General features: G+C 39.9%; 9 protein-coding genes and 2 long non-coding RNA genes across 14 annotated transcripts in view; 6 read left to right on the forward strand and 5 right to left on the reverse strand.

Annotated features, from left to right (window-relative positions):
- The first annotated feature begins 8,749 nt into the window (after window positions 1-8,749).
- Window positions 8,750-9,980, forward strand: LOC108173359 (uncharacterized mitochondrial protein AtMg00810-like). The gene is made up of 4 exons (XM_029103498.1): window positions 8,750-8,828; window positions 9,049-9,380; window positions 9,453-9,711; window positions 9,868-9,980. Exons 1-4 carry the CDS (start codon window positions 8,750-8,752, stop codon window positions 9,978-9,980), a joined length of 783 nt encoding a protein of 260 aa, XP_028959331.1.
- A 1,884-nt stretch (window positions 9,981-11,864) lies between these two features.
- LOC103425888 (F-box protein CPR1-like) lies at window positions 11,865-13,351 on the reverse strand. The gene is made up of 2 exons (XM_008363987.2): window positions 12,062-13,351; window positions 11,865-11,939 (listed from the first exon to the last, which is right to left on the reverse strand). Exons 1-2 carry the CDS (start codon window positions 13,349-13,351, stop codon window positions 11,865-11,867), a joined length of 1,365 nt encoding a protein of 454 aa, XP_008362209.2.
- Window positions 13,352-17,971: 4,620 nt separating this feature from the next.
- Window positions 17,972-19,975, reverse strand: LOC139196496 (uncharacterized). Its single transcript, XR_011581479.1, has 2 exons — window positions 19,774-19,975; window positions 17,972-18,074 (listed from the first exon to the last, which is right to left on the reverse strand). It is a non-coding gene; the product is annotated as an uncharacterized lncRNA (long non-coding RNA).
- Window positions 19,976-29,490: 9,515 nt separating this feature from the next.
- Window positions 29,491-32,004, forward strand: LOC103428016 (photosystem I reaction center subunit IV B, chloroplastic-like). The gene is made up of 3 exons (XM_070821100.1): window positions 29,491-30,151; window positions 31,537-31,602; window positions 31,697-32,004. The coding sequence occupies exons 1-3, from the start codon at window positions 29,885-29,887 to the stop codon at window positions 31,799-31,801; spliced, it is 438 nt and encodes a 145-aa protein (XP_070677201.1). The 5' UTR covers window positions 29,491-29,884; the 3' UTR covers window positions 31,802-32,004.
- A 498-nt stretch (window positions 32,005-32,502) lies between these two features.
- Window positions 32,503-35,120, reverse strand: LOC103428037 (protein LOW PSII ACCUMULATION 1, chloroplastic-like). Its single transcript, XM_029102550.2, has 4 exons — window positions 34,851-35,120; window positions 33,688-34,260; window positions 33,544-33,594; window positions 32,503-32,817 (listed from the first exon to the last, which is right to left on the reverse strand). Exons 1-3 carry the CDS (start codon window positions 35,051-35,053, stop codon window positions 33,579-33,581), a joined length of 792 nt encoding a protein of 263 aa, XP_028958383.1. The 5' UTR covers window positions 35,054-35,120; the 3' UTR covers window positions 32,503-32,817; window positions 33,544-33,578.
- A 513-nt stretch (window positions 35,121-35,633) lies between these two features.
- On the forward strand, window positions 35,634-38,662 carry LOC103448698 (uncharacterized). 3 transcript variants are annotated; one of them, XR_011580591.1, is made up of 5 exons: window positions 35,634-35,848; window positions 35,924-35,976; window positions 36,245-36,635; window positions 37,274-37,363; window positions 38,392-38,662. It is a non-coding gene; the product is annotated as an uncharacterized lncRNA (long non-coding RNA). The 3 variants fall into 3 exon arrangements; XR_011580592.1 differs by having other exon boundaries at window positions 35,672-35,848; window positions 35,944-35,976; XR_011580590.1 differs by lacking the exons at window positions 35,634-35,848; window positions 35,924-35,976 and having other exon boundaries at window positions 36,041-36,635.
- A 295-nt stretch (window positions 38,663-38,957) lies between these two features.
- LOC103428018 (probable glutathione S-transferase) lies at window positions 38,958-40,111 on the reverse strand. The gene is made up of 2 exons (XM_070821101.1): window positions 39,640-40,111; window positions 38,958-39,479 (listed from the first exon to the last, which is right to left on the reverse strand). Exons 1-2 carry the CDS (start codon window positions 39,946-39,948, stop codon window positions 39,123-39,125), a joined length of 666 nt encoding a protein of 221 aa, XP_070677202.1. The 5' UTR covers window positions 39,949-40,111; the 3' UTR covers window positions 38,958-39,122.
- Window positions 40,112-40,883: 772 nt separating this feature from the next.
- Window positions 40,884-42,352, forward strand: LOC103409163 (probable glutathione S-transferase). The gene is made up of 2 exons (XM_008347975.4): window positions 40,884-41,338; window positions 41,860-42,352. Exons 1-2 carry the CDS (start codon window positions 41,030-41,032, stop codon window positions 42,214-42,216), a joined length of 666 nt encoding a protein of 221 aa, XP_008346197.1. The 5' UTR covers window positions 40,884-41,029; the 3' UTR covers window positions 42,217-42,352.
- A 16,918-nt stretch (window positions 42,353-59,270) lies between these two features.
- On the forward strand, window positions 59,271-60,583 carry LOC103428021 (glutathione transferase GST 23-like). Its single transcript, XM_008366112.4, has 2 exons — window positions 59,271-59,791; window positions 59,965-60,583. The coding sequence occupies exons 1-2, from the start codon at window positions 59,480-59,482 to the stop codon at window positions 60,322-60,324; spliced, it is 672 nt and encodes a 223-aa protein (XP_008364334.2). The 5' UTR covers window positions 59,271-59,479; the 3' UTR covers window positions 60,325-60,583.
- Window positions 60,584-64,537: 3,954 nt separating this feature from the next.
- LOC103409159 (probable glutathione S-transferase) lies at window positions 64,538-65,715 on the forward strand. The gene is made up of 2 exons (XM_008347972.4): window positions 64,538-65,031; window positions 65,118-65,715. The coding sequence occupies exons 1-2, from the start codon at window positions 64,723-64,725 to the stop codon at window positions 65,475-65,477; spliced, it is 669 nt and encodes a 222-aa protein (XP_008346194.1). The 5' UTR covers window positions 64,538-64,722; the 3' UTR covers window positions 65,478-65,715.
- The window catches only part of LOC103435780 (glutaredoxin-C5, chloroplastic), a 7,844-nt gene continuing 3,704 nt past the window's right edge, over window positions 65,548-69,687 (reverse strand). Inside the window, exon 5 of one of the 2 annotated variants that reach the window (XM_029102551.2) lies at window positions 65,548-65,871. In XM_029102551.2, coding sequence (XP_028958384.2) covers window positions 65,795-65,871 — 77 coding nt within the window. In that variant the 3' untranslated portion in view covers window positions 65,548-65,794. The remainder of the gene's footprint in view (window positions 65,872-69,687) is intronic. The other variant, XR_011580594.1, reaches the window with a different exon arrangement.

Below are 69,687 nucleotides of genomic sequence, written 5' to 3' on the forward strand. Positions count from 1 at the left end.
ATATATATATATATATATATTACTACTATTATTTTCTTTTTTATTTTTAAAATATATATATTGGTAAAACTTTTAATGAAATAATTAATATATATATATATATATATATATATATATATTTTTTTTTTTTTTTTTTGTCAAATCAATAGTTGTTTTCAAATATTTTCTTTTTTGTTCACATAAGCGTGTGCATGCTTATTTGCTTAGTCAGTGAGTAATCAGTAACTTAAATCCGGCAAAAAATCTGTGATGGGACGCAAATCTTTAATCTTTTGATCAACGATCACGCACATACTCAGAGGGTGCACATGCATCCGACAATGACTACCTTCTTTGTTTTTGTTTCCATTTGTTAAGTCATCGCTTCAAATAATGGGCAAATTTAGGAGGTTAAGTTCGTTGTTTTATCATTAGGAAAAGGATGTGGTATCAACTAACCACTCCACTTGGACTTGGAGGGATTGTGTCACTTCATAACTCTGCAATTTTGGCACCATTTTAGTACATGTTTAGCCATAATTAAGTGCATAAACTTTATACACAAAGGTGGTTTGAATGTCATCATTATGTTAAACTAAGCACGAGGCTTTTCGCACTGATCCATTGACTGATTATCGCTTTAATATAGGGACAAGGATTGTCTGTCCTCTCTTTTTTCATGCCCTTCCATGCCCTCCTATTTGTGTGGTCACGGTTAAACCACGTCAATATTTTTTATTACTATTTATTTTTGTCTTATTATCTTTATAAAAAAATAATATAAAATGTTAACGTAGCTTAACCGTGATCACACAAAACAGGAGGACATGGAAGGACATGGAAAAATGGAGGGCAGACAATCCTTGTCCTTAATATAGACGGGCTTACTTTGTGTATGTAAAACTTATGAGGACTAGAATTTAGAGAGGTGATTAACAATATAGTCAGTAAATATGGTCTAAATAGCAACATTCTAAAACTAATAACATGACTAACATATAATGGGTTGATTACGAGTGAATTATTGCTGAAATATATTTTCGAATGAAACAAAAAACACGATAAAAAGGCCACTAGAAATTAGGAATATTAAAAAGAGAACGAGAGAGCACGTTAGTTGTTGACTTATTACACTTTGTTCTTTTTTTTTTAAAATCGATATTATCTACACTAAAAAGGTTGAGAGGTGAGATAAGCCTTATAATGGGCTTGCCATAAGAATGTGGTTCAAATTCGTCTTCGGAGAGAATCAAATCTAAAATCTCTCACTTACAAGTGAAGAGGAATAATACAAGACCGTAGTATTAATACCTCTCATTGCAATTAAAGATGAATGTTTTTTATTTTATTTTTTTATACAAATCACAAACTAATACATGCTAAAATGACTTATTAAAATAACAAAACAAAAGAATTTCAGAGAATTGGCAAATATACTTATTATTAATTTGTTAACCTGAATCAAACATACTCAAAACTCTTAAACATGACATCTCTAATCCTCATGTGTAAAGAATTTCATTTTTTTAACACGTATAGGTTACCTAGAACATTGTTTGACTTATTACAGTAAAAGATGAATGTATTTTTTCATGCAAATTACAAACTAATACCTACTGAGATGACTTGTTAAAATCACAAAAACAAAACTTTTTGGGGAGAATTGGGCAAAAATACTCACTGTTGGTTTAACCTCAATCAAACATACTCCAAACTCTTAAATTTAACCGTACGTACGGTATAAAGTGAATTTTTTTTAATGAAATTAACAAATAATGAGTATTTTAGTCAATTTTTTTTTAAATTCTATTAAAACACTACTTAATTCAATTAAGAAGTTAAGTATTTTTCGATATTTACTCTTCTCCCCACTTACTTTATTACAGCTTGACCTAAAAGTCCAAAATTCTTATGTCCTTTGAAGAATTTTCATTTGTTAAAAGATATGATGGTAAAATAATGAGCAGCTCGATCCGGGGAAGAATGTGAACAAAATGAATGAGGCGAGGACAGATGTCGTGCCAAGTGGGAGGAACTACATGGTACCACAGAGTACTTAATTCATTTATGCGGAAGAACCGGGTTTACACCCTGGACTCAAGCGAGGACTGAGGACCGGAGAGTAAAACAATCATTTGCAATGACTAAATCACATCATTAATGCTTAGAATAAATTGTAGCAATGACTGTTTAATTTTAACTCGATTGAAATGATAGTTCTCCAACTCATCAAAACGTGCAGTTATGGTTCATCAACTAAAAATCTATTATCATTGGACTATCAACTTTAATTCAACTGGAGAAATAGTTTTTCAACTTTAACTCAATTGGAGCAATAATCTCTTAAACTTAACTCAATTGGAGCAATAGTCCTTCCAACATAACTCTTTTTGACAAAATTATGACGAAATTGACGAAAATGATCATAGCTACACGTTTTGATGAGTTGAGGGACCTCAAGTGTAGCAATGGTCCTTCTAACATAACTTATTTTGACAAAATTCTAACAAAGTTGACGAAAATGACCATAGCTACATATTTGGATGAGTTGAGGGACCAACGGTAATAAATTTTTAGTTGGGAGACCATTGCTCTAATTTGATTAAAGTTGAGGGACTATTGCTACAATTTACTCTAATAATTAATTTAAGATTAGCGAAGATTATCATATGATAACACATCATTTTCACTCCTTTCTTTTTCATTCAAATATGATAATGACTTAATTAGATGCTAAATCTAAGGGACTAGAGGACCGTCCGCAACGACAACGTTAATCTAATTTGTGATGATTTTTATTTTGATTATGTCTTTGTCTACTTAATTAGGAAACGTCATGAAAATACTAGTGTAATTATTTTCAACTACTTTGAAGCATCATTGGAACCAAATTACTTATTAGTACTCCACTTTGATAATTGTTGGAGCAATAGTAGAAAATATGAAAATAATAAAAAAAAATTCAATGAAAGTATTCATAAAGAAATTCACAACATCAATTATATATGAGATTAATATAAACAACTAGAGAGAAAGTTAGAATAACTGACAAACTTGGAGATTGAGGCTTGCATAAATGCAATGTCCTAAAGATAGAATTTCGACCCTACTCTTGTGCTTGTAGTTCGATAGGCGTCCATCTCCCAGGATTCAACAATCTATAATCCGAAGTCAAAGCACTTCAATCTTCGGACTCTGACGAACTTCATATATTCCGTACTCTCAAGACACAACTCGGAATTTGACACACGAATCATTTGAGAAACAAAGTGGGAAAACCCTATTTCTCAAGAGTAAAAATTAACTCTAATTTTCTATATCTTAATGCCATGGTTTCATGAGGTTAAATAAAACCGAAGGCATTGATTGACGAAGAGATGCATACATACATCTTTTAGATGGCACCATTTAAAAGGTCCATACTCAATGTGGCGCTACTTTGTATAAGATGACACCCACTTAATGACAAATACGGTTTGATACAAACGGTTAAAGTATTTTTCATTCAATTATTGAATTAAATATTATAATTATTAATATTATAATATGTAAATTCCAACAATAATATGGTGTTACAAAAGTAAGAATACACAATACAAAATTCTCGAAGAAATGCCTGATAGTGTTAATTATCCTTGTGTGGTAATACGTGAGTGAAAGATTTGAGCGGTAGAATAAAGTAAAAAAATTAGAAAGAATAGAGAGAGTTAAGAGAGAGATTGAGATGAGAAATCGGAGTGTCTATTTTTTTCATTTGATATTCTATTTATAAGCTTCGCGTTTTCTCTATTTACATTAATAAGAAACTATAATACTAAGATATTACATATTGATCCCAAGTGAACAGACACGATTAAAATTATTTACAACAAACAGATTTTCCATATGGTTTTTTGATAATGCAATCAAGGTAGGATGATATCATGGTATTAGACTCATGTTCACCTACCACATGTCTTTCACACAAGAGTTCCACGTGAGCCTCACATGTCTAAGAGATGTGTGTCCTCTCATGCATTTAAGAACAATATCAAGTTATCAACTTGGTTCTGCCCGAAGTCTTGCAAATTCTATCATTTTCTGAATTGGAAACAATGTGAAGTTGCTTTACAAAGAAGTCCCCTGCTCAAATAACTTGCTTATCACTCAATCTATAATGAGTCTTTATACAGTATAAGACACGAATAATACATTCAATCTACGGTGCTGGATCAGTTCATCAGAAATCATAAAATGTAGAGTTGTGATTCATGGAATCAATCACTTGTACCTGTTTATAATGCTGCAATCTTGCAGTGATAAAAGAAATCAGTGCCCCAAATTATGCACTCTTACAATTGCTGCTGTCATACATCGCTATATACGTAGTCATTAATGAAAATTTACTTTACCATCAAGAATCTCGACATCGTTATCAGCAAAGTTCATCTCTCTTTCATTACTTTCATCCCAACTCGGCTTATCAAGCAGAAATGGCCATGCCTTCTCTCTGTCCAATGGAGTTTGGAGGCAAAAAGCTGAGCTGTCGTCATGGACTTTAACATTGTCTTCAATGAAATGAGTAGGACGTCTTGTATGACTTCTAAGCATCTTTCGTACTTATCATCATGGTAAGTAAGAAGGTGTGAAGATATGTCTTCCTGTATAGGGAAATTGTAGAGCAAGACGAGTTGATGAATAATGCTCTCTCGAGGAACCACTTAACGGAAGGTAGTTCCATAGTCCAGAGGAAAGAAAGATTCGGTATTACGAAGATAGTGTGAGAATGTGAAGGTAAAAGAGTCCCACAATGGTAAAAAGAGAAACCTTGCAATGGCTTAATAAGAGGTTGAGTTACTCCTCATATTGTCAATTGGTTTTATGGTGGAACCTTAGCCTTCTTCCCGGTATCATAGCAAGTTGGCCCACGTGTAAAACTCAACAGCCACAAGTGCTCCACATCATCCAACTCGTCTTGTCCACAAGAGTATAGAAACAAAATTGTATCTTAGAAAAATATTATTTCATCCATAACAAGTGACATAAAGTGTAAGAACTTATTGATCATAATATGTCTAACCCCTTTGAGCAGTGTTCGTCGAGTTTAATATGTGAAAGAACTTATTGATCATAATATGTCTAATCCCTTTGAGCAGTGTTCGTCGAGTTTAATATGAGGAGAAACTTTGTATGGAACCAAATGATTCTAAATTAGCCTGTCCTCCATTCGGCATCTAAACAGAATCTAAGGTAGACAATGATTTCTTATCTAGTAAATGAGGCGGAGGAGGTATATGGTCTGTTGCCCCATATCAACGATCCTATATAGATTTTTTTTGTGAGGCAACTTCTGACATATATAGAGGAAGTTGTGATTATACTTGGGGCATTCGTAAAATGCTGCGGATTACCGTTTATGTTGCTCTTTTTGAGCGTGACCATAATCTGGTTGTACTCCTATGTGGTAAATTTAGGGCCATCACTAGATGTCGCTTTGTGTCAGCGTCTTTGGTGGCCTCGGTGCCTGTCTTAGCATGGTTGGCAGCATACCTTCTGGCTTCACTGTTTTCCCATGGTATTTGCGGCCAGGCGGGAAACCAAGGAGCAATGGCGAAGCCAGGAATTCTCGCCGGGGGAGGGGTGAAATTTAAAAAGTTTAGGATCCCGAAAAAATGTGAACATTCATTCGAGGTCTAAGTCCAGGATTTGCAAGAAGATTATTTGAACTACCCGTAATATTCATAGGAGAATTTGCACTAACCGAAATATTCAAAAAAGGATTTGGACTACTCAAAATAGTCGAAGGAGGGTTTGAACAACAATATTATTTGAAGGATGTTTTAGCACCATTTCTCGTTGTATCGTCCTATTACTTAACTGTGTAATTAGCAAAGTTTTAAAAGATGCTAAGCTCTAGTCAGACGGTGGACATGACTTTACATTTAGGCGAGGACCTAGGCAAATTTGAATAAATTTATTATATATCATATAAATAATTGTCTATTTATTATATAGCATATAATATCCGGAAAAACGTTGATTATAAAACACATAATATATAAAAATATTGACAAATTTTCTTTATTACTTTGTTGAATTTGATGGTGGAGAAAAAAAAACAAATAATTAATATTTTACAAATTATTTTTAAAGCTTGTATAAATTTAAAAGGAATTTTAAGATAAATAACAATGTCAAACAAGTGGCTTAAAAAATATTGGAAGAGTGGTCAAATTAATTGGACAATAATTAAAAAAACAAAAAAAATTCCAATATAAATAAGCCAAGTTAGGTGGCGCAAATTGATTGGCCAATAGTTAAAAAAAAATTGTAATTTTGAAAGGGCATGTGGGGTGGGATGGGAGAGAGAGAAAGTCTCTCTCTTCTTCTTCGTTAGAACCAAAACCCCATTTCTAGAAGCTATAAAATGCAGATCTTCGTTCCTCCATTCTTTGGCCTTTTTTTTTTTGGGAAAAAAAGAGAGCCCGCGATCAGCTTGTGTTGCGATAGAGCAGGGAAACCCAAAAGGCTAGAAAACCAGACGAAATTTCATCACTTCCAATGAGACCGGAGGGGCGGAACCTAGGCTTGATTTCCGGCAAGGGGAGGGACGGCCGTCACTCCTCGCCCTCACGTAGCTTCGCCACTGCCAAGGAAGAAAAATGACTTTTCGACTATGTGATAGTCTTGATCACAATATGAGCAATGAAGAGGTGGTTTTCCTCTTTGTGTCTGATGAGCTTGTGTAGGAGGTTCCTTGATATTTGTTACGTTCATTGCATGTGAATTAATTTTCTAATGGTGAACCCTAAAGAATACACTGGTAATGACAACATTGGTGGCGTAGGTAATGATTCTGGACTCTCTATTGCACATTCTGGTTCTAATAAAATTAAGGGTGGTTTTTGCTCATTTAACCTAAATAATATTTTACATTGCCCTTTTGCCTCAACTAGCCTTATTTCTGCCCATAGGTTCACCCTTCATAACCATTGCTATATTTTAATTTTTTCACATTTTTGTTGTTGTTAAGTACTTTAAGACCCAGAGGACTCTTTTCCGAGGGAGGTGTGAGAATGGGTTATACGCATTTCCAAATGGCAGTAGATTATCCAATCATCCCTTTTCGGCGTTTTTAGGAGTTCGAGTGTTTGCAAAGCAGTGGCATGCACGACTTGGTCATTCTACTTCCTCTATAATAAAGTTTTTGATTTCAAATAAACAAGTGTCAATTAGTTGCACCTTTGATGTAAGCTTTTGTCATTCATGTCTGTTAGGCAAGAGTACAAAATTGCCTTTCAAGTCTTTAGAGTATGTTTCAAAATTTCCTTTAGAACTTTTGCATTCCGATGTTTGATGTTCACCAATTGTTTCCATTGAAGGTTATCATTATTATTTATTATTTGTTGATGATTATTCACGTTATTCTTGGGTTTTATAAATGAAAAATAAGTCAGAGGCTTTTCAAATTTTCATTAAGTTTAAAACAAAGGTTGAAAACATGTTTAATTGTTCTATTAAAACACTCAAGTGTGATGAATGAGAAGAATATAAGAGTCATGTTTTTTGCCACTTTCTTGACACACATGGGATATCTCAAAGGTTTTCATGTCCAAAACATCTTGAACAAAATGGCCTCGCAGAGAGAAAACACCACCGTCATATTGTTGAAACGGCTATTGTCATGTTGTCTCATGCTCATATGTCTTCGAACTATTGGGTTGATGCTTGTCAAACAGCGACATACATAATAAATAGGTTACCAACTCGAGTCATTTCCAATGAGTCATCATACGAAAAATTATTTCAAACAAAACCTAAATATGATTTTTTTTAAAGTGTTTGGATATCGGTGTTTTCCTTGGCTACGAACATACACACAAAATAAACTTCAAGCAAAGTCAAAACCATGTGTTTTCTTAGGTTATTCACTAGATCACCAAGGATATAAATGTTTGGATTTATCCACGAGATGAATTGATTTGTCTCGCCATGTCCTATTCGATGAGGACTCTTTTCCTTTCCGGGAAATCACACCTTAGCAAGGAAATGTCCAACCACCAGGTAATTTATCTAATCCTGATTTGTTGCTTTTTTTTCTTGATATTTATCAACAGACTCCCTCATCCACTCAACCTCATCAATATACTATAGTCCCTACCTCCAATCCCACCGTGACTAATTTAAATCCTACCTTAGATACTGCTGCGTCACCTTCATCTCCTATTCCCTCACCTTTAAACCCTGCAATACCTGCATCTAACCCCAATCATATTTCCCCCTTTCCCTCTAGCCCTAGTGTGCCTTCCCTAACCCTAGGGTCTACCAGTGAGCAAGAATCATTTCAACCAGAAAATAATCAACAAAAGGAACCAGTTTGTGCATCTAATCCAGGTCATTCAATGACCACTCGCTCCAAAGCTGGAATCCATAAAAGAAATCCTAAGTATGCATTGCATGTTGTTACTAATGACAAAGTTGTTGAGCCCATGTATTTCAGTCAAGCAGTTAAGCACCAGGAATGGAGGAATGCTATGGTTCAAGAGTTCAATGCCCTACAAAGGTGTGGAACGTAGAAACTGGTTCCTTATCAACCCATGATGAATTTGCTTCCCAATAAGTGGATCTACAAGATTAAAAGAAGAGATGATGGTTCGATAGAACGCCATAAAGCGTGATTGGTTGCGAATGGGTTTCATCAAAAGCATGTCATTGATTACACCGAAACATTTAGTCCAGAGGTCAAGCACAATACTATTCATTTGGTACTAAGTCTTGCAGTCTCTAACAAATGGCCAGTTCGTCAATTGGACATTCAAAATGCCTTTTTACATGGCTACTTGACAGAGGAAGTGTACATGAAGCAGCCTGTTGGGTTTGTAGACAAATAATATCCTAATCACGTGTGCAAGTTACAGCGGAGTTTGTATGGTTTAAAACAAGCACCGCGAGCATGGTTCCAATGTTTTTCACACTTCCTACTTCATTTGGGTTTTCAAGAATCCAAGTGTGACTACTCTTTGTTCGTGTTCAATCAAAGAGGAGTTTATTTGATTTTGTTGATATATGTGGACGATATTTTTCTTACAGGCAATAACGCAGTTCAAATGCATCACTTGATAAAGAAGTTGGGGACGCTCTTTTCCATGAAAGATTTATGGCCTCTTCACTATTTTCTCGGTGTTGAAGTGTCCAATTTCAAGCATCAAATGCATCTTAGTCAGACAAAGTATGCCTTGGATCTCTTGAAACGCACCAAGTTTGTTGATGCGAAGCCCATTTCCACTCCAGTTCCTACAGGGAAAAAACTAAGCATGTTTGCCGGAGAGCCTCATCTTGATCCACAAACTTACAGAAGTATCGTTGGCACCTTGCAATACTTGACAATCACGCGTCCTGATCTCTCGTACGCTATGAACCAGGTATGCCAGTTCATGCACGCTCCAAACAATACTCATTGGACGGCTGTGAAACGTATCATTTGATATGTGAAGTCCACTTATGATAATGGTCTTCTTTATAAACCTTGTAGCATGCTTCTCAGTGCATTCTCTGATGCCGATTATGCGGGAGATCCAGATACACGACATTCAACAGGAGGATTTTGTGTCTATTTGGATTCTAACTTGGTTTCATGGAGTTCCAAGAAGCAGAAAACAGTTTCTAGATCGAGTACAGAGGCTGAATATAGACAATTGGCCTATACTGCAGCTGAGCTATCATGGTTGAGATCTTTGTTTCGTGATTTGCAAGGTTTATCCACAGATTGGGAATGATAATGTTTCCTCCATTGCCTTGGAATCGAATCTTGTGTTTCATTCACGAACTAAGCATATGGAGGTCGATTACCATTACATAAGGGAGAAAGTTGTTCGTGGTGAACTTCTGATAAATTTTATATGTTCACAGGACCAAATCGCAGACTTGTTTACAAAAGGTTTGTCTTCATCGAGGTTCAAGCTTTTGGTGTCCAAGCTTCCAGTTGTTCCTCGTCCTGTCAGCTTGCGGGGGATGTTAGATGAAGTCCTCACTTAGTTAAAGTCAACACCAGTTCAAGTGTTTGAGTTGTCTTCTAATTCTTATCTTCAAACAATTGGTTAAGTTTATGACCTTTTCATATATTTTGTAGCTGCGTAACTCTCTTATCTGTGTATGTTTGAATTTCAAATCTTCCTTGTAAATGGGGTTTTCAAACCCTGAATGTAATCTCTAATGTATTATTATAAATACAAGCAACCCAACGTTAATTGGGTATGCACATTGGTGAGAAACTTGGCGTTCTGTTATAGCTTTTCCAACCTTCCATAACTTAGTACAGTATTGTAGTTTCCCTTGGAGTGTTTTGGAAACCAAACATTCCCAGGTTGATCTGAAGAATGTAAAGTATAGGGATTTGAGACATCAGTGGATGTCTTTGTTGATTTTAGAGTTTGGTTCGCTCATGGTGGCGATGAGGTGTTTGTTGAGGTTGCAGAAGAATGATATTGCTAGAGTTTTGATGAACGATATAATTGCAAGAATATGTGGAGAGAGTCAATCCTAAAATCAAGGAGAATCAAATATACTAATTGATATTGTCTTCCAATACCCAAGAAGACATTCCACAAGTTTATAGTGACCATTAACTGAATCATATATCCAAACATATAGACACATTTTAGCCTGTCCGACTTGGATTACTGTTGTAGGTGTCATTCATAGGTGGTTGTGAAAGGAATCTTCTTAAAAATTTTGAATGAACGGATTCCACAAATAAAATCTTTTTTTTGGCTTAAATGCCAATGCAAACCAGGCTATAAAGGGCGTCTCAATGGGTGTGCTGCAACTTCTACGATGGCCTCTGTTAGAATTCCTATGTTAAAATGGGGTTTCACGTGTGGGGGAGTGTTAGAAATCCTCTGTCCCATATCGGCCAGAAGGCTTAAGAACAAGTCCTTTAAATAGAATTGTCCCACTCTAACTAACACTGAGGCCTTTTGTATTAAAACCTCACACTTGATGGATCGAGCAGGTGGCCAAGTAGGGAAAATATCGGTGTTGTTAGAGTGGGCCCATGGTCATTCTACCTGAAATTTAAGAGCCTCAAACGAACCGGTGTTGTATAAAGGCAACGCCATGGGAAAATCAAAGGTATGAAATGGATTAAGTAAAATGGTGGGAGAAGAGCTGGTTTTGATGGAGTGTTGGAGATGAGCTTGGATGAACCGTTGGCTGCGGATGGAAGCATTCCAAGCTTTAAAAACACACATGCATCGAATAAGATCCACAGGCTGAAAAAGTAGAGAGATGTTAAAGAGCAACTCCGGTGGGAGGAGGTCTAACATTGTACTTGTACTTGACGCAGCAGCAGAGCAAGAATAAAATCAAATTGTTTTACTAGGTTTAGGAAACATAAAACCTAAAACAAATCTACTCGTTCCGCAAACAAACATAACTGATTTTCTTAAACCAGGATGATTTGTATTGACAGATTATCAAGACTTTATACGGACTAGACTGCTTCGAACCCAAGGCATGGATCTACTGTTCAAGAAAATTAAAATCAATTACATGAAATCATATTCACAACTAGAGTCGCATCACAATATTGACTTTCCTATCTAGTACCCATATGTTTGCTGCTAATTGTAGGACTATTGAGCATTTTTGCTACCCAAACTTAAACACTGCTGGTGTATACTGCTGCTACTTAGTACTATAGTCTAGACTTCTAGTTTTCATTTGTAAGTTAAAGGTCTTAAGTTTGATGTTTGAATCTCGAGAAAGACGAGTGTAAATAAATCATTGTATACATCTTATCGGCTGCTATGTGTTCCTTCACTAAACCCAAACGAACTTTTCCAACATCAAGTCAAACTCGTGTTGTTTTCAACTCATGATAGTAAACATGAGTTTCTAAGAAGAAATCAAAGTCCGCAAGGCAATATACATTTAGTTGAATCAAAGTTTGTAACTAACAAACTGACTATAACTAATGCTAGCTGTTACCATAGATCAATGATACAAAAAAAGAAAAAGAAATACACAATATTACAAAGATAAAAAAGCCTAGTCTAAAGAAAGAAAGGAGCACTAAACTCGGATTTTCTGTTGCTTTGAGTACCATATGTGATGGAACACCTTCTTCAATATTGAAAGTTTCTTCTTTCTCAGAGGTCGAACACAGTTGTTGCTGCCTCCCAACAATTACAGGATCACCATCAAGAAGAACACAAACGCTCCCCGAGCCCCCACCTTCACAAACATTTACCTCAAAGTCACCAGGCTCACGACAAAATTCAACTTTCGCACTCTTTTTCTCTAAATCAAACCAAAAAAGCTGCTCACAGTCCATCTCAAAAAGTACCATGTCGCCATTCTTGGAAAATACCAAAGGTTTGATGTGGGAGTCAACGGACTTCTCAACGGAACAAAGCAGGTTCCAAGATCCCGTCACTCCATATTCCTTCATAATCCAAACATCAATTTGAAAGTCTGAAACCTCAAAATTACGATGACAAATACATAAATAGCCTCCCACCAAACCCAAAGAAATCTCATCCTCGTCCCCACGGATTGGGATGGGAAACTCGCGATATTTCTCACTGGCAAGATCAAGAGTTAGAATCATGCCTGGACGATCGTCATCTAAATGGCAATCCATCTTCCAACTTAAGGCACTGTTCAAACACACGGCCACTGATTGTAATGGAGGAAGTCGAAAGCCATCGCGAGGAGGCATGCTTTGGATCCTTTTCCACGCGTTGGATTTCAGGTTATGAACATTCACTTCATAACTAGCAACAACCATATCCTCGTATACACAATTTCCACAAACAGATCCAGTGGAACGCCGTTTATCTATACTACAAAACTCCACAACTTCCACAAGTTTATAGTCATCATTAGTTGAATCATACCCGAATCCATAGTGCCCTTGCTTCTTCAGTTTGTCGTTCATCTCCGATGGCTGCTGGAGGTGCGGCTCAGAGGTGGTTGTACAAGGAATCATCTTGAACTTTTGAATGGACGGGTTCCACAAAGCAAAAGCTCTATTGTTGTCATAGGTGTGCTCAATGCATAACAAGCCATTAGAGTAGCCCAATATGCTATCACAAGATTGTTCCAATGGCGGCCGTGCAATTTTCATCCCAGTCCCCAACGTATCATTGTCGTACAAAGGCAACGACAAGAAATGCATGGGATCATACAGATTAAGTATAATGGTGCGACAAAAGTTGGATTTGATGGTGATGAACCGTTGGTTGCGGATAGAAGAATTCCAAGCTTTGGAAACACACATGCATCGGATCATATCCTTGGGCTGCAGAAGTAAAAGGATCTTAAAGAGCAGGTCCAATGGGAGGTCTGACATTGTGACGCAGAAGAAGCACAAAGGAATAGAGTAGCGCATTGCCCCTTTTATAGGAGGGGAACTAGTCTTAATTAATTATCCAACAACGTTTGGGAAAACATTAAATAGGAAAGTAAATCTATGTTGTGCGGAAGCGTCAAATATGAAACCAATAAACTACAACGGCAAAATATGACAAGAAAAATAATCCAAAAGACACAAGGATTTATACTGGTTCGGCGTAAGCCTACATCCAGTTCCGAGACGGCGAGGAAATTCCACTAATATCACAAGGAGATTACAAATAGAGTTTTAACTCTCAAACCCAAATCCCACATACACCCAATAGCTCTCACTAAAACAAAGAACAAATGGAGAAAATGGAAACATATACCAAATTCCTTCTCTCCCAAAAGCCACAACATGTAGCACAAATATCTTTGATTGAGTGATCACTAACAAAGGGGGAAGGCAGCAACTCTATTTAAAATGGGAGAGCCGAATGCTCTCTCCTCTGCTCACTGATTAGAGCTGTCAACAGACAACTCCCTTTTTTCTCCTCTACTGCCGCTCCCACTTCACCAAAGGCATAACCAAAAACATATAATAAACAAAAGGAACAAAACCATAATTGCCACATATTCTTTGCCTTTGTAAAAGCCACTAATCAAGGGCTAGACATCATAATGATGTCCCCCTTTTCCTTATTCTATTTTATTAGCCGAAAGGTATTTTGGCTTGTTGTCCACTTGGTCACAAATCCAACAATCTCCACCTTGACCAAGTTCCGAAAGCATTACAGAGAATCGAATCAACAATCACCATAAGCACCCAAAGTACAAACTAAAGACAACGGAAACTAAATCAAATTCCCCAAACTTACCAGTGCTCATAACAATTTCCACCTCGACTCAAACTGTACCAAAGCCAACGAAAGTGAACATTTCTCTACCGTCTTCTCCAAATTTGCAAACCATAAGTGCCTTGATTAAAAAAACAAAAGTGATTCAAACGAAGAACTGAAATTCTTCAATATCACCGACAAAAGATCAAGCACACCATACCAAAGTTGGACACACAACGAACTCCACCTGCTCACAAACACCATGGTCTTAAACTGCACCAATAGACTCATTCACATAGCATGGCACATTCTCCAAGTCAAAACTGATTACAAATTTGGCAACAAGGTCTCACATACCACATACAAAAATATGCCCTTCACTCAAGTTTACCATCATCACATGAGCACCAACAGGACAACCAAATTTTAAATTCAAATAATCAGCAGGAGATCCAAAACCATACCTCAACTGGAGTCTTCAAGAAAACTAATTGCAGATGATGGAGACCAACAGACCAAATAGCAGTGGCAAACAAATCCAACCAAATGTCCATAGACCAAAGTTAGAAAGCATATGACTTGCCTTCTACAAGAGGGTTCCACAAAAATGTTCCGCATTAGGTGTCTCACTATCAAAACCTTGCAGAACTCAACAAATTGGTCCTCACTGAATACAATTTTACCAAAAGGCAAAACCATACCAATATCCAAAACAAACAAAAAAACAATGAAGAGGCAACTGACAAAACACAAGCACAACATAACAAAAGAATCCTTACAAACTCTTAAATCTCCATATGTAGCGAAGAGATTCAAGAGCACCCACAACACCAGATTCCTTTTTTTTTTTTTTAAATATTTCAGATCTGGTGTAGCCAACTGTCATCATAGAACAAAGTCGAAGTCGTCATCGACGACATTCGCACTCGCACCAGCATTATCTTTCAGTTTTGGGCAATCAACTTTCCAATGCCCTTCCTTGCGACAATAGTTGCATGTGTTGTTTCTGGTCTTAGACTTCGATCTCAAATTTCCTTTATTACTACCTGAACCATATTCCCTATCTCTGCCTCTTGCTATCAAAGCCTCAGAATGAGAATCATTCAAATTTCCAAATACTTTGTTCTTTAACTCTCTTGAATTCAAAGCGGCTTTTACATTCTCCATACAAATAGAATCTCTCCCATATAACAAAGTTTCAACAAAATTCGCATACGAAGGAGGTAAATAACACAACAAAATCAAAGATTGATCCTCATCATCAATTTTATTATCCATACTTTTCAAATCCATAATAACCTTATTAAACTCATCAAGATGGTTTTGAATAGGTGTACCTTCAGTCATACGGAGAGTGTACAAACGTTGCTTCAAATACAAACGATTGGTGAGGGATTTGGTCATGTATATATTCTCCAACTTAAGCCACAAACCAGCTGCAGTAGTTTCATTTTCCATCTCACGAAGAACTTCATCAGATAGTGATAACATAATTGCACTATGTGCTCGATTCAAAGCGTCTTCTTTTTCTTCAGCAGACCAATCTTGTGGCAAGGCTTCCACACCCTGTAGCGCCTTAAGCAACCCTTGTTGAACTAGCACAGCTCGCATCTTAACCCGCCACATGCTAAAATCATTCCTCCCATTGAATTTTTCAATATCATATTTCACCGACATATTCGAAGGTTTCATAGACATATTAGTACAAAGCCTCCAAGTCGAAACCCGGGGCTCTGATACCACTTGTTGTGCGGAAGCGTCAAATATGAAACCAATAAACTACAACGGCAAAATATGACAAGAAAAATAATCCAAAAGACACAAGGATTTATACTGGTTCAGCGTAAGCTTACATCCAGTTCCGAGACGGCGAGGAAATTCCACTAATATCACAATGAGATTACAAATAGAGTTTTAACTCTCAAACCCAAATCCCACATACACCCAATAGCTCTCACTAAAACAAAGAACAAATGGAGAAAATGGAAACATATACCAAATTCCTTCTCTCCCAAAAGCCACAACATGTAGCACAAATATCTTTGATTGAGTGATCACTAACAAAGGGGGAAGGCAGCAACTCTATTTAAAATGGGAGAGCCGAATGCTCTCTCCTCTGCTCACTGATTAGAGCTGTCAACAGACAACTCCCTTTTTTCTCCTCTACTGCCGCTCCCACTTCACCAAAGGCATAACCAAAAACATATAATAAACAAAAGGAACAAAACCATAATTGCCACATATTCTTTGCCTTTGTAAAAGCCACTAATCAAGGGCTAGACATCATAATGATGTCCCCCTTTTCCTTATTCTATTTTATTAGCCGAAAGGTATTTTGGCTTGTTGTCCACCTGGTCACAAATCCAACAATCTAATTGAATCTTCTTTTGACTAGAAGGAAATAAACCTGAAAATAAACCCTACTACCAATATAAAATTTCCTTCCCGATGCAAAAGGTTAACTACAAATCTAGCACTTTAAATTGTTTCTCATTCAATTCCAGAACAAACACAATTGGTAGTCATTTAGTAATAGTGAAAAATACAAACATTCTTACTAGTTAGGGGGAGAGGATAGACGATAGAGGGGAGAAATAGCCGGTTTTGAAATAACCAGCCTTTTCTTTCTAACACAAAGCTTGATCTATTTTTAGATTTGAGCTCGGATTGCTTCCCCGCTTAGAGCTCCCCCTTCCTTTTGTGCATTGCTTCTCTACTTAGAGCTCGCTTTCTTCTTTGCTCCCCCATCCTTTTGGGCATTGCTTCCCTGCTTAGAGCTCGCTTTCTTCTTTCCCCACTTAGAGCTTGCTTTCTTCTTTCCCTTCTTAAAGCTGGCTTTTTTCTTCGGTGGACTGAAGTCCTGCACATGAACATGATGGATAAATACTTGTAATTCCAAATAAAAAAGGTCGTACCCAGTGCACAAGGCTCCCGCTTTACGCAGGGTCTGGGAGAGGTGAATGTCGGCTAGCCTTACCCCCATTTATGGAGAGGCTGCTCCCAAGTCTCGAACCCGAACTTGTAATTCCAAATAAGAAAAAAAAAAAAAAAAAAAAAAATCAAAACAATCTGCCGTTCATGTAGTAAGAATAGGATCCCCTTCATGTATAAAAGAGTATAAATTGCATTCAAATCTATAATGTTATTAGATTTAAAAAAAAAAGTCTTTCAAATGTAGGTAAACTTGGAGCCGTAGATTATTATCAGCGAAACAAAATTCACAGAATGAACATTTGTTGTCTAGGATTGGCTTGGATGGGATAACTCACTACATTCAATGAACGTTGAATGGAAAAATGGATGTCTACTTGCATTTTTTGTCAAGGTAGAAGATGGATTAGTTGTGAAGAAAACTAATGCCTCCTAATCCCCACGAAAGTAGGATTGGGAGAGAGAAATTTTCTTCATGGCTAATCCATCTAACCATCCAAAGCTAGACAACAAACGAGGCCTAAAGGTACTCATCAACGAATTAATGTTTGGAGAAAATGATACACTAAACCCCATCTTACTGTTTGAATACATATATATATTTCTTAGTTAACTTGCAATCAAAGTTGTTCTCTAATACATCAAAATATTCCTCCTAAATAACCTACTTTAAAGATCATAGCACAAAAAGGAGTAGATTTTATAATGTGTAAGTATCAAAAGGCAATCATAAAATCAAATAACTAGATAAAACCGTGAAGCATCTGTTCATCATTTTCTCATGTCGACATACAATATATTAGGATTCTAGGCTCTGAAACCCACAATTCAGGTAGATGTATGCACGATAGTTATTAGGAAATAAAAAAACATGAACTAAAAATAATTAAAGTAGCTCAAACTCCCCGGTGAGTAGATGGAAGCTTCTCTAGCTATAGCAAAATGAACATACCGCATCATCCCATTATAGGTTCCAAATTCTAGTCCTGTTGCAAGACAGACGAAGCACTACAAGAGACATAAATTGAAAAGTATCAGTCCTAAAGGTTTGTTTAGGTTTCAACTAGTTTTTCTTTATCTTCAAGACTTGCTAGCTTTACTTAATTCAATTCTATCATAATCAGTACTATATATAGTAGCATGTCTTCGAGCATGCTAAAAGCCAAACGATCTAAGAAATATAGTTACAAGTGAACCAAATATTCAGATTAAAAACAAGGAAAAAAGAAAAAGTTAAAGCAAATTTCAGGGAAGTTGATCAAACATTTTTAATTACCAACTTCCCTGCTAGCAATTCTGTAAAAAGGCTCAGAAATATAGTAGACCCATGGCAGATCTAGGATTTTCCTCAATTTAAGTTCATGATTATAAAAAGGCAACATGAAACCTACAAACAGGGATCATTATTAAGTGTACACAAATGGTAAATTATAAACCTATTTATACGTTAAAACGGTTAGGGAACAAGAAGTTTCCGTTCCCAACGAGCTATTTTTCCAAAACCGTAAAAAATCTTGTGTCGCTTATTGGCAACACCTATCCAATATCAATTAAGCTCCTCAAATTTGACGGTTAAAGTACTTCAACACGTGCAGCTATTTGGAAAACGACATTCCTTAGATACATCTTAAAAATGTTATGAAAAGATTGAACTGAATGGTCAACAACCATGCACCAAACTTTACGACATTCCTTAGATTCATCTAAAGAAAAGGACATTCCTTAGATTCATCTAAGGAAAAGGATATTCCTTTTTTTTTTTTTATCTAACACGATGGCCTGATTCCATTTATGACTATTTGGCAGGAGCGGTGCTACCACTAGCCACAAGCCAGAGCAAGGGGCCGGCGACTGAGAGACTTGCAGATCTAGGGTGTGGGTTTAGTACCGGGTCTGGGGAGAGAGAAAACGGCTTGATTCATATGTTTTCGATACATAAAATATAATAGGAAAAAGACATTCCTTAGATTCATGTAAAACGCATTACGACAAAGCTGAACTGAATGTTCAACGAACATGCAATTCAACACGTGAAGCTATTTGAATTTTTTTTACTTTAGATTCATCAAAAACATGTCACGAGGAAGCCGAACAGGATGTTCAGCGACCTTGTATCACGTACTGCTAAATATATCTTTTCAACATTAACCGATCCCAAAAGATCTTGTATGATCTGAGCACATATCTGATCACTAGTATCTGTGCAAGTCCACGAGTCCTATCCTTTGAACACTACAAGAATGAGCAACTCAATCTCAGCTTATATAACCTAATCCGAATCAATGGGCAAGGAGATGCTTATGCTGCATGGTATCAACTATCTACACCAAGAAGTTTCCCGAACAAAGCATGGTACTTATGCTTTATCGAAATAAAGATCAAAACAATTCCATGCAGTTAAAATAATCAAAATTTTTATCATCCAAGCCAATTAAACAATTTAAAACACTGGAAAACCTTTCTCTAGTAAAGAACAATGAAAACTTCAGATCTGCACTTCGAACTATCAAAACAGCTGTCAGGTAATCAAGTGAAAGTCTTTATTATTTCGTAGGATATTTTTCCATGCCTTACCCAATCAACATAAAAAAACACTCACAATAACATCACTAAATTAAAAAAACATAACCATAAAAAAAAAAATCAAATTCCAACCCAAATCTTCAAATTTAAAAAGATGATAAAAAGAGTAGAGAATTTGGAGGACCTCGACCTCGGTCCCGTCGTTCTCAACCTTCTTCCGCATCACCCAGCCCTCAGGAATCGCATAACTTCTGGGCGGTGCCATTGGTCAGGATAAGACCAACTCAACAAACTTCACACTCTGTGCAGCTCGACAACAACAAAAAGAGGGGCGTTTTATCCTTTAGGATTTGATACGAACAAGGTGGCAAACATGGTAAGCGAGGCCAGAAAGGGAGAGAGCTCGGTTGGCAAACAGGTGGCGCCATGTTTTGGCGAGGATGTGAGAGAAGGTAACGTAACAAAGATGATGAGGAAGAATCTTATCTGGGTTTTAGCTGGTTCTTGAAAGAGAGAGAGGGAGCTGCGTGTTTTCTGTGAGGGGTGGAGAGAGAGACACAGAGCGAGCCAAAGTTAGGTTTTATGGGAAAAGCAGCCGTTACTGGTTTAATTTTGACTGTGTGGAAACTATTGTGTTAAACGGGCCAGGCCTAGATGGTTGGGCCATTAGAAGAGTCTAGACTAACAAATATCCTTCAAATAAATCTGAGAAATTGTTTGAAATTATGAACATGCAAATCTAAATTGTAGAAATGATCGCTTTAAGAGAATTTCATATATATATGTTTTTTTTAGTACACCGATATATTGTACACTAAGTAGAGGGAGACTTCGGTTAAGCTACACAATGGGCAACCTAATTTGGTATCGAATTCAACATCCACGATATTTGAACCTAAAACCTCTCACTTACAAGTGAAGAGGAATACTACTAGACCGTAGATTTGAGTGACTTCATCTATATATGTTTTGTATATGCTTGATAAAAAAAAAATGTCAGTTATTTGATCGATATGGCATCACTATTTGAAAACGAAAATAAACCTTAAAAATATTTTTCAGCAAATTAGAAAAAGGTTCACTTAAACTTCCTAATTCTGAGTCCTATATCACATAGGGATCCCATTACATATTTGTTTTTGAAAACTTATAAGATAAATTACATTAAATGCATTGAAACTATAGAGAAAGATCCAAACTTTAGTGCAGAGAGTACACCCCACAATTTTAATCTATTAAGATATTTTTAGGGTAGTATTAACAATCCACAGTTTTATGAAGACACCCTACACTTCAAAATTTTCACTGAAACTTCCTTTTTACCGATATTGGAATTTAAGGTTACAAGAAAAAAAAAAACAACCATATAAATATTTGCCAGCAGCCAATCATCACTACACACCCATCCACTCGCATGGCACCACATTCTCTAAAGTTCATCTTCTTGTTCGTATGAATTCTCTGTAACTGATATATGGTTTCAATTGCCAAGGAAGCTACGCTTGTTGATTCGTTCTGCAATTTTGATTTTCTTTCTGGATGTCTATGTTCTGCAACTCTCATCACGGATTCTAGCAAGTAGAGAATACAAACCCTAATAATGAGTAAAGACATTCATTTGCATAAAGCTTTTTTCTGTTGCGATTGTACAAACCCCATAATTTGGGGATTTTCTTTGTTAAACTGAAGTGAAGGATTATTACGTACTTTTGCATTTTATTAGGGGACGAGGTTGGTGAGTTTGGGTGTTGGGAAACTCGAGGTGATAGAGAGATAGAGACGAAGAGAGGTTGGTGATGCGGTGGCCGGCGAGGGCCAATGACGGAGATGACCGTGATCGGGTTTAGGGTTTAAGGATGGGTACGTGGTCATCGAATATGTTTGGCTTTCCTTTTGTTTTATTTATATTAGACTTGTACATAGTTTTTTTTTTTTTGTTTTGTTCTCTTTTTTTTTTTTTTTTTTTTTTTATATATTTTAAAATTTCCCAATGTTAGGTTTTGGAGGGATTTAGGGCTTTTAGGGTTTCATGGTCTTTTGTGCAATTGCGATTTTGGACTGTAGGGGCTTGAGACCTTCAATTTCCTAAAGAAATCGTACTCCGGAGTCGGAAGTCTTGGCATCATAGCTGCTTAATTGATTTTGCATCAGATTATTACCTTTTGGCTTATTAATTGAATTGTCTCTAGAATTGGCATTTAGTCTTAACTTATCCCTTAAAACTGATTTTGTCTCACTTTGTCTCCATAACTGTTATTTTCAACTCATTTGGTCTCACTTCACTCTATTTTGTTAAAGAAACATTAAATTCAATGGTATTTTAGATATTTTACTTTCTACACACCACTTTTAATGGAATTATCACTGAAGTGTTTAATTATATATTTGAGAGGTTGAATGTTATGTTAATCGGTTGTGAGTGGACCTAGATAAATCAACAACATATATATGAGGAATCCAAAAAACGAGGGCATTGTGATCAATTTCAGTCACATGGAGGAGTACAAGCTGTTGGTGCTTCACACTCAAAGCCAAGCAGAATTTGTTGCCCCACAAGCTCATTCTCAACCACAAGTACAAGCACCTAATGAACAAGCTCATGCCCAGTGGAACATGTGATTCAACAATGTGAAACTTTTGGTTGCAAATTGTGCACATTTGCTTTAGATGATTTTTTTTTTTTTTTTTTTGGTTTTGGGTTTGCATAAGAAGCATATTTTGGATAGGTACCGTAATGGTTATTGTGGGATCATTTTTTGTGCACCTGATCTGAGATCTTTTTTTATTTTATTTTTATATATTGGTGAAACTTGTAGTTAGCCCAATTTTGATTAGAAAGATCTCATATTTTCTTTATGTTGTAATGAGTATTTTTCAAGTGCAAAGTTTCCATTAAACCCATAGATAGATGTCTTGCAAGTGAAATGACTCTAAGAACAAAATCGTAACCCTTATTTTGGTTGATATAATGATCGTATTTCAAGAATTCCATTAAAAGAAGAGTGTAAAAAGTGAAATGTCCAAAATGCCCTTGAATTTAAGGTTTCCTTAACAGCATGGGTTAAAGTGAGACCAAAAGAGTTGAAAATGACAGTTTCAAAAGGCAAAAAGAGACAAAACCTGTTTGAAAGGGTAAACTGAGACTAAATGACATTTTAAGGAGGCAATTCAATTAATAAGCCTCAACTTTTCAAAAAAAAAAAAATCAAGTGCAATGTGAAAAGTGAACTTGACACATTTTGGAAAAAGGCAATGAAATAAAATACAAATTCACATCTTAGGATTCTTTGATTTTGATTATCAAGATTTGTAAATTTGGCTATTTTCTTAGAGCGATCATCTACAAGAAGGATTTATTTTTTCTTACAGCTGATCATCTACAAGGAGATGAAAATTTAAAACAAGAGCGTCAAATTCAACTTGTGCAGTCAAGTTAGGATTTGAGAGGATTTTAATAGATTTTGAGTGATGGATTTCATAGGATTATGTGACTTCTACAAAATTCATATGGATTTTGAAAGATTTGAGAAGATTCATATAACAGACTTCTATAGATTTTGATAGATTTTACAGCGCTGAATTTTGACCGTCAAATAAATCAAATGGTGATAAATGTACATAGGTCATAAATCTAATCAAATGAAGCTACATTTGATTCATGTTGGGGAGCTGCATCCTTGCTCTACCAAAGAATAGCACCTTCAGCTGACCAAATTTAAAAAACAAATACAATTTCATTCGATTTTCGATAAATGTACCTAGGTTATAAATCTAATCAAATGAAGCTGCATTTGATTCATGTTGGAGAGCTGCATCCTTGCTCCACCAAACAATAGCATCTTAAGCTGACCAAATTTCAAAAACAAATACAATTTCATTCAATTTTCAACAAATACAAAATTAGGTATGAGATAAAATGATCACAAGTCTGTGAAAGATTGTTGCTTTTTGTATAGATAAACAAAATTGAGCTTGAGATAAAGATTGCTAGGTTTTTTTAGCCGCTAAAGCCATTAAATAAAGGGGTGTGATATCCACACACCCCATTTTACTTCTCACACACCTTTTTAATTTTCGGCCGTCGGATCAGATGAATTGAAGAAGATCAACAGACAGAAATTATCAAGGGTGTGTGAGAAGTAAAATGAGGAGTGTGGATAGCACACCCCTAAATAAAGGGTACCATAAAGCTTGAAAATTACCCCTCAAGAGAGGACATTAGTTCATACATTTGCATGTATTCCTTTAAATGTCTCTTCTTTTCTTTAAGAGCTGGGCTTTTGCACTATGTAATCATAATACTTGGTCCTTGAGCTCCTTTAAGAAGAGAATGCTTTGAATTGTATTATATTCTTCTCAATAAGAGGTACTTATAGGTTTACAACCCTAACATAAATGGAAAGAGAACTAATTACAAGTGATTACATGAGAATACACGGAATTACAATCAGTGTTCTAAAAAACGCCTAGGCGCTGGGCGCCTAACAACCGAGGCGTTTTTGGGCAAATCGGGAGGAAAAATCGAGTTAGGCCTAGGCGGGCTGGGCGATCCTAGGAGGTTTTTTTTTTTTTTTTATATTAATTGCGTGCTTTTTTCTTTTTTGGTTTCATGGTGGTATACTTATGGAAATGGTGTATCTAATTTGCAAATGATGGATTTACTACAAGTTCATCCAATACTTATGGAAATAGTGTACCTAATTTGCATTTTATCATTATTTTATTATCCATACAAGTATAGTTTTTTTTTAGGTGTCAATATGCACTTATTTACAAGATATACAAAAAATTTACCTAAATCCGGCTAGGCGTTGCCTAGCCGCCTAGGCGCTAGGCGCTAGCCCGCCTCCTGACTAGCGCCTAACGTTTTTTAGAACCTTGATTACAATCAATTAAGGATCCTACCTAAATTACAAAAGTCAACACTTCCTCTCAAGTTGGTGCATATATGTCGCTCATACCCAACTTGTGTAAGAAACTTGAAAACTTGTGACTTGAAACAGCTTTGTGAGGATATCTGCCAACTGATCTTCTGTTCTTATCGCTGGTACTTCAATTATTTTCCTTTCCAATTTTTCTTTGATGAAGAACCGGTCAACTTCAACATGCCTTGTTCTATCATGTTGTACCGGATTATATGCAATGTCACGGCCAACTTTATTATCACAAAATAATTTCGTGGGCTGATCATGTTGTATACCCAAATCGCTTAACAGAAGCTTAAGCCACAAAATTTCACAAATTCCCAAAGCCATACTTCTGTATTTAGCTTCTGCACTGGAACGGGCAACCACATTCTATTTCTTACTTCTCCATGTAACCAAGTTACCCCCAACAAACATAAAGTAACCTAATGTTGAGCGCTTATCGTCAATTGAACCTACCCAATCTGCATTAGTATAACCTTCAACACTAAAGTGATTATTCCTTTTAAACAAAATTCCTTTGCCCGAACTTCCCTTCAAATATCGTAATATTCTCATCACGTCATTCATATGTTGTTCTCCAAGATCATGCATGTATTGACTCACTACACTCAAGGCATAAGCAAGGTCCGGTCTTGTGTGTGCCAAATACATCAAACGACCTACTAACATTTGGTATCTTCCTTTGTCAACTGATACTTGATTAGAATCAACACTAAGTTTCAATCCTTCTTCTAATGGTGTAGCTACTGGCTGACAAGCTGACATGCCAATTTCGTGCAACAAATCAATAATATACTTCATTTGAGACAAGAAAATTCCAGAACTGCTTCTTGACACCTCAATCCCTAAAAAATATTTCAAGGATCCAAGGTCTTTCATTTCAAATTTTGTAGATAGGTATCTTTGCAAGGCCACACGTTCTTTCAGATCATTACCTGTTACCACCATATCATCTACATACACAATAAGTGTATTAAGCTTCTCATTCTGTCTTTTCTGGAACAAAGTATGATCAGAGTTACTTTGTCTGTAACCAAATGCTCTCATAGATTTTGTGAATCTTCCAAACCATGCTCGAGGAGACTGCTTTAAGCCATACAAGGATTTCTTCAACCTGTACACCTTTCTATTGTATTTATCTGGAGCATTACATTTAAGTGGAAGATTCATATAAATCTCTTCTGTCAAATCTCTATGCAAGAAGGCATTCTTCACATCAAACTGCTGTAAAGGCCAATCAAGATTTGCAGCCAAGGACAACAAAACACGAACGGTGTTGATCTTGGCCACATGAGCAAATGTATATGTATAATCAATTCCATATTTTTGAGTGTATCATTTTGCTACTAGTCTTGCCTTGAAGCGATCAACTGTCCCATCAGCTTTATACTTCACAGTATAAACCCATTTACATCCCACAGGTTTCTTATCATTCTCATGAAAGGCAACATCCATAGTGACAAACAACTTTTTCGTCGAAGGGTCATAACAACGATATCCTTTCTGATTTGAGGCATACACCACAAACACACACCGTAAGGCCCGAGGTTCAAGCTTACTCCTCTGCTGTTTATGAAGATGAACGAAGGCCACACAGCCAAACACATGAGGTGGAAAATTGGGGACTGCAGGAGCATCAACGTGTGAGGAGAGAGCCTGAAGTGGTGTTTGAAAATCAACGGATCGGGATGGAACACGATTAATGAGATACGTAGTTGAGGTAAGGGCTTCTCCCCAATAGGATAACGGGAGATAAGCCTCGAGCAAAGAAGCACAAACAACCTCCAAAAGCTTAATGTTCTTGTGTTCTGCAACCCTATTTTGTTGTGGAGTATATGGGCACGTGGTTTGATGAACAATGCCATGATGATCAAGAAAGGCACGAAGGTCAGAGTTAACATATTCACCGCCATTATCACTCCCGAGAACCTGTATGTGGGACTTATATTATACTTGTACCATTTTATAAATTGCTGAAACAAAGAAGGAACTTCACTTTTGGACTTCATCAAACATACCCAAGTCATACGTGTGCAATCATCAATAAAAGTAATGAACCAATGAGCATCACGAAACATAGCAGTTTTAGATTACCCCCAAACATCAGAATGAATTATCATAAATGGAACTGAACTTTTATTCATACTGGATGGAAATTAAGTACGATGACTTTTAGCCATTTCACAAACACCACATTTAAAGCTAGAAACATCATGCATAACAAATAGGCTAGGAAACAACCTTCGTAAATAGCCGAAAAAATCATGTCCAAGTCAACGATGCCACAACCAAACCTCCGAAGCTTTATCCCTCTCCCCATGAGATCCTTCCATGACAAGAGCTTGACTCAAATTTCGAGAACTGTTCGATGTCAGCTCCAAGTAGTAGAGCTTTCCCCTCCGAATACCATAACCAATCGTCTTACGAGTCCGAATGTCCTTAAAAAACACAAAAGGAAGGCCAAAAATAACAAGGCAATGTAGGGCAATAGTTATTTGAGTAACAGATAATAAATTATAATCAAGGGAATGAACAGTAAGTAAGGGGTCAAGATTCAGGGTATCAGAGAGGGAGACATCGCCTTCCCCAATAATGGGGACAACATTACCATTGGCAACACGAACTATAGTATTGGTAGATGGTTTTAGGGTTTGGACCTGTCTAGAATCACAAGTCATATGTTCAGTAGCACCAGAATCAATTATCCATGTACTATTCATAACAGATGCAGAAATTTTTAAAGCCTTACCATCATTGCTTGTATGATCAGAATCTGCCTTAGCTTCAGCAACCAATGCACGCGACTTGAATCGGTCACGATTGATCCTACTCTCATGTTCATGTTGATTAGATCGATGCATAGTGAGTACGTGAGTACGTGATGCAACAGTGGGTCGTGAGTGGATGTAGAGATCGGTTCGGTGAACTCCGGTCAGCAACGACGGCATCGCTTGCTGGTCGGATGGGCACGGTACACAACTGGATGCGCGATGGTCTTCGGTGGACTCGAATCAGCAACGATGGTGTCGCTCGCTAATTTCACAATGCTGCACAACAGGCTGCACAGCGATTTCTGTTCTCCAGACAAATTGCGATAATAATAATTTTTTTTATTTTTCTTAACCTGTCTCTGATACCAAGAAGAGAATGCTTTGAATTGTATTATATTCTTCTCAATAAGAGGTACTTATAGGTTTACAACCCTAACATAAATGGAAAGAGAACCAATTACAAGTGATTACATGAGAATACACGGAATTGCAATCAATTAGGGATCCTACCTAAAATACAAAAGTCAACACTTTAGACCATTTCGACGCCATATGAGAAATGATGCAACACAACATCATATTTATCCATACATGAAAAAATTGCAGAGACGAAGGAAGAAGACAAGCAAACAAAGTAGGTGGCAGGCAATGAAAGGAAGGGAGAGTCAGACATTCAAAGAGGTATCTGGATTTGAAATCCTAAGGTGTGAGGTAGGATTTTATTTGGTCTTGATTATATATACTTCTTACTCGCAAATTCCACAAAATCCACAACTTAATGAAATCCTACAAATCTTTAATTTTTTTAATACACTTAGATTTTGATGGATTTTAAAAATCCTTTAAAATTCTTTAGTTGACTACACTAGGATTTGCATGAATTCTAAAAATCCTTTATAATCCTTTAGTTGACTACATTAGAATTTTAAAGTCTCTTCAAATCCGAGATTGACTACACCCTCCTTAGACTCACTAAGCAACAAAATCTTTAACACATTTAAAACTAATTAAGTGACTAACTATAGGGTTTGGATTAACCTGTGGCCTGGGTCTTTTGGAGGCGTTGTGATGGGGATAATCGGGTATCGGAGCTCTGAATCCCAAGAAAACCTCCATGTGATGGAATTCTGATCTGCATTGGATCTTTGGCGTTCGATTCGGAAGTATTATGCATCATGGTGCGGTAACGTAGACTGAGAAGTCTGTGATCAGAACCATCAGCTAAAACCCTAGCTTTGTTTTCATGTTTTGATTTTGAAGGGAATTGAAGGAGTTTCGTACGATCCCAAGTTTTGCCAGGAAATATTTGATCTTGTTGGCAATTGTTGTAGTAGGGGAAGCCTCTGACTTTAGTTCTGTTTTTATCTTTAAAAAATAAATCATTGTTTAGTGCCCATTTTACCGTCTCTACCTCTTTAACTTGTTTATTTTATTTTATGAAAAGTTGTACACTATCTTCTTATAAGCACTAGTTGTGTTTCCCTTACAAGAAAGCTCCAGAAATCTAAATTTTATCGTACTTCAATATACAATGAAGATGAATGCTACGAACAATTATCTAAAAATAATTGTTTCTAATTTTCCATTCCACAGTATATGGTTTAGTATTGGGTTTTGAATTATGTTTTGGTAAAAAAACTATGATTCGGAACATGTTGGATATGGAATAGATGAGAGAGATAAGAGATAGACGAGAGAGAGAGATTGGGAGTAGAAAACCAAGTCATATATATTATTCTTGTCTATTTACAGGCTTAGGACATAGAAATATGCTAACTAATTCATATTACTCATTGGCTCCAAGTCAACAACCACATAATTAATAGGGGTGTGCTATCCACACACCCCAAATTACTTCTCACACACCCTTATTAATTTCTATCCGTTGATCTTTTTCAATTCATCTGATCCGATGGCCGAAAATTAGAAGGGTGTGTGAGAAGTAAAATGGGGTGTGTGGATATCACACCCCAATTAATAATATTAAAAAAACATTAAAAGAAATTAAGAAGATTTTTTGGTGGTTAATGAATGATTTTAGATATTTTTCTTGAAAATTCAATTCTTATTGTGGCCAATTTAATGAACCGAAGAGAGAGGATGCGGCAAGAGAGAGTGGAGAAAATAAAGCATACCCAAATTATAGGATTATGTTTTTTTTTATGCTAGTGCATTTATTAATTTGTAGTCTTAAACTCATTCTACCAAGAAAACTCATTCTACCAAAAATTTACTCAATCAAACATATATTAAATATTAATATAACAATTCCATCATTATTTAGAAGAATTTCACGGCAAGAAAAAGAAAAATGTTGGTTTGTCTACGCAGCAAGTCCACCCGCAAGGATGACATATAATCACATATTATCCAAACATAAAGGATATGGTGCACAGGTGTCATCACCCTAGTGGAGGCAACGAATCATCTCGCGTTGTCAGGATCAGATAATTCTGTTTTCCCCAATAGCAATACAAACTCAGTTCATTCAAAGCCTCTCAATTTTTTGTCTTAATTTTATATCCATTAACTTCTGCCACAATCTTACCACAAACACACACACAGTTTAGTGACTAACAGCAGCACAGAAACAAATATGGCTAGCTGTGGCATCGCATCAGCTGCCTCAGGCTTTGTGGTAGCACCAAATGTTGCAACCACCAACGCAGGCTCAACTTCTAGCCGAAATAGCATGCTGTTTTTCCCATCAAAACCCAACACCAACACCAGAAGCAATGCTAGGTTTGTGACCAGGTCAGCAGAGGAAGCCGCTTCTCCGACGGCAGCCACCAAGACTGCACCAGAGGGGGAAGCCACCCCTAAGCCTAAGCCACCACCAATTGGACCCAAGAGAGGCACTAAGGTTAGTTCAAGTAAAAAAAAAGCAGTGTTCTTTTCTAGTATTTGTTTTAGTGAATTTTGAATGGTTTGGTAGTTGCAATTGGTGAATTGAAAAACCTAATTGAACCCAGAAAAAAATAGACTTAAAAACACTAAACACTTGCTAAAGGGCTTGTAATGAAGTTGTTAAGAGTGTTCATTCTCGCTTATGAGATTCTTTGTTTTGATATTCACTCATCCAATATCGTTTGCATAAAAAAAATATCGCTATAAGCTTATATATGCTATCTCAGTTAATTCTTAGCGGCTTAGAGGTCCAAGTATTTATTAGTCTAATTTTATTTAAGGGATACTTTGGATGCGGTCCCTAGCTATCAATATTCTTTGATTGAAACTTTGTTAGTTTTTAGTTTTTGATTGAGGTCCCTGACATTAATGTAATAATGTAAGTTACTATATTTTTTAAATTAAAAATTGAAAATTGAAATTTGTAATTGTTTATATTAATGAGATTTTAAATAAAACCCATAATTTATGGGATTAAAAATAATAAAATATAAATTATACTGTCTATTATATTGTGTGTGTGTATACATATATGTATGGGTACATTAACCAAAATTAACAAAAAAAGTTATTGTACCAAAACATGGATACATTCTCAAATCAATGAAAAAGAATGTACCCATATAAGTTTAAACATGGATTAAAAAATTTGAATGGATTTTATATTAAAAAAGGGTATATTTTACATATAACAAATTGATATATATGAGAATGGGTACATTGATGATTAAAAAAATTGAAAATTATATGAATGGGTACATTTAAGATTAAAAAATTGAGAATCTTTATATATATATATATATAACTAATAGGTACAAACTTAATTTAATTTAATTTTTTATTATTTTGAAAATGTTTGAATTGAAAATTAATTAGAAGTTTAATAGAGGTGTGAGTATTAAACCCTAAATTAATTACTAATTTTTATATTAAAAAATTATATAATAAACATGTAAATTCATTATCACATTAATGTTAGGGACTTGAATCAAAATTTGAGAACTAATAAGGTCTTAGTCAATAAACAGTAAAAACTAGGGACCGGATACTAATTTTTCCTTTATTTAAATAGTCCAACCAGACTGAGTCACAAATGACACCTTATTATATATATGTCCTTTAGTACAAATTCTACGATAGAAAACGGTTTTATTTAGTTTTAAATTTTAATATGTTCCAATTCCAAAGGATCCCAAATTGAAAATTTGTAATGCTTCTAAGTTTTCTAACTAATATTATTGCATGAATATTAAAACATTGCCCAGTTTCACTTGGAGGCTGCAACTTTTCTATTTTTTGTATGAATAATAAGCTAATAACTTTATATACTTCCATTAACAGGTGAAGATTCTGAGGAAGGAATCCTACTGGTTCAAAGGCATTGGATCTGTTGTAGCTGTGGATCAGGTCTGACCTATCTCTCCCTCTCAATTGAAATGAAAATGAACATGGAAAATGGTGCGCTTTTCTTAAAATTTCTGTGTTTATATCCATTTTGCAGGATCCGAATACCCGTTACCCGGTCGTGGTCCGGTTCAACAAAGTTAACTATGCCAATGTGTCAACAAATAACTATGCTTTGGACGAGATTGAAGAAGTTAAATGAGTTTGTAGTAGCACTGTAAATTGTAATCTTAATTACATTCTCCTTCTATCAATTTCTTCCTAGTTGTTGGTGCCCCTTATTTTTGTATCATACTCTGTGATTTCACTGCATGCTCAAAATCCCAATCGATCGATATAAATTCATAGAGTATTATTGTATTTTCTAAAATTTCCACAAGGATTGATTGCAGATTAGCTTCGCTATATTTTTGTCCATACAGCTCTTTCCAAGTATATAATATCATAAGAAAAACTATCCTACATACCGCGGTTCTCTCTTTACCATTGTATCTTTATCTCGCGATAAAGAGAGAAGTGGTATATCAAACTGGTTTTTTTTGTTTTTTTTTTATGGAAAATGATTTATGCACTCACTTTTCTCCTTATACATTCTGACCCTTGTCATTTTTATCGGTTCTCCTTTCATTTATATCTAAAGAGCGTAAACAAGCAAGCGTGTGCAAGGGGTGAAAAACTTGCGCAAATAACTTCTCTTTTCCATTAACAAAAAAATCATTAAACAATTCCAAAGACGATTTCCAGAACCCAATAGGCAGGACTCGTTGTTCAAACATAAGCATTTTATGTTTCGGAATGTGCAAATCCTTGCGGGCACCAGGATGTTTGTTTTACGTGTTTGGCCGAAACAAAAAACCATATAGTTAAGCTTAAGCACCCAATAATGCAAGAGAGTCGGGAGATACTCAAAAAATCGATAAGCATGCAAGTGCTTATAAATGGCACATAACACCACAATATTCTCAACAGACTGCAGAGTCATGACAAGTAATGAATCACTAGAAACTAATCTATGTCATAGCAAAGATTTCAAGAAATCCAGAACTAGGAACTAATCTATACAAACGAAAAATATTTTCTTAAACTCTTCCATCAACCCCGTCGAGGAGACCAGACCACATTCCCTTTACAGGTGGTAACTGCGCAACAAAAGCATTCCAAGGTGGGTAACCAACGCCACTGCCACGAACACGACCATCCAGGCGAAGAGATATATACCTGGCAAAAAAAAAAAAATTGATGTAGAATTACTCAAGAAGTGATCTTATGCGAATTTTGTTGATTATTGGCTCAAACAAAGTAGTCTAAAACCAACAATTGATTTCGGCTACTTTTGTGGTCAAAATTGTTGGTTGGCATGCTACATGTGGGAAACAAAAATTACATGCAATTGTGCCTAACTCTTTTGACTTGATGGTAGGCCTTTGGCCATTGATGTCTTTGAGAAGCTTTTCTTTGGCTATAAAAGGGGAGCAAGGTGCAGCCCATAAGCATTGTAGAGGAGAACAAGGAAGAGAGAAAAATAGCAAGAAGCCATTCGGCATAGAGAAGAATTTTCTCAAATTGTCTTGTTTTGTATTTTTGGTTTTCTCTTCCTATTGTAAGTGTGAGAGCTTGGGTTATTCGGGTCTTTGGGAAATTGAGTGATAAACACTATTGTATGTTCTCATTGATTATAGTGGAATACTCCGTCGTCTCCAAACTGGATGTAGGCATTGCCGAACCAGTATAAATCTTGGTGTTCTTGTTGATAGTGGTTTTATTCTGTTCTATTTAACTATTCACTTACAGTCGTATGCCGCTTCCGCACAACAAATTTACCCAAGAAAATAGACTCATTGGTTAAAAGCACAAACTATACAAACTGCCATAATATGATATATTAGGCATACGGCATTTGGCTAGTGGATTAAAGGTAAAAGCAAGGATGGAAGAAACGCTTACACGGGAGAGTCAGAGGTAACACCGGCCAGCTTCTTTTATTCGTCCAACCAACTACAATATCCAACGAAAAAATGAGTGTTTTTGACGAGAGAATAAGAACTTGTAAATGATTAAATCATTTTGTTTTGAAAAAGGTTTACTTACTTGGTCCATTCAGTGACATTAATTGGAGTCAGCTGCCAGAGTCTTTTCCTCTTTGCAGTAATATCCTTAGCCTCTTCACTTTCTTCAAACTCAAAACTAGGTACGTTTCCATGCGTAGCCAAGGGCACAACGAGCACTCCTCTTTCCACAGGCCCTTTAGTGAAAGGCTCACTTCGATTGAAGGATTCTGTGATGAACGATGCAGGGCCAGCACATATTACCAGCCGAGCAATCCCTCTCAAAGAGCTAAGGAGAATGACTTTCTTTTCAGAAGCACGAAGCTTAAGATTCGAAAGGTTTTCCTCTCGAGAGAGCCTAGCAATCTGTGCATCTTTGGCCTTGTTCTCCCTCAAATACAAAAATGCAAAGAGAGACACTGCTCCAAGGTCTTTGCCAAGACCCTTGGCAATTTCGGTGGCATCAAGTGCTCTTGATGGGTTTGTTCGTGCTGCAATCAACTGTGTGGTTGCTATTAGTCCTCCTAAACCACCACTTGCAATGAAAGCAAGATAGAAAAACATTCGAACGGAGCGAAAGGGAGTGAGAACTTCACTCCTGATCCTGGCTGTGGAACTGAGGAACAAACAAACCTATGATTACAAGAAGCCTAATGTGTAAACTAGAAGCTGATATAGCACAATGCATTGGATTGAAAGGCAGAGAGCCAAAGAACCCAAGTTGCCAAAGATGTTGAAACCGGGAAAACCCCAATACTAGTCTATCTACTTCAATTTAGAACCAGTTCCGTTCATAGTACAAATAGGTAGAACTTATCAAATATCCCAGAAAATTGATGCAATGATCTTGAAAATTTCAAATTTGCAACACTATGGCACAACTACTACCAATCACAGATGTTCATTTGGTCATGTCCCAACAATCCAATTATCCAAGAAAACATTAAGATATGGTGTAAGCTTAAATCTAAGGAAATATGCACATGTAAAACCTGTTAAAAGCTTTTAATAAATAAGAAAATAACCGAAAGGACACTAAACAGACAATAACAGGACACTAACTATGTTATGTATACACTTTATCGTCTGTCTAGGGTCTCCAATTATGTTTTCAATTAGAATTTGTAATCTATTCTATTTGTGCAGAACTGCCCTTAAATGAATCATACGAAACAATCATTCTCAAAATACTGGAAAAGGGAAGACCTGATTTCAGTAGGAGAAGTTTGCTTATCAGTTGCAAAGCATGTGATGGTTGAAGACTTATGCTTTGAGGTCTGCAGAGTGAGAAATGGTGCATTTGTACAAGAGAATGACCAGAGGGTCGTTCTGATTCCACTGCTGAGTTTGTAGTGAGTGTGATTTCGAGGTTTGAGGATGTGTAAGGGAGAGTTTGCAACAGAAGCCATGGCCACCGCTTGAATTCAGAGTTCTTGTGTTGCTTTTTAGAGTTTGGCAATGGTTTCTTGGGAGGCCGCATTTGGATGAACACAATACTGTCACCTCCCACAACCCAAATGGTAGTAATTACAGCCAGTCTTATTTTCTCTCTTAACCTTTTTTTCCCTTTTGTTTGTTTCTTAGGAAAATAGAAAAAAAACACTTCCCCTGGAAACGGCAGTGTTTAGCAGCATAATTAGTTATTACTATATCACATTGTGTTATTGATTTACATATTATAATATAAGTATGTAACATGATTAATATGTCATGGATGTAGAAATTACGAAATATATTAATAAATATATTTATGTGTTATAACATGATTTTATTAGTGATATCATGTAGCAATGTGATTATACTGAATCGATAAATTTTTTATTGCGACAATCATAACATCACATGTTGTTTTGTATTCCACGTTTTAAATCAATATATACACATGTTACTATAAGAAAATATGATAATTGCGACATCTTTTCTACTACGCGCGTGATGAGGCCCTCGCAATAACTATTAAATTTCATTATTTTCTGTGCGCTAAACTTTGGCGCTCTGTTGTATGGGACATGAATAAGTTCCGTCGCACGCACCTCTGTTGTGAATAAGTAGAAGAAAAGAAAAAAAACTGCACGCTCTCATCTCCCTCTCGCTCTCCGCCTCTCTCGTTCTCGTTCTCCGCCTATCTTCCTCTCTTCAAAGCATATAGATCATTCTTTGCCACTCTTGCGACAATCACTGATGCTGAGACACAATTGAACCAGGTAAGGATTTATGTTTCTTGTTCCTCTCTCAAATCTCCCCTTTCCCTAACCCTAATGTTTTTGGTCAGCTCTCAGTTTTTTCTTTTTGCTGCTAGAAATTCGAATTCAACCTCATCCTTTCTCATTCGGTAAGATTATTTGAGGAATTATCTTCTAATTTGTTTTTTCTTGGTGTTGTTTCATCATTTTCAGCAAATTCCAGTCTTATCTATTCTCCATCAGTTCTCCCGTTGTTTAGGGTTTTTTTTTGTCTTTTCTATGTTCAATTTCATCAGTAATTGCTAATATTGTTGGAGGATTTTTTTTTTTTTTTTTGTTGTAATTGGAGCTAGTCAAAGAAGTATGCTGGCTTGGTTTTGTTTATTTATTCTTTAATGGCACTGGTGACTCAATTAGCAAGAGAAGCAGAAATTTAGGGATGGATTAATTGGAGAAGGATGAGTAAGAAAGCATTGATGAATGCAGAGACAATGGCGGTGCTTTTGTGAAGAAGCACGGAGTGGTCAGAAAAAGGTGAGATTTGTAGAGGAAAAGGAAAGAACTGTTTGGAAAGGAATGGTGAATGATGAGTCGAAATCAGAGCAAGACGGAGGAGAAAATGGAAAGCGGGCCTCTAAGAAAAGTGAGAATGGCGTGTAGTTTAAAGGTAGAAGATAAATTGGGGCATTCTGATGACATCGATACAGAGTAAGGTTTGTGAAGAAGCAAGAGAGTAGGTTATTTTCTTACGGCCATAAAGGATCATACAAAGTAGGAAGAAAGAAAAGTAAATAAGCAGTCCAAGAAAGTAAGTAATTTGTAAATTCTATGTTTATGTCATTTGTTGTCAATGTTGTGATTTATAATGTAATTGATCTGGTATGCAAACATAATTGGTATATTATGTTTATGTTGTCATTTGTTGTGACTGTTGTATAAAAATCTATGTTTATGTCATTAGTTAACGAAATTGCCCAAGCTCGCCGCAGAGAGTGTAAGAAGAAACGATTATGTATTCCTTGCATACAAAAATGCCATGCATTAATTTGCTCTATATCTTTTAATATTTCTTATTAGTAACCTACTAAGATGTTGGGTTAATTGAGTTCGTTTTGTTAGAATGGCCACCACCTTTTGAAGTGAGTTGTCTGAGTAGAATCCAGTAAATGACGTTTGATTAAGTGTTATGATGTCATCCGCATTCAACCATCATGTGTTTGTAGTGAGCTTCTACTGATTCATGTATGTTAGACCATTAATTCTATTATTACATTAAGAATTACTCCACTATTTTATCTTTAAGAAATGTAGCTACTTTCGTGTTGTTTTGCTGTAATAACTTGGTCTGTATAAAAGGCTGATCTACGTTATAAATTGGTGTCTTACTGTTCCCCTCCATCTTTGTTTCTTGTGTTTTTTCCCCATATTTTGTTCCTCTTTCCCTAGAAATTGGCTTGGTTGGGTAAAAGCTACTGCTAAGGTCGAGTGAAATCAGATGTTGCTGTGATGAGTTGCATCAAAATTCCACTATAACAGGCAGTGGCGGATCCAGGAAATAATGTTTGTGGGGTCATAGCGCGCGCAGCGCGAAATTTTTTTTTAGCCTCGTTTGGTACTTCGGACTGTACTGACTATTTCAGTAGGATAAGATAAATAGTCGTCGGATAGTACTAACTACATTAGTCGGGCGTTTGGTGCAATGTCGAATTAATCTGGGCAGGGAACAATAATAAATTTTTTTAATAATTTTTAACAAAATAATTGGTGTTAAAATGAAAAAACTCACAATATAAACAAATGAAATTGGGGCTTTTGATTGTATAGGAGTCGGGTAGGAAGGCTGGGACTGGGGGGGGGGGGGGGGGGGGGGACATGGTGGGAATTTATTTTATTTTTTTTTTGTTCGGCCTGGACCAAAACGACGCCGTTTTGCCCATCTGTTTTGAAAAAAAAAGAAGCGCGCGCGAGCACTGCTTCTTCTTCCTCTTCCTGCCCAGTTTTCGCTCAGGGCTTTTGTCGAACAGTTGGCGTGCCTCCGACCCCGACGACCCCAGCTCCAAGAGGTCGCATATGGGAGCTTCAAGGTTGTTTCCATGGTTTCCAAGGGGTCGTGCGACCCCGACGACCCCACTGTGGATCCGCCCCTGATAACAGGTAATACATAAAATGTCTAGGTTGAGTTCCATTTCTTGATATGACATCCGGTCATAAGCTCAGATATGGTTTTATCAGTGGTACTTAAATTGTTCTTATGAAAGTAATTATACAAATAGAGGTCGCACTTGGTGCGATGGCAAGTGTCTTCGCCCATGAGCGGTAGGTCTCGGGTTCGAGACTTGGGAGCAGCCTCTTCCTAAATGGGGGTAAGGCTAGCCGACATTCATCTCTCCCAGACCCTACGTAAAGCGGGAGCCTTGTGTACTGGGTACGACCTTTTTAAAGTAATTATACAAATGCTAGCGTTGTGCCGTTTGTTATAGTTGTATCAGTGGTCTGCAAGTTACTTTTGTTCCTTTGTCATGATTGATATCATTTTTGTGGTGGTAAATTCTTGTCAACTACAGAGACTGGAAGATGAAGAGGAGAGGCATAAAGTTTTGGAAGGAAAAACACTCAAGGGGATCTCTTGCTAGGTCCGACAGAGAAGCACTGGTCTAATGTAGTATTGTAGACTATATAAATGTCTGATCATGTATATGTGTTTAATTACTCCAAATGAAGTACATTACAATCTCAAAGATTCCAAATAAGTGTTTTTCATTTTGTAAATTATGAATTGTAACATTGGTTTGAATTTCATTTTAGTTTGGAACCTGTAGTACAATTTCACATGAATTTTTTTTGTTGAAGCTGTTAAAAAAATATTGTCATTGGCGTCCAATTTGACGCCCAATATTTTTTTTTAAACCTGGTGGCAATTATTTGCGACACGTTACTTGCCGTTGCAAACCCGTAGTAAATCGTATTTGCGTCGCACTCACAGTGTCGCATATAATCGACCAACATTTACGATGCATAGTTATTGCGATGTGTTACTTGCCGTCGCAAGCCCGTCGTAAAAGGTATATTGCGACGCTTTTGGAAGATTTTGCGATGGATTTTTACCGTCCGAAAAGGCCCTTTGTTGTCGTGATGATTAAACTGATAATATCATATGTAATGTGTGACAATTACACTGAAAATGTCAGAAGTTATGCAATTCACAAATTACTTAGAATAGCAACAATTATTATGATATCTTTTTCTTAATCCACTTACATATATAACGGCTAAAAAGATGCAAAAAGAAAGCAAGTCAAGGCCTTGAAGCAAGAATCATCTCCCTCTTCTGCTTGTAATTCACGAACATTTGATCTGCAGGCTGGAGGCTCTTTTTGATTGCTGGGTTTTCCCTAAAGTTGTTAATCCAATTACATAAGCAAGGGAACTCACTGGCTTGCAGCACTTTGACACCAACCACTTGTTCAATCACTCCAACAGAGGAGGCTATAAATCCCAAGGCCAAGTCAGCCAACCCAATTTCACTGCCACCGAAAAACTCCTTCTCTCCCAGAGCTTGCTCTTCCAGGATCTTGAGTAGATCTCTGACTTCTTTTGCAGCCTTCTCATGTTCTTCCCCATCAGCCACAAAGAATTTGGCAAATGGTACGCTCTGCTTGATCACACAAATTGAAATTTGCATTTGATTAGTAATGACCGAAAAGGCAGAAACTCCAATAATATATAGAAGCAATATATGTTATGATGTCAGATTGTAAATTTGAATTACAATATATATATATATGACATTGCTTGGCATATATAATGATCACCTTTTCGTCTATAAACTTCAACCAGAACCGCGCCAACGCTCTCTCATGAGGGTCATTTGACAGGAGGGGATTCTGGGGCCAAGTCTCCTCAATGTACTCGAGGATCACACTGGACTCAGCGATTGGCTTCCCGTTGTGAACGAGTACTGGGATCTTTTTGTGAACTGGGTTGTAATGCAAAAGCAAATCACTCTTGTTAGCCAAATCCTCTTCTATGTATTCGTACTTCACACCCTTGAGCTCTAGAGCCCATACCACTCTGGAACTATATGGACTATGCCAAGCTCCAAACAGCTTCACTTCTTCCATTTCTTGTTGAGTTCTTTGCGTTCGTTAAATGTTCGAGTTCGGCCTCCTTATACAACATGATTCTATGAATAAAGCTTTGAAATATCCTTTTGGAATAGTCAACCGGATGTTGCATTGTTTCTTCTTGGTTTCCTTCTTGACCAATTGAGATGATTTTTCAAGCAATTTAGGTGTGGCATATTAAGAATAGTAATGGAAGGCCCACGCGTTCACGTATTTGAAAAGTTGTCTTGAACTTGATTACCTTAGAATATGCAGGATTTCCTAGCTATTGTCTGCAGACGGCTGTGGTCCTGTGGATATCGTATTTAACAGGCCAAAGAGGCAATCTTTCTGCTATTCTCAATTTTTTATTGAGAATATAAAGTTTCACGTCGTCTTGTAGAATTAAATAAAAGTTATAAATTGAGAACAATATTGATATTTATCAACTTCCTGTTAAATTCCAAACAGCAGCTTCACTTCTTCCAACTTTTTTTCTTGTTTAATTTGTATTCTAAATTCCTCAAGCCCTTGGCCCCCTTATATGTTATGATTCTTTGAATACATAAAGCTTTGAAATTTCCTTTGGAGTTTAACAGGAAGTTGCATTGTTTCTTCTCGGCCTCCCTTTTAACCAAATGAGATGACTTTTCAAAGTAATTTTGAGTGTTCCCCAAGAACACCAATGTTTCTGTGCCAAGTATTTAACTCCAACAGTCAATTGTGGACTATGTACACGAATTTCCAATTTTTTTTCCCCAGACAGGATAACAACTTAATGTTAAATATTTTGAAAGATATTTTACAACGGGCTAATGCATTTATAGCATAGTATGTCAAATATAACTAATATGAATGTAACATTGAATATATTATCATTAGAACGTTGAGATGGTAAGCATTGTTTGTTAAATTCTCAATATATATAGTATGTATGAAAGAAAAGTATGTATGAAAAAGAAAAAGACTCGCACCATCTCCATTCGTCCTTTTCCTTTCCTCATTTCTCCTATCCCACCAAAAGCTTATAGAGACCTATAAAGCTAACGCATTGGTGAGAGCAAATTAGGAAGAAGAAAAAAGCAAGTACTTTACAAAAATGGAAGAAGTGAAGCTGCTAGGTGCATGGCCTAGTCACTTTTGTTACAGAGTCATATGGGCTCTAAAACTAAAGGGTGTCGAGTATGAATATGTCGAAGAAAATCTTACCACCAAGAGTGAACGCCTTCTGCAGCATAACCCAGTTCATAAGAAGATCCCTGTTCTCGTTCATGGCGGAAAACCAATCCCAGAGTCCACTATCATTCTTGAATACATTGAGGAGGTTTGGCCACAGAACCCACTGCTTTCGGATGATCCTTATGAGAGGGCCATGGCTCGATTTTGGATTAAGTTCGAAGAGGACAAGGTGAGAGTCATCAAATTTGTTCACAAAATTTTGAGTTTTAAGTAATTCAAATCTAGACCCGCTTTAGATTTATTTAATTTTAACAAGATGCTCATATTCTTAATTATGAACACGTCTCTTTGCAAAAGTATTTGATAAAAAACTCTGGTCAGCATAACATAATTGTATCTCGAGGCGATATTTATATTTGGACTACAATCTTGATCCTAGAAGTCTAGAACAACCACTAGACAAAAATTTGGCCACATGTATTTAGAAAATGTGACAAATTTTAACATGACACGTTATAAGTGAGTAATAGTCTCATAATAAATTCTCTTTTGGTGTCCCTCTAATCTGTTACAATTATCCTAAGCCTGACTTGTTTACTAACTTTTTATTAGTTTCTTTATAACATCTTAACTGTAGGCTAACTATATATTGAAAATAATCTTGTCGTCAAATCTGTTTACCAAATTATTTGAAATGTTTCATGGATTCACATGTGTATAGCTAATCAAATATCAAATTGAGCCTTGCAGAGTTCAGTTTTTATTGCATATTTTCGATCAATTGGTGAAGAGCAGGAGAAGGCAAAAAAAGAAGCCCAAGAAGCGTTGAAAACAATAGAACATGGACTTGGAGATAAGAAATTTTTTGGAGGGGAGAAAATTGGGTTGGCAGACTTGGCTTTGGGATGGATAGCTGGTTGGCTAGGAGCTATGGAAGAATCAGCTGGTTTAAAGTTGCTAGAACCAAATATGTTTCCTCACTTGCAAACTTGGATACGCAATTTCAAAGATGTGCCTGAGATCAAGGAGAACATACCTCATCATGATGAATTGTTGGCTTATTTCAAACCCCTAAGAGAGAAGTTCATTGCATCATCAAGATCATAGACTAGTTTTTAAATCGAATTACGCTATTGTTAGTCTCGTCTATATGCACATGGCTCAGACTGTGATGCTTAATAGGTTCCGCAGTACATCAACAGTTAGAAATCGCTCATGATCGCGAAAGTATACTTCCGAAACATACCACGCATGCTTTTCCTTTCAAATGCTATTAGTATATGTTTAATTAACTTTATATTTGTGAGAAAAGTCAAAAGAGAGCATGATATGATAATATATATATATATATATATATATATATATATATCTATATATCTATATATATATATATATATATCTATATATCTATATATATATATATATATATATAAAGAGGCTTCTGAGGGAAGAGATCTTCAATTTTTTTTTAAATGAAAATTAGTTGTGGAGTTGTTTGGGCCCAAAATAATAGTTTGGGCCGAGGGTAGGATCATTCTCGGCCCGAGAGGCCGTGCGGCAAAATGGCCATGGATCGTTCAGCTCGTGGGCTTCCAAGCCTAGGTTAGTTTGATCAGAACGCAAGTCGAGTCCTAGTACAATAGGGAGTCTCGACGGGATCAGTAATTCAGAAAGCGAATCCGGCTCGGTTAAGGACTAGGTTCACAATCCTAGTGAAAGTAGGACTGGTCGAGTTGGTACTGATCAGGAGAAGAAGACCTAGTCCGAGTAGGTTTTTAACTCGACCTTGGGGGGCCGTTGCTATAAATAGAAGAGACTGCGCATTATTCAAGCCCCCTGCAAATCAATACAAAATTGCCCTGCGCAAACTCTCAACAACTTGAGATCTTTTTCCTTTTTCTTTTTCGCTGACACATCTTCCGTTGGCATCAACAGCACTGTGGAAGCAACCGGTGATACCTTAAGTCGGCATAGATAGCTCTGTCACCGTAGAATTAGTCGTTCTCGCAGTATCTTCCGTTGGCATCAACAACACTGCGGCGAGAGCGGTTGATTACCTATCCAAGTCTCGGTCGAGAAGGGTTTCTAAATCCTTATTGGTCGAGGTCATCTCATTAGCCTTCTCGGCAAAGTGAGGTGTTACAGTTATTACATTCGGCACATTGAAAGCCGAATTTGATATTGAACTTCGTAAGAATAGTAACCTTGTCTTCAGGTTCGAGAGCCCAAGAGGCCGAGACGTGTTCCTTTATCGGCCGCAATCGCAAGACGCAGAAGTCAGCCGCGCACCCAACGCAACATCAACAAAATTTACTCCTCGGCCGAGCTCGGCCGACGAGTTGGCACGCCCCGCAATCACCGAATGACGTAGTTAGCCTTTAGATTACTCGGCCTGCGGGCCACGTAGGCTTTGTAGTTTCTAGGGTCAACATTTTGGCACGCCCAGTGGGACCCAATGCTAGACTACGAAGTTCATGCCAATTGAAACACGATCGGTAAAAAAGAAAACAGCTATGGGAAAGTCGACAGCCGATTTGCCGAATCAGAGCATAGGACAAAGTGTGCCACAGGCGCAGAATCCCCTTAGCGCTGTGACACCTGAGTCCACGAGCACGACTCGCCGAGAGAGAGAAGTTAACCTCGACGGTCAACTACGCGGTCTAGAAATCCCTAACAGAAACACCTGCGTTCTCAATGAAGGGATAGTAGAAGAGTGCGATGAAGATGGTGGTGAAGGATCTGATCCGCCAACAAGGTCGTTTCTTCGAAAGCGACTAGACGAGCAGTCTCGGTCAGTCGAGCAGACGTTTAGTCGAGGCATTGACAAGATGCATGACGTGATACTCAGTTCCAATGAGCGATAAACCAGATTGCTCGAAATGCTGGTTAGTAAAGTCAGTGACAGCAGGCATTTCGATCTTCTCCAACATTTACCACCAGGAAACAATCCGTTACCAATTGTACCGGCCGAGCCTATTCCTGCTCGGCTCAAACAAATCGACTTGGAAAAAGGAGGAGGGTCGAATAGTAGGTCAGACGGAACCAACCAGAGGGTCGAAGCAACACCTGTTGACATGACCGAAGTTCAGTGGATGATCGACTCGGCCATGAAGAAAGGGCCGAAGTTTCCTAAGTTTATCCATCCGTACCCGGCCTACGTGGAAACGTTCGGATACCCGAAGGGTTTCAAGATCCCAGATTTTAGCCTTTTTGCCGGTGAATCGTCTCTGTCTTCGTTGGAGCACGTGGCTCGTTTCACCACGCAATGCGGGGATGTTAATAGTGATTTCCATAAGTTACGGCTGTTCAACTTCTCATTGACCGGTTCAGCATTCGCCTGGTATATCAATCTCCCTCCTAATTTCGTCCAAAACTGGGAGGGGTTGGTCGAGAAATTCCACGAGCAGTTTTATTGGCCAGGGATGGAGATGTCAGTTTCCTCATTAGCAAGGATGGCTCAAGCATCTGATGAGTCACCAATGGATTATCTTACCAGGTTCAAATCAGCCAGGAATTGGTGCCGAGTGCCTTTACGCGAAGTCGAATTTGTCAGGCTTGCTTTGAACGGCCTCGATGTCGAATACAAAAAGAAATTCTTGGGGGCAAACTTTCGGGATATGTACGAATTAGCCCAGCATGTCGAGCATTATGATTACTTGCTCCGCGAGGAAAAGATTTTGAAAGTTCCAACTCGGGGGACGATTTACAAGAATCCTACTGTTAATTATGCATCAACCGAGGATGAATGCGTTAGTGTGGATGCAGCTGAGATAGTGATAGATAAGCCATACGTCTGCAAGGCATTGACTCAAGTTGACTCTAGGGAAGTCAAAAGCCGTTCGACCACTGAGGGAACGTTGAAACCGTCAAAAGTTTATACTTTTGATATTACAAAGGCTGACGCAATTTTTGACCAACTGTTATCAACAAGAATCATCAAGCTTCGGCCTGGTCACAACATTCCCAAGGCCGAAGAGCTTAAAGGAAAGGTATATTGTAAATACCACAATTCAAGTAAACATACGACAAACAATTGTGTCGTGTTTCGAGACAACGTCCAAAGCTGGATTGATAATGGCAAACTGAAATTTCCAGAGAAGAAGATGAGTGTTGATACTGACCCGTTCCCCACGGCAACAGTAAATATGGTTGATGCATGCCTACCTAAAGACAAAGGGAAAGGGAAGGTCGAAGATGTTGCGACGCAACGCTTTCGGAATCAGAATTCTCGGCCACGTTTCATGGCCGATTTTCGTTCAAACAAACCACCTACAGCTTTAACGGGACCCGCTATTGTCAAACCTATGGTAGATTATACCACCGATGAAGACAGTGGGACAACGGTTTTGTGCAGCAAATCCAGAGCCAAGGTCGGTAGTGAGCCAGAAGAGAAGCCCTCTTCGCTTATAACGGAACGACCTACGGCCGCAACCCAGCAGAAGGTTGCCGAAGTAGGAAAACATCAAGGGGTTTTTGATAGGCTCGGTTCTAAAGTACGAATGGAAGGGACACCCCCGGTCAGACGGCGCCTCGATTTTGATGCTTCATTCTATGACGATGATTACTATAAACGTAATTCTAGCAGTTCAGAATCATCGCGAAGCCAAAAAACCTTCAAACCTCCCGAGCCTAGAGATCAACGTTGGTATACATATCATTCTTCGAAAGGCGTCTACACCGTGTTGTCCAAATCCCAGAAACGCCGGCATCAAAGGATAGATTGCATGGCCCGCCGACGGGCAGCCCAAGAAACTTTGATCCCTAAATGGCGACCGAAGGACACCATTGCTACTGATGATGAACGACCACCTCCAGCCATTATGACAGAGTTGGCTCAAGGGAGACGGCTGGTCGACCAAGATGTCGAAACCACGTTTGAAGAGGCCGATAAACGGATCAAACTTCTTCTTCGACCAGGGGAGATGAAGGCGCGCCTTGAACATTTCAGGCAAGAGGCCGAAAGCAAATTAGCCTCGCCAGCTATACAAGGACCTTTGATCAAGATCCGACGGAATTTGCACCCCCCATTCCTTGAGGAGGCTTTGGAGTACATGCGAGAATTCCATAAGAAACATTCGGCCAATGATCTGTATGGCTTGCCAAAAGCATGCCAGGACACCATTGATCTAGTCCTGACTTGTCCTGATGCCGAGCGAATCATCCAGAAAACCTCAGACCCAGGATTGAAAGCAAGGTTCCAGCACATACGAGAAGCTCGTGTCCTTGGATTTGAAGTCGACCCATACACTGATATTGATACAGCCGACCTTCCTTTCTCAATGGAGGACCTTCAGTATTTACAATATCACTTCGAAGTATTCTCGGCTGTTTCGCTCTTCGGCCTTACGACCGATGAAATAGCACGTGTTGCACGTCTGGATGCTTATCTCGACACTAGGGATGCTCGGCTACACTACCAGGAGCAGGTCCTGACCCCGAGCACACTGTCGATCTCAACCTCACATGAGGTAGGTACGCAGAACCAACAAGTTGCCGAAGCAGCACCACAGGATCAAACCATCGAAGAAGGAACACAAGAGGCTCGTTGTCCAACCTTGACAGCAGAGTCCGCGGTTGCCGACCAGACAAGAGATGAAGCTAGTGAGGAGGGCCCTAACCCGATGGGCCCGTCAGTCCTGGATAACATGGAAATCAGTATGGTCCATGTGTTACCCACTGATTTTCAATCAAGCACGACCCAACCGAACTTCCTCGATGGTGACGTAGTCGCCGAAGAAGCCGGCAATGTTGATTTTGTATCTGTTGCTGAAGTTGAGTCAACGATAAAAGATGACAGTCTAAAGGCGGCTTTGGCCGAATTGTTTCCTCGTTCATCATCGGCCAAACTTCGCCATTTAAAGCCTTTGTATGTGACGGCCCATATCGAGGGGTATCCAGTTTCTAAAGTTTTCGTCGACTGTGGAGCTACCGTCAATATCATGCCTCTGAACATCATGAAGGCCTTACGTCGCTCGAATGACGAACTTATTCCGTCAGGGATCACAATGAGTAGTTTCGTCGGTGATAAATCCCAAACCAAAGGTGTACTTTCGTTAACTGTACACATTGCTGGTCGCACTCACATGACCGCCTTTTTTGTGGTTGATTCCAAAACCAAGTATAATGCACTGCTCGGTCGGGACTGGATTCATCAGACCAGCTGTATTCCTTCATCATTGTATCAAGTGCTTGTATTTTGGGACGGCAACCCGGTCACTGTTCACCCGGCCGATAGCCAGCCCTTCGAAGCTAATATGATCCAAGCACGGTATTATGATGACCACGTCGGCTACATTACATTGCAAGGCTTCAATGAAGAAGGACGGCCGACTCAGATTTCGGTTCAGAAAGCTATCGAGGTTGGCGCCGAGACTGTCCAGCAGGATTCGGCGAGACTCGGATTAACCAATTTCCTCCCCGAAGCTGATGTTTGACACCGATCGGGAAACACGTAGGGCCGCGGTTTCATCTACTATGGAACGACTGCTGGCCCATTGGTATACTATATCTAAACAACCAAATTCGGGCGTTAACCTCGTCGAGTTCCTTGCCGAATGAGATAATGGTCCTGTCTTGTCTCTTGATAACATTCAAGCCGCCCAGGCCGAACTCGAAGATCATCGGCCCCAAGTTAAGGACCCCTTGGAAGAGATTAATGTTGGGACGGTCGATGACCCACGGCCTTTGTTTGTTAGTGCGTTGCTTCCCCAACAAATGAAGGACGAGTTTCGTGCCTTGCTTACGGAGTTCAAAGATTGCTTTGCTTGGAGCTATCATAAAATGCCCGGCTTAGAGCGTACTCTGGTCGAGCATGAATTACGTATTAAGCCCGGATGCAAACCTGTCCGTCAGCCACCTCGTCGATTCTCGACCGAAGTGCAACTCGGCATCAAGGACGAATTGGTTCGACTTTTGAAAGCCGGGTCCATTCGGACAGCTCGATATGTTGAATGGTTGGCAAATATCGTGCCTGTTTTAAAGAAAAATGGTGCACTACGCATCTGTATCGATTTCAGAAATCTGAATCTGGCAACTCCCAAAGATGAGTATTCAATGCTGATCTCAGACATGTTAATCGATGCTGCGGCAAATCATGCAATCTTATCTTTTATGGATGGACACGCGGGGTACAACCAAATATTCATTGCCGAAGCCGATGTGCACAAAACTGCTTTCCGTTGCCTGAGGGCACTCGGTACTTACGAATGGGTTGTTATGCCATTCGGCCTCAAGAATGCTGGTGCCACATACCAGCGGGCGATGAATACCATCTTCCATGATTTAATTGGAACCATCGTCGAAGTTTACATCGACGATGTTGTCATCAAATCTAAACGCCGACAGACACATCTGGACGATCTCCGACAGGCTTTCCTCCGGATGCGTCGGCACAACCTCAAGATGAATCCTGCCAAGTGTGCCTTCGGCGTATCGACCGGGAATTTTCTTGGCTTCCTCGTGCATCACCGTGGGATTGAAGTCGATGAGAATAAGGCCCGCGCAATTATCAATGCCCCACCCCCAACGACGAAGAAACAACTTCAGTCCTTACTCGGACAGATCAATTTCCTCAGCCGATTTATTGCCAACTCAGCAGGTAAAATGAAAGCGTTCTCCACGCTTTTGAAACTCAATGACTCAGATAAATTTGTGTGGGACGACGAGCATCAGGAGGCGTTTACGTAAATCAAAGTCTCTCTCACGAACCCACATGTCCTGGTTCCTCCTCGGCGCGGTAAGCCTCTTAAGCTCTATATCTCGACGGTCGAAGAATCCATCGGGTGCCTCCTTGCGCAAGATAACGACGCCGGACGAGAGCAGGCTATTTTTTATCTCAGCCGCAATCTCAGTCAACCGGAGATCAATTATCCAGCCGTCGAGAAGCTGTGCCTGGCCGTGTTTTTCGCCGCTTCCAAGCTTCGGCATTATATGCTCCCATCAGTTACCCAAGTCATTGCTCAGACCGACGTCATCCGCTATATGCTCACCCGACCAATCGTAAAGGGCCGCATTGGGAAATGGACCATGGCACTGTCCGAATTTAGCTTGCAGTACGTAGCCCAGAAAGCTGTCAAGGGCCAGGCACTGGCTGATTTCCTTGCTCAACATCCCTCCCCATATGGTTTTGGGGGCAACGACGTTGAAATCGGCATGGTTCAAACGCGCGACAACCACTGGACGATGTACTTTAACGGCTCCAGTACGTCATCTTCGGCGGGCGTGGGAATTGTTATTCAATCCCCGAACCACGATCACTGGTTATTTTCGCTTAAGTTGGATTTCGAATGCACCAACAATCAGGCCGAATACGAAGCCCTAATCGTCGGCCTTGGAATTCTTCATGACCTGCGGGCAACCCGCACCCTCGTCCTCGGCGATTCCGAACTTGTGATTAACCAACTCAATGGTTCCTTTCGTTGCATGAGTTGTACCCTGGCGCCTTACCACATGATCGCCAGCTATTTGGCCGAGTCATTCGACGGTATTACATTTAAACATATTTCCCGGAGTCATAATACCGACGCAGACGAATTGGCTCAAATTGCCTCCGGCACACAACTCTTGAGGGGCAAGCTAGGCCGAGAAATACCCGTGTTGCGACAGCTATACCCGGCCTTGGTTAACCAACAAGTCCTCCAGCGCGACAACGTGATACGAACAAGAGTCATGTCCTTACCTTCGTTGTTAGATCGAGACGACCCTGTGGACGTTTGTGCCGTCGAGGCAGTACCAGATGATTGGAGAAAGCCCATTATGCAGTACCTCGATAATCCCAATGGTAAACACGATCGCAAGACAAGAGTTCACGCCACGAACTATGTCATGTATCAGAACGAGTTATACCGAAAAGGCGAAGATGGTTTGTTATTACTTTGCCTCGGCCCCCAAGAGAGTGCTCGGGCGATTACAGAAGTCCATGAAGGGGTATGCGGAGCTCATCAATCCGGACGGAAAATGCGATGGCTACTTCGACGGCACGGCTATTTTTGGCCAAGGATACTAAAGGATTGTATCGAGTTTGCACGAGGATGCGTACAGTGCCAAATCCACGGGCCTATACAAAGGGTCCCGGTCGAATCATTGCATTCGGTCATAAAGCCATGGCCTTTTAGAGGATGGGCCATGGACGTAATCGACAAAATCACGCCATCTTCGGGAGCTGCTAAGCACGCATGGATAATAGTCGCAACCGATTACTTTACTAAGTGGGTCGAAGCGAAATCATATGCCGAACTAACATCTAAAGAAGTTTGCGACTTCGTGGAGGAACACATCGTGACCAGATTTGGTGTACCAGAAACGATCATAACTGACAATGGAACAATCTTCACAGCCGAGAGGTTTAAAGAGTATACGGCAAATTTGAAAATTCGGCTCGAACAGTCTACACCGTATTATCCACAGGCGAATGGGCAGGCCGAGGCAAGTAATAAAGTGTTGATCGGCATCCTCGAAAAAATGATAAAAGAAAGGCCTGGCATGTGGCATTTGAAGTTGAACGAGGCATTATGGGCATATCGAACATCGCCCCGATCGGCGACTGCGACAACCCCGTACGCATTAACTTACGGACACGATGCAATGTTACCAGTCGAGTTAAGCATAAATTCATTGCGATTAATCGAACAAAGTAGTTTGTTTAGCGCCGAATATAATCAGTCCATGAGACAGGAACTCATAGATTTGGAAGAAGCACGACTTGACGCTTATAACTTACTGGTGGCACAAAAACGGATTACCAAGCGAGCCTATAATCAAAAGCTACGACAGAAAACATTCGGCGAGGGTGAATTAGTGTGGCAAACGGTGTTACCCGTAGGACTAAAAGACCCTAGATTCGGCAAGTGGTCGCCAAATTGGGAAGGACCGTTCGTTGTGCATAAAGTATACAGAAAATGGGCGTATCATCTTAAAGACCGGACCGGTTTGGTTCACAGATTGCCGATCAACGGGAAGTTTTTAAAAAAATACTACCCGGTCACGTGGGAAATGCGGGAATAGAAAATCAATTCATTAATATTGGTAAGCATGTACAAGACGACTGAATTGATCGTTTTTACATCCAAGTGCCTTTAAGGCGAAGAGGGTAGGAGGGTGCCGAGCAGGGCCTTCAACTCTAACCACCGCACCTCGGCCATGATAACTTCAGCTTGCCGATTCCTCTTGTCCAGCTTCAACCGCTCGACCCGTTTTGTGGTCGCCGCGTACTCAGTTAGGCAATCCTTTCCGCCCGATTCGAAGTCTTTAGCAAGCTCAGAAGCAATGGCCGACCGACGTTTTGCTAGTTCGGCCATCTGATGGTCAAGCTCGGCTAAGGCGTTTCCTTTTGCCCTTAGATCGTCGATTTTCGGACGGAGAGTGTCTTGAACGGCCGTGGCAGCTTGCAGGTCGTGTTCGGCCTTTAGAGCGGTCTGGAAGACACTAAATGTCTCCCGAACCCGCTCCAAGGCAGACGACGCCCGAACGATGGCATCTCCGTTCAGGCGACCGTCGGCTCCAAGGTCGTTCAGACATACGCCAAGCAGATCAAGACCGTTGCGCTCGAGTACTTGCGACGTTGAAAGCGACATGACTTCTCGCAACTGAGTCAGAGCGCTTGGATCGGCAGCTTCAGTCGTAACGGCCGAAGGACCGGACTCTGCAGTTGTGCTGGAGAGGAGGGCTTTGAATTCGACCTCCCACGAAGCCTGCACATACAAATCAGGTTAAGCTTAAAAGAAGTCATGACAAGAATAGCAAGAAGGTTTCGTTTTTTAACCTGCCGAGATGAGACCTCGGCCATATCTCCAGGATCGTTGCTCGAACCTAAAGAACTCAATGGCCGAGCCCAGTGTCTCAGGGTGCTTCTCAGTTCACGCGGCCGATGGAGGTTATCTACGTTTGATGGCCACTGAGGCGGCCAAGAAATATAGATAACGCCCTTCGGCGCGTAGAATTTTCGATGAAAAGAGTGTACAGGCACCTAACATTTAGTATTTTCTTCGTTTAGAATTCTAAAGTAGAAAAGCAATCAAGGAAAGACGGTAGAAGGTACTTACGAAGGCCGAAGTAACCTCCTGCGGAGGAATGTAGAAGCCCTGGTCTTGAGGATGAACGGGCGACTCCGCCGTTGCCTCGGGTTCCTCGGCCGGTCGTTTGCCACGGTCGGCTATGGAGGGGCCGACCGGGACAGCCGTTCCGGATGAGGGAGAGACATCCTGGTCCCGAGAATGAGCGAGGGGTTCGGCCGTCGCTGTTGGTTCCTCGACCGGACGCTTGCCACGATCAGCCGTGGAGGAGCCGGCTTGAACCGCCATCTCGGACACTGGAGGAGGTTGTCGGCGAGTATGAGGACGATTTGCCAGCGGAACCTCGTCGTTCCCTTCACCCTCTTCCAGAATGAAGACCGGGGGCTTTGGATTTTTAGGGGAAGTTCCCTCGGTCGCAGGAACCGCCTTTTCTGGAACAGGTGCCTTCTCGACAGAAGGAGGCACAACTGTTGTACCAACCCTAGAAACAGGCCGCTTTTGAACTGTCCCTGCGGCCGGAGCTGGCTGTTTCTCGACCAAGGGTTGGCCGACGACAGGAGAAGGGGAAACACTGAGAGTCGTCGCCCCTGAAGTTTGACTGGAGATGACGTGGATCTCCCGTGCGCCCTTCTTTGCCAGCTTTTTTACCCGCTTGGCAGGCGGTGGAGGTTCGACAGCCTGTTCGGCCTCTTGGCGATGCCGTTTGGGCAGCACAGTCCGACCAGCGGTTTTATCCTTCTTGGCCACGACCGATTTTTTCTCGGCCGTAGCAGCGGCAACTGCCTCAACTTTTCTCAATGGCCGACTACCTGAGAAGATAAAAGCAAATCAACAAGGCAAATCAATATGCAAAGCTGGAGAAAAAGAGGAGAAATGAACAGTTACCTTGAGTTTGGGGGGCCGAGGCCTTCTTAGGTCGGCCACTGAAGAGTTTGTTCAGCACATCTTCGACCGGAGCACCAAAGAACTCATGGGTGTAATCTTCCCACCAATCACCGAAGGTGTCAGTGCAGAGGGTTTTTGGGGTGGCCGGTCGAAGGCGGAATTTTTGGCAGTGCTCTTGGAACTCCCTCGCGGCAGTTTTGCATTCCTTCTCCGAGGAACGGGGTTCACGTCCACGGCTCAGGACTGTTCGGGAGGAGAGAAGGGGGACCGGGCAGCCCTAGAGATAGCCGAGCTGTCGAGCAAGGAAGTTAGGATCAAGGAAGAAAATATCGGTAATATCGGAAATATCGGTAGTCCGAAAACACGGAAATATCGATGGAAATATCGGGATAATATCGATATCGATAAAAATTACATGGAAACCACGGAAATTGTAAGAAAAACTTGGAAATTTTTATTGAAACTTTGCAAGATGTTTATTTAGTCAATTATCTATTAGTTTATCATAAAAAAATTAGAAGGAAATGCATTGCATGATGGATTTAACATTATCAAGTTGATTATATAGCGAGCTGACAAACATTATGAGTGTAAAAAATATATAGTAATTAATGAAAAAAGTTTAAACACACCATAATCATTTATATATATTAAATTAGTACAATATTTTACACTTTATACATTGTACCATTCCTAAAAGATGTAAAAGTTGAATTATTTACCATGCTTTTCTTTTCTCACAACGTCACACACCACCTACACACACACGCACACACAGGATCACACACACCACCACACACGCACACCACACACGCACACACGACTTATATCTGGAACCTTCTCTCTTCTCCCTCTCCCTCTCCCTTCTCCCACAAACACACACACAGATCGACAGATCTCTCGAATTCTCGATCCTTCTCTCTTCTCCCTTCTCCCATACACACGCACAGAGACCTTTCTCGATCCTTCTTCCACATGGCATTCTTCTCCTCCCTCGCCTTCCTCCTGGTCCGCGTATTCCGCCTCGTCGGCGAACCCAGGAACTCTGAGTTCTCTTGATCCTTCTCCGCCTTGCTCACCGATCCCACCGATAACAACCCCACCTCTGTCGTTGACTCCAACGACGACCCCCAATCGCCCCCAAACCCCAACCTTAACCTCCACAACAACCACCCATTCTCCTCCTCCCCCCAGAGCCTGCCCCGCCGGCGCCGCGCTCGCCTCCGTCTCTGTTCCCCGTCTGCTTCAACCCAAGACCACGCCTGCTTCGCCATGGGGACAGACCACGAGTTGTGGATCTACAACTGCGAGCTCGATCCGTTCTGGAGTTGTGGATCTTTCGCCGCGACTTCGACAACGGCGGGGGAATCAGCGTCGTTGAGGCGCAGATCTTAGGTTTGAGCATGGATTGCAGAGAGATCTGGGCAGCTAGAGGGACGACGCAACCTCGGCTGCCTTTCCGACGACGGATCCACGACGACTTTTTCGATAATATCAAAAATATCAAGATATTATCGATAATATCGCGATATTTTGACGATAATGAGACGGATATGTGAAAAAATATCGAAGCCTCTGAAAAACGATAATATCGGCGAAATATCGCCGATATTATCGATATTTAAAACCATGGTTAGGATGATATACTTCCCAACCCGCTTGTTTCCCATCGCAGCCGAGAGGAAGGTCGCGAGTGAGCACAAACGACCCCCAGGACTGAGGAAGGTCGGCATCTTCCCCCGCGCCCCACATGGATGTAGGCAGTCTGATGGAGGAGGGATAGTCTCGACGACGACATATCAGGAATTCGTCGTTGGAGAGGTCATCAAGAGCGAAGAGGTACCTAAATACCTCTTCGGCTTGGTGAGGAGGTGTCGGTCGGGAGGCCAGCTGAGGTCCAAGCGCCTCCGTTAGTGAGAAGTCGGCTATGGCCGGCCGAAGGGAGGCGAAGTAAACTTGTAACCAGAGTTGGAAGACCCAGAGGGGACCATTCTGGTGAGGGTCGATTTTGTGAAGGGTCGCCTCGGCCAGGCAGCAGAAGAGATGGGCGAGAATGTTGGAGCTCAGTGCCAGGACGTGACCACTAGCCAGGGCCTCGGCTACCGGCATGTTCTCGACCAAGCATTTGTTTGACTTGGTACAATAAATGTACTTGTTGTACCAATAGAAGAGGAACGCTTCATGTTCCCCTTCTCGTAAGTCCTCTTCTCCTCGGCCGGCGAAATGGAGATAGAGGGTGTTGTAATTGAAGAAGTTCTTGTGGAGCTTCTGAATGTCTTCTTTCGACGGGATGTGACCTTCACGGTTCAGCGTCTCGAAAGCCCGTCGGTCAAAAAGCGTCTTCAGGTCAATATTCGACGGGTACCCAGAGAGTACCGCGTCGATAGGGATCCCAGTTGCTAAAGTCCCCAAAATGACGGTGACATCGAGAATGGTAGGACCGATGGGACCAAGGGGAAGAACCATGGTGTTGGTGACCGAGCACCAGAAGCACAGGGCGGCTAGGAGAAGCTCCTTGTCAGGAACGACATCCATTGACGAGAGGAGGATGGCGTCGTAGATGCCGAGGGCTTTCCATTGCTCGCCAAAGAGCCGTTCCATTCGAACAACCCAGGCTGCCCAGGTCGTGGTCGTCGAGGGCCAAGAGCCTTGGGGTTTCGCCGCATCCCATCTCGACCATTCAAACCCTTGGAGCAAGGGTGTTCGGCAGTGCTCCTGGAGAAGGCCAGTAATGGTCGACGGTACTGCCGCCTTGAAAAGAGAACCCAAGATTTGGTGGGGAATGCTCATGTCACTTTCAAACCGTATGGTTTTGATTGAGCTCCGATCAAGAATTTTCTGATGCTGTTCACATTCCCTGGAAAGCTTAGAGATGAAGGACGCCATTGTAGGAAGGAAGCACGGCGTAAAAAGTTTTCTGGGTTGGGGGAATTGAAGACGAAGACCTGGGAAAAAGAAATGTGCTGGAGAATAAGGGCAAGAAATTTCAGAATAATTTTGGAAGCGTAAAGTATGAATGAGGGTTTTCAGTATTTATAGGATTTTGGCAGGAAGGGCAATCGTTTGAAATTCAAAACAAAGGGCAAAATCGACTGAGGGAATCGCTGATCATGATGAGTATTTGGGAAATGCAGTTGAGAAGACCGAAGGTTTCAGGTTTTGGGGGCGCACGATCGCGTGTGACGGCGAGATTGATGGCGAAAGACGTTTCGACGCCTGCACGATGACAAGTGGACTCACGGATTGAGGTAGTGGCTTGCGGATTGAGGTAGTGGTTAAGTTCAGCCATAAGGTCATAATGGCAAGGCGGTTCAGGCAACCGCACGCCTTAGACGTCATTATTAGGGATTGGCCGTGTTGGAGGACGCCACGTGGCGAGTTTGGTTAGCAGGATCAAGATCGTGCAATCATGATCAATAGATGTGCCTTGGAACTCGGGCATTAGGGTTCTGAGTGACAGATTTGCTTCTTCAAGGCCGAAACTCGGCTGAAGAATTCAGGCCGAGGACCTCAGAAGCGAGGGGGCAATGTTTGGGCCCAAAATAATAGTTTGGGCCGAGGGTAGGATCATTCTCGGCCCGAGAGGCCGTACGGCAAAAGGGCCATGGATCGTTCAGTTCGTGGGCTTCCAAGCCTAGGTTAGTTTGATCAAAACGCAAGTCGAGTCCTAGTACAATAGGGAGTCTCGACGGGATCAGTAATTCAGAAAGCGAATCCGGCTCGGTTAAGGACTAGGTTCACAATCCTAGTGAAAGTAGGATTGGTCGAGTTGGTACTGATCAGGAGAAGAAGACCTAGTCCGAGTAGGTTTTTAACTCGACCTTGGGGGGCCGTTGCTATAAATAGAAGAGACTGCGCATTATTCAAGCCCCCTGCAAATCAATACAAAATTGCCCTGCGCAAACTCTCAACAACTTGAGATCTTTTTCCTTTTTCTTTTTCGCTGACACATCTTCCGTTGGCATCAACAGCACTGTGGAAGCAACCGGTGATACCTTAAGTCGGCATAGATAGCTCTGTCACCGTAGAATTAGTCGTTCTCGCAGTATCTTCCGTTGGCATCAACAACACTGCGGCGAGAGCGGTTGATTACCTATCCAAGTCTCGGTCGAGAAGGGTTTCTAAATCCTTATTGGTCGAGGTCATCTCATTAGCCTTCTCGGCGAAGTGAGGTGTTACAGTTATTACATTCGGCACATTGAAAGCCGAATTTGATATTGAACTTCGTAAGAATAGTAACCTTGTCTTCAGGTTCGAGAGCCCAAGAGGCCGAGACGTGTTCCTTTCTCGGCCGCAATCGCAAGACGCAGAAGTCAGCCGCGCACCCAACGCAACATCAACAAAATTTACTCCTCGGCCGATCTCGGCCGACGAGTTGGCACGCCCCGCAATCACCGAAAGACGTAGTTAGCCTTTAGATTACTCGGCATGCGCGCCACGTAGGCTTTGTAGTTTCTAGGGTCAACAGGAGTCCACACTACATCTAATTTCAACGATTCGAACCGTTTATTTTTCAAGTTGGATCTTATAAATCATCTTTGCAAAATATTAACCAAATCGAAAAAAATTGAGACATCTAATTTTTTTCCCCCAAAAGATAAGACTTTATTAAATTCTAATTAAAAAGTTTACATCTTCAACCAAGATGTTAAAAGGGAACTTGAGAGTTGAGACCAATACAATCCTATCTAAAAGAACCTCTAGTTTTTTTAACTCAGGAACAATATTTGAGAAATCTAAATGAGTTGAAAGAAATTGACAAACACTTTGTTCTATAAGAAAAAATGAAATTTCATCATGACAACTAACTAAGCAATTGGTTTCGGATTAAATTGATTTTTTTCAAGGATGATCTATAAATCGAGACTTACAAAATAGATTATTCGGATCGTTAGGGTTAAGGGTTTAGCTAATTAGGTGGGCTAGGTTTAGAAGAGAGGGCTTAGGGCCTTGGTTCAAAAAGCCCGAAGGCCTTAAGCCTAAGGGTTTTGGGTTTTTAGATAAAAAGGCTTAGGGCCTTAGCTAATTTGGCCCAAATGCCTTTAACTTAAAACAATTAATAAAATAAATAATAAAAACTGAAACGGGTTTTGGGTTGGGCTTGGCAGGAAAGGTCCAAAAGCCCTATTCTTGATGGGTCGCCAGACCCAAGGAAGAAGAAGGCCGGAATTCGGCCGGAAATCTACACCAACTTTAAACGGCCATAATTTTGTCAAAACTCAACAAAATCGAGTGATTCAAAAACAAAAGTTGTAGTTCTCGAAGAGATGAAGAGAATGGAACCTTGCACGATGTCTAACTCATCATAATTTGACCGGAAAATGCCTCGAGACGTCAAGTAAGCCCTACAACTAGTTCTCTCCAACTCTACAAAAATGTATTATTGTTTTTACACTCATAATTGAAGCAAACTTTCCAATGATAAAATGAATTATAGAAGTGTGTGACTTGAACTATTGACCGGGCCTTGCAAATATATGTCCTTATTCTTGATGGGTCGCCAGACCCAAGGAAGAAGAAGGCCGGAATTCGGCCGGAAATCTACACCAACTTTAAACGGCCATAATTTTTTCAAAACTCAACAAAATCGAGTGATTCAAAAACAAAAGTTGTAGTTCTCAAAGAGATGAAGAGAATGGTACCTTGCACGATGTCTAACTCATCATAATTTGACCGGAAAATGCCTCGAGACGTCAAGTAAGCCCTACAACTAGTTCTCTCCAACTCTACAAAAATGTATTATTGTTTTTACACTCATAATTGAAGCAAACTTTCCAAGGATAAAATGAATTATAGAAGTGTGTGACTTGAACTATTGACCGGGCCTTGCAAATATATGTCCTTATTTATCTGCCACATTTTAATCCAAAATAAATAAATAAAATGTCTTTGTTCCAACTACCTACAGAAGAGAGGCCGGTGCGTATGAATACATATATGATTTATTGTGTGACATCATCGCTAACGTACACATGCACCCCATTTATGCTTCTAGTGAGTTACTTATCTACTCTTGACTAAGCTAGCTAAGAATATTATATTATATTTTATGGTGCGTCCTCAATTTTAATTTTCAAAATTGTTAAACTTTTTATTTTCAATCTCAATTATTTATTTTTCGTAATACCAAGTGCTATGTCCCAGTGAAAAAAAATTTACATGAAATAAGCCAATTCCCCTCTAAATTCCCAAACCCATGTACTTGAAGCACAAGCAGCCAAATTGATTGTTGGGTATAAATAAACTTAAAAACCCTGCATACCAATCAGGGAATCACAACACAAAAATAACAAAAATGGCAGAAGTGAAATCACTCGCGTCCACATGCACCTTCCAATAATATTTTATGTGAAAGAAGCCAATTCCTCCCTAAATTTCCAAAACCATGAACTTGAAGCACAAGCAGCCGATCTAATTGTGGGGGTATAAATAGATCTAGAAACCCAGCATAACAAATCAGGTATCACAACACAAAAATGGCAGGAGTGAAACTACTAGGAGCCTGGTCTAGTCCATATGTCTATAGGGTTATATGGGCACTAAAGCTCAAGGGTGTGGAGTATGAGTATGTAGAGGAGTATGTGTTATTCAACAAGAGTGATGAACTTCTAAAGTACAACCCAGTGCACAAGAAGGTACCTGTTCTTGTTCATGATGGGAAACCAACTGCTGAGTCCATTATCATTCTTGAGTACATTGAAGAGGCATGGCCACACAACCCCTTGCTTCCGAAAGACCCACACCAAAGAGCCGAGGCTCGGTTTTGGGCCAAGTTCGGAGAGGACAAGGTAATCGCTCTCGACATTAGTTTAGCATGTTATGGTATCCATGTGATTGAGCATATGAGTTATTATTATTTAAATAGGTTATTGAGATTAATGGTTTACCAAGTTACGTATTAGACTGTCTGGCTACGCAACATTTTAAACACAAACTGACCCAAATGTTTTGTCCAACATAGAACCGAGCTTTTATTGGGCTCTTTTTTGCTACTGGGGAAGAACAAGTGAAAGCAATAAAAGAAGCGCAGGAAAATCTTAAAATCTTGGAGGAGCATGGCCTGGGAAACAAGAAGTTCTTCGGCGGCAACGATATTGGATTGGCTGATTTAGCATTTGGTTGGATGGCTTTGTGGCTGGAAGTCTTGGAGGAAGCAGCCAGTGTTAAAGTATTTGAAGGAGATAGCTTTCCTCGCTTGCATGCATGGATTCAAAGTTTCAAGGAATCCCCAACAATCAAAGAAAACCTACCTGAGCGCAGTGCATTGTTGAACTATTTCAAAGGCGGAAGGGCAACAGTTGTTGCTTCAGCACAATCATGAATAATATATACTAGCTAAGTAGCTAGTGCTAGCTGGTGTCACTTCTTTGTTACTTGTCATGTTGTATTAGTTGGACTGTCCAATTTCCAGAAAATATACACTCCCATGGCCTACTGGAGTTAAAGGTCTCCATATTCCTACTCTTTTTTTTCTCGTGCTAGGGAGAGACGTCTGGTCATATAATAAAATTTAATTCCAAAGAAGAGGTCAGGAATATTGTTAAACTACTAATGGATAATGAAGTGTACTTTTCTCTTTTTCTCTAATTGACTTTGAAAAGTCAATTAAAGTGGAAATTGCACACATTTTGACGACTAAGATAAACATATGCACTGTTACTTTTAAAATCTTATGTACTAGTGATAATAACATACGATTTTGCTACTTTCAGTCATGCATAACATATAATTTTGCTACTTTCAATCATCCCCGATTATTGACTATTTTAATGCATTATAAAACCCCCACAACGATTGATAACTAGATATCACACACCAAACTACGAAGTGATCGATTATCTATAACACACTTCTTTGAAATGTACAATATGCATGGTTTTCTTTATTTTTAGGTGGCAGTATTATAGAGCTTTTATTAACATCATATAGGTGAGAAAATATATGAATGCGGTCAGCGTTAGAAAACAAAAGGGTAATAGCCTCCCATAAAAATATCATATATCATCTTTAATTATTGGTAATAGAACCCATTAATAAAAACTTAATTTGCATGATCACTGTTCTTGAATTCTTTTGTGACATCATTGCTGACGTACAGATGCACCTTGAATTGTGTGTTGTTGACCATTGAACAATCATCCAAATATGATATATATTTTGGATAATGATATCCACACATCTTTTTTTTTTTATATATTGTACACATCTTTTTAATCTCTATCATTTGATCTTCTTTAATTTAAGATTCAAATGCTGAAGTTTGAAAATATGTATGTGAAAAATAAAAATAGGTGTATAGATAACATCACTCTCCATTTTATTTTATGTGAGAAGAGTCAATATTCCCCTTGATTACTTAAAGTTGTCGGAGATGCTCCCTACGTATTTGCCTGTGTTTCTGAAGTTTCTTGTCACATTGATCTTTTATTTTTTGGACAATGACTTCATAATGTGGCCAAATGAGAATAGCCCACATGTCTTCTCTAAAACTGCCCCAAACATTGGTTATCTTTGTAACCAAATATCACAATTTTATAGCATTGACTCAAGAGATCTCCAAACTGTTAAAGAACCCCAAGAAGTGTCGTTTCTATTCCAGCAATTGGTCAGTAACAAAATAAAGTGAAAAAGAGAGTTCGATGAGTTTTCTTTAGTCTTTAGCTTTTTTAGTAGCCTTGGAGGATGAGATTCAGTGTCTGAAAAGAGAAAATGAAGGGGAGTTTGGAGACGAGAAAAAGGATTCAGCAATTCACCTTTTGGTTAACACTCAACCCTTAAAATTAAATAGCAAAAAGCTAACGCCAAACTACATACGATAATGTCACATCCCGGCCCAGGTCCACCACCGTAGCACGATATTATCTGTTTTGGACCCCGACCACGTCCTCACGGTTTTGTTAATGGGAACTCACACGAGAACTTCTCAGTCGCTCACCCATCATGGGATTGCTCTCGCGCGCTACTCGCTTAACTTCGGAGTGGCAATGAGCTCCCAAAAGGCCTCGTGCTAGGTAGGGATGGGAATATACATTTAAGGATCACTCCCCTGGGCGATGTGGGATGTTACAATCCATCCCCCTTAGGGGCCCGACATCCTCGTCGGCACACCACGGTCAGGGTTAGGCTTTGATACCATTTGTCACATCCCAGCCCGGGTCCACCACCGTAGCACGATATTGTCCGCTTTGGGCCCCAATCACGCCCTCACAATTTTGTTAATGGAAACTCACACAAGAACTTCCCAGTGGGTCACCCATCATGGGATTACTCTCGTGCGCTACTCGCTTAACTTCGGAGTTCCGATGGAACCCGAAGCCAATGAGCTCCCAAAAAGCCTCATGCTAGGTAGAGATGGGAATATACATTTAAGGATCACTCCCCTGGGCGATGTGGGATGTTACAATCCACCCCTTTAGGGGCCCGACTTCCTCGTCGGCACACCACAGCCAGGGTTAGGCTCTGATACCATTTGTCACATCCCGACCCGAGTCCACCACCATAACACGATATTGTCCGCTTTGGACCCCAACCACGCCCTCACGGTTTTGTTAATGGGAACTCACACAAGAACTTCCTAGTGGGTCACCCATCATGGGATTACTCTCGCGCGCTACTCGCTTAACTTCGGAGTTTCGATGGAACCCGAAGCCAATGAGCTCCCAAAATGCCTCGTGTTAGGTAGGGATGGGAATATACATTTAAGGATTACTCCCTTGGGCGATGTGGGATGCTACAATCCACCCCCCTAAGGGGAGTGATCCTTAAATGTATATTCTCATCCCTACCTAGCACAAGGCCTTTTGGGAGCTCACTGGCTTCGGATTCCGTCGAAACTTTGAAGTTAAGCGAGAAGGTGGCCAGAGCACTCCCATGATGGGTGACTCATTGGGAAGTTGCTCATAAGTTCCCAGAAACAAAATCGTGAGGGCGTGGTCGGGGCCCAAAGCGGACAATATTGTGCTACGGTGATGGAGCGAGCCCGGGAAGTGATCTGCCCCGGGCCGGAATGTGACAAATTGGTATCAGAGCCTAACCCTGGCCGTGGTGTGCCGACGAGGACATCGGGCCCCTGAGGGGGGTGGATTGTAACATCCCACATCGCCCAGGGGAGTGATCCTTAAATGTATATTCCTATCCCTACCTAGCACGAGGTTTTTTTAGAGCTCACTGGTTTCAGATTCCGTCGGAACTCCGAAGTTAAGCGAGAAGGTGGCCAGAGCACTCCCATGATGGGTGACCCACTGGGAAGTTGCTCATGAGTTCTCAGAAACAAAACCGTGAGGACGTGGTCGGGGCCCAAAGCGGACAATATCAATAGAAGGCCGTTCGACTTTTGGAGGAGGCAAAAGAAGAAACAAATATTTTTGTTGCATGACAAGGATTTGAAACTTTACTGACCTTGGTGGAATTTTCTTCAAATAGCTGATATCAATAGAAGGCCTTTATCGATGGGAGCACTTGAACACATGCCCAATTTAATTTTGTTTCCGTTAGAACTGCGGCCACGAGAGGTTAGAGCTCAAAGCTAATTAATATATGTTGCACATTCGTTGTATTACCTTGCTAATTAAGCATTTCGGTTTCCTGCTATGTGTTTAATTTTGTTAACAACTATACGCTGGTAGAACTCTTGGTGTAATTGTGTTATTTGGCCCAATTAGTTTATGCATGATAAGGTGTTTTCATGTGAAAATGTGATTTATCTTTCATTTGTCTACACATGCATGTTACAAGAGGAAAGCATCCAACTGATCAACACGTAAACTTTTATTGTTTTTATTTGAGTTTTTATTTTTCCCCTCAGGGATTTAACAGTTGGGGAGTTTAGAGATGGAATGTTAGGTTATTATTTTGTCTTTAGATTCACTCGTTCAAGGCTTATTATTGTAAAGATTGAAGAAATATTGATGAAGATGAAGAAAGAATTCTGCAGAAAACAGAGAGAGCTCGAGAGTGTATGAGAGAAAAAAACTCGTATTTTCCTTAATGATCAAGTAATATTTTACAGTGTACACTTATACTGTTTTAACGGTTTTTTAATCTTGCAATGTAAGCTAACCACCTGGATTACATCTGTGCTCTTGATATGTTCTTCACTTGGATCCTTATCTTTGTCACTCTTACAATTATTGATATGGACTAGGCCAAGTTCCGAACAGCAGTTTCACTTTTTCCATTTTCTTTGTTGAATTTGTGTTCTTAATTCTTCAAGCCTTTGGCCCCATATGTGTTATGGTTCTATGAATACACAATGCTTTGAAATTTCCTTGAGAATTTAACAAGAAGTTAATTATTTATTCTTGGCCTTCTGACCAAATGAGATGACTTTTCAAAGTAATTTGAGTGTTCCCCAAGACCACCAACGTTTCTCTGCCACGTATAACTCCGAGAGCATGAATTTCCAACATTGGATCCACTAGTGTCTGGAGCTTAAGGATCTAAAAATCTGGACTTTTGATTTGTGCGGAAAAGAAATTAGAGTTGTTAGAATTAAATTAAATTATATATATCTGTCTATCTCAGATACATGAACCAACAAGACTAAGACAAAGTGGTAGGTTATTACTTATGGTCAAATAAGACGGCATTACAATTCGTAATCTCCATGTAACCTCCTTTACAAACTGCTTGGAGCCCACGCAAGTTTGAACTGCATCCAACCAGCAATATATTGCATCCTCCAGACCAGAGTAAGAAGACAACCACAAGCAAGAAGAATATGGAGGAAGTGAAGGTAATAGGATTCTGGACAAGTCCATATGTTTACAGGGTTATATGGGCTCTGAATCTCAAGGGTATCAAATATGAGTATCTGGAAGAGGACATTTTTAACAAGACTGATTTGCTTCTTCGCCATAACCCGGTGCATAAGAAGGTTCCGGTGTTTGTCCATGGAGGAAAAACTATTGCAGAGTCCATGATTATTCTCGAGTACATCGACGAGACATGGCCGCAGAACGCTCTACTGCCAAATGACCCTCACGCAAGGGCCGTGGCTCGGTTTTGGACGAAGTTTGGAGACGACAAGGTAATCCTACCCGCCCCCCGCGGACTCTACCCCCCTTTGACATAATACGATGTCTTCACTGACTAGTTTTCTTTTGTGTAATTCAGAAGCAAAACTTTATTAGATTCTACAAATCTGTTGGCGAAGAGCTAGCAAGAGCAGTAAAAGATGCCCAAGAACATCTGAGAATCTTAGAAGAGCATGGCCTTGGTGAGAAGAAGTTTTTTGACGGAAATGAGATCGGAATGACAGACTTATCTTTTGGATGGATTGCATTCTGGTTTGAGGTCATGGAAGAAACGGCTGGTGTAAAAGTGCTGGACGTCGATAGCTTCCCACGCTTGCACGCATGGATTAAAAATTTCAAGGAAGTTCCTGGGATCAAAGGAAATTATCCTGATCCAAGTCAACTGCTGGCCTATTTTAAACGCCTAAGGGAGAAGTTTACGAAGCCAGCGAATTCTTGATACCCAAGTCTTAATATACAAGAACCAAACACGAATAAAGGTTCAAAAGTAAGGAGTCATATCATATATAAAAAAAAATATGCAATAGCTTGTGCATTCCATACCTCAATAGTTTCAACCACATCCAGTGTAATCTTCAAAAACCCTACATTAACTGTCGAATCATAAGGGTTTTATGAAAATGAATTTGCATTCACAGTGTACTTTCTCTGATCAATGAAATTCGTCGAGGTAGAAATTGGGCGTCCTTTTCTTTCGAATAATCAGACTGCGAGGAGATCAGGCTCTGTAAGTGAATGCATGCTGGGTTGTGGAGCTTAGCTTTGTGTATTCTTAGCACTCGCTTCTGAGAGTAAAGTTTCGAGTTCACCTGTTCGGTATAACTTCACTGTGTCTGCATATCAGAAGTAAGAGCAACATTAGACATTAAAATAGCTTCCCTTTGTTTTAACTTTGTTCTTTTTAAGATTTTCCTTTGTCACGGAAGATTTTATAACTAGCCAGCACGGCCGACATAAAGATATACAACTGTTGACCCAAAAAGAGACGAGTTCGGGCATCTCAACAATACTAGCTAAATTTTTGTTATTGTAGCTAGCCAAATGACCCACATGTTAATTTGGCTAGCCACCACGTTCCAACAATACTAACTATTTTAGCTTAAGTTAAAATATTTATTTTCCTAAACAACCCAAGCCCTTTTCTCTTGAAGCCCACGAACAGTGTAATTGTATAGTTTTCAATACAACAACAACAACAACAACAAAGCATTTTCCCACTAAGTGGGGTCGGCTATATGAATCCTAGAACGCCATTGCGCTCGGTTTTGTGTCATGTCCTCCGTTAGATCCAAGTAATCAAGTCTTTTCTTAGGGCCTCTTCCAAAGTTTTCCTAGGTCTTCCTCTACCCCTTCGGCCCTGAACTTCTGTCCCGTAGTCACATTTTCGAACCGGAGCGTCAGTAGGCCTTCTTTGCACATGTCCAAACCACCGGAACCGATTTTCTCTCATATTTCCTTCAATTTTGGCTACTCCTACTTTACCTTGGATATCCTCATTCCCAATCTTATCCTTTCTCGTGTGCCCATACATCCCACGAAGCATCCTCATCTCCGCTACACCCATTTTGTGTACGTGTTGATGCTTCACCGCCCAACATTCTGTGCCATACAACATCGTTGGCCTTATTGCCGTCCTATAAAATTTTCCCTTGAGCTTCAGTGGCCTACGACGATCACACAACACGCCGGATACACTCTTACACTTCATCCATCCAGCTTGTATTCTATGGTTGAGATCTCCATCTAATTCTCCGTTCTCTTGCAAGATAGATCCTAGGTAGCGAAAACGGTCACTTTTTGTGATCTTCGCTAGATTGCTCCGGTCATTAGTGTGGATAAGTATATAAATGGATAGAGATAGGAAAGCAAACACAAGATGTACGTGGTTCACCCAGATTGGCTACGTCCACGGAATAGAGGAGTTCTCATTAATTGTGAAGGGTTTACACAAGTACATAGGTTCAAGCTCTCCTTTAGGGAGTACAAGTGAATGATTTAGTACAAATGACGTTAGGAAATATTGTGGGAGAATGATCTCGTAACCACGAAACTTCTAAGTACCGAGTGTGATATCGGCTTGACTTTCCTTATCTGTCTCATAGGTAGATGTGGAATCTTCTCTGGAAGTACTCTTCCTCCATCCAGGGGTGGTATCTGTAACTGGTGGAGATGCACAAGGTAATGTATCAATGTCACTTGAAGCTTACTTGTAGTTTCAGGCTTGGTCAAGCGCGATACAAACCATGTAGTAGGAGTCCCCCAAGTCGCCGAGCTAGGGGATCTGCTGAAAGAGGTAACAGACAAGGTAAGCAATCAGAGCTCCGGCTGATTGTTCACATTCTCCCTATCTTGCAGGCAGCATGAAGGATAAAGAGAAGAAAAATGAGAAGAGATGATATGGGATACTTTTGCTTTTGAAGAAGTAACTTTCCACAGGCTTATTCTTGAACTGGGCTGGAGGGTTTTCTGGTTTCCTCCAAAGTATAAGGCCGACTGAAGAATTTGAGGGTCAAAACAAGTCCATCAAATCTAGAGTACGTTCGACCCTGCTGATATGGGATACTTTTGCTTTTGACAGAGTAGTGGATGTATCGGCACGTGTGCTGTTACGCTTGTCTCCACATGCTTCCTTATATCCTTCTCACTTGCCCTATCTGTTCTTCAGGAAGATGCGGTATCTTCCCTGGAAGCATAAGATGTTGAAGATGAGTACTCGAGAGCAATGCCAGGGTAAGGGGTTCCAGGCAGTCAGTTCCTGGCTGGAAGTTTGATTCCAAGTGCTGATTGATTGCTCTCTTTCTCCTTGTCTTGCAGGTAAGAACAAGGCCAAAGGAAAAGACAGGGAAAAAACATGATATGAGATACTCTTGCTTTTAACCCTGATGATATGAGATATTCTTGCTCTAGTATAGCTTGTTTACAGAGGTATTATCGGGGGGAAAGAAAGCTGAATATTTCGAAAGGCTTCGTTGGGAGTGCCCTCTCAGATAAGAGGAAGGGTTGAGCATTTTTGCAGGTCTGCCTGTCCGTTGGGGATGGAGGTCGACATATATAGGAGTCTCCCTAACATCAAGTAATAATGCTATTCCTTTACCCTGCTTGGTCATAGCACGGTAGTGGGAGCTGCCAGCTTCACAAGTTTTAACTCTGTCAGAGCACTTTGAAAAAGTGGTCTGTGGTATCTGGAAAGCTGATGTTGCGTGTGAAGATTACAGACAAGCTTTATCCAAGGAGATCCGGCTCTTGAAGTTGGGAAAGTGGTGCCTCTTCGGTTTTCGAACAAGCAATCCTGTCGGGGATCTGGCTCTCGAGATTCGGAGAATGATGCCTCTTCGATTTTTGAGAAAGCAATCATGCTGGGGGTCTGGCTCTCGAGATTCGGAGAGCGGTGTCTTCGATTTTTGAGAAAGTAATCATGTTGGGAGTTGGGAGTGTTTTCTCGAATATGAGTAAAGGTTGGGCATGTTTGCTAGTCTACCTTGCCACGAAGCACAGAGGTTGACACACAGGGACTTTCCAATTATCCAGCAGTGGTACTGTTCCTTTACCCTCTCTTCGATTTTTGAGAAAGTAATCATGTTAGGAGTCTGGCTCTCGAGATTCGGAGGGCGGTGCCTCTTCGATTTTGGAGCAAGCAATCTTGTTGGGGGTGTTTTCTCGAATGTGAGTAAAGGTTGGGCATGTTTGCTAGTCTACCTTGCCACGAAGCACAGAGGTTGACACACAGGGACTTTCAAATTATCCAGCAGTGGTACTGTTCCTTTACCCTCTCTTCGATTTTTGAGAAAGTAATCATGTTGGGAGTCTGGCTCTCGAGATTCGGAGGGCGATGCCTCTTCGATTTTGGGCAAGCAATCTTGTTGGGAGTGTTTTCTCGAATGTGAGTAAAGGTTGGGCATGTTTGCTAGTCTACCTTGCCATGAAGCACAGAGGTTGACACACCGGGACTTTCCAATTATCCAGCAGTGGTATTGTTCCTTTACCCTTGTGGGTAATAATATGGTAGCTAGGCCTTCAAAATTTATGTGTCTAAACTTTGTTAGTGTTGTTTCTTTGCTATTCTTTTACCCTTCTTGGTCAGAGCGATGTAGTGAGAGTTGCAAGCTTCACGTGTCTCGACTTTGTCAGAGAACTTTGGCAAAGTTATATGTGGTACCCATGAGCTACTGTTGCGTGTGGGAAGTGGGTGATTGAACAGTACGATTCATGTGCTTTCTACTTCGCCAGAAATCTTCGACAGAATGCCCATAATTTCCGCAAAGCTGAGTGTGCGTGTGACAGGTGCTGACAAGGCTAGAAAAGTAGTCTCAACTTTGTCAGAGAACTTTGGCAAAGTTATATGTGGTACCCATGAGCTACTGTTGCGTGTGGGAAGTGGGTGATTGAACAGTACGATTCATGTGCTTTCTACTTCGCCAGAAATCTTCGACAGAATGCCCATAATTTCTGCAAAGCTGAGTGTGCATGTGACAGGTGCTGACAAGGCTGGAAAAGTAGGTGCCTCTTCGATTTCTGAGATCGGCCCTCGTGGTCTCTGAGCAGCCCAGCTTTTGAGAAAGCAAACCTCTTCGATTTCTGAGATCGGCCCTCGTGGTCTCTGAGCAGCCCAGCTTTTGAGAAAGCAAACCTCTTCGATTTCTGAGATCGGC

This window comes from Malus domestica, chromosome 05 (genome assembly GCF_042453785.1).
Source record: "Malus domestica chromosome 05, GDT2T_hap1".
NCBI classification, from domain to species: domain Eukaryota; kingdom Viridiplantae; phylum Streptophyta; class Magnoliopsida; order Rosales; family Rosaceae; genus Malus; species Malus domestica.

Excerpts from the sequence above, each read along its gene's own strand:
- LOC108173359 (XM_029103498.1), top strand. The coding sequence starts at position 8,750 with ATGGCCAGTTCGTCAATTGGACATTCAAAATGCCTTTTTACATGGCTA. Across the intron at positions 8,829-9,048 it reads AAGTGTACATGAAGCAGCCT|GCAATAACGCAGTTCAAATG; the intron begins GTTGGGTTTGTA and ends TTTTTCTTACAG. Across the intron at positions 9,381-9,452 it reads TCTCGTACGCTATGAACCAG|TCCACTTATGATAATGGTCT; the intron begins GTATGCCAGTTC and ends TGATATGTGAAG.
- LOC103425888 (XM_008363987.2), bottom strand. The coding sequence starts at position 13,351 with ATGCGCTACTCTATTCCTTTGTGCTTCTTCTGCGTCACAATGTCAGAC. Across the intron at positions 11,940-12,061 it reads AAGGTGTTCCATCACATATG|CTAGCATTAGTTATAGTCAG; the intron begins GTACTCAAAGCA and ends CTATGGTAACAG.
- LOC103428016 (XM_070821100.1), top strand. The coding sequence starts at position 29,885 with ATGGCTAGCTGTGGCATCGCATCAGCTGCCTCAGGCTTTGTGGTAGCA. Across the intron at positions 30,152-31,536 it reads GACCCAAGAGAGGCACTAAG|GTGAAGATTCTGAGGAAGGA; the intron begins GTTAGTTCAAGT and ends TTCCATTAACAG. Across the intron at positions 31,603-31,696 it reads CTGTTGTAGCTGTGGATCAG|GATCCGAATACCCGTTACCC; the intron begins GTCTGACCTATC and ends TCCATTTTGCAG.
- LOC103428037 (XM_029102550.2), bottom strand. The coding sequence starts at position 35,053 with ATGGCTTCTGTTGCAAACTCTCCCTTACACATCCTCAAACCTCGAAAT. Across the intron at positions 34,261-34,850 it reads ACTTCTCCTACTGAAATCAG|TTCCACAGCCAGGATCAGGA; the intron begins GTCTTCCCTTTT and ends TTTGTTCCTCAG.
- LOC103428018 (XM_070821101.1), bottom strand. The coding sequence starts at position 39,948 with ATGGAAGAAGTGAAGCTGTTTGGAGCTTGGCATAGTCCATATAGTTCC. Across the intron at positions 39,480-39,639 it reads TGAAGTTTATAGACGAAAAG|AGCGTACCATTTGCCAAATT; the intron begins GTGATCATTATA and ends GTGATCAAGCAG.
- LOC103409163 (XM_008347975.4), top strand. The coding sequence starts at position 41,030 with ATGGAAGAAGTGAAGCTGCTAGGTGCATGGCCTAGTCACTTTTGTTAC. Across the intron at positions 41,339-41,859 it reads TTAAGTTCGAAGAGGACAAG|AGTTCAGTTTTTATTGCATA; the intron begins GTGAGAGTCATC and ends TGAGCCTTGCAG.
- LOC103428021 (XM_008366112.4), top strand. The coding sequence starts at position 59,480 with ATGGCAGGAGTGAAACTACTAGGAGCCTGGTCTAGTCCATATGTCTAT. Across the intron at positions 59,792-59,964 it reads CCAAGTTCGGAGAGGACAAG|AACCGAGCTTTTATTGGGCT; the intron begins GTAATCGCTCTC and ends TGTCCAACATAG.
- LOC103409159 (XM_008347972.4), top strand. The coding sequence starts at position 64,723 with ATGGAGGAAGTGAAGGTAATAGGATTCTGGACAAGTCCATATGTTTAC. Across the intron at positions 65,032-65,117 it reads CGAAGTTTGGAGACGACAAG|AAGCAAAACTTTATTAGATT; the intron begins GTAATCCTACCC and ends TGTGTAATTCAG.